This window comes from Mesoplodon densirostris, chromosome 3, assembly GCF_025265405.1.
Source record: "Mesoplodon densirostris isolate mMesDen1 chromosome 3, mMesDen1 primary haplotype, whole genome shotgun sequence".
In the NCBI taxonomy this organism is placed as follows: domain Eukaryota; kingdom Metazoa; phylum Chordata; class Mammalia; order Artiodactyla; family Ziphiidae; genus Mesoplodon; species Mesoplodon densirostris.
The window spans coordinates 121,692,144-121,759,158 of NC_082663.1; the positions used below are offsets into that span (position 1 = coordinate 121,692,144).

At 46.8% G+C, this 67,015-nt stretch overlaps 1 long non-coding RNA gene across 1 annotated transcript; it reads left to right on the forward strand.

Moving 5' to 3' along the window:
• Window positions 1–29,345: 29,345 nt before the first annotated feature.
• On the forward strand, window positions 29,346–42,409 carry LOC132485496 (uncharacterized). Its single transcript, XR_009531414.1, has 3 exons — window positions 29,346–29,512; window positions 38,648–38,770; window positions 42,230–42,409. It is a non-coding gene; the product is annotated as an uncharacterized LOC132485496 (long non-coding RNA).
• Window positions 42,410–67,015: the final 24,606 nt, after the last annotated feature.

Here is a 67,015-nt window from a genome sequence, read left to right on the forward strand (position 1 = left end):
ACGGAATAATGCACATAAAGCCCTTGGAACAGCGTCTAGGTGCTGAATACACGTTTCGATGATTATTCAACATACCCAGCCATTTTGATGAATGGGAATAAGTTAGAATTTTAAGAGAAGCCTATTTATCTGTGTGCGTCAAAACTTCAGAAAGTGAAAACCACTCTCAAATGCAAACAAAGTTTTCTTTATCGGGAAATATTTCGAACAGTCATACTGTGCTGTCATTGATGCTTTAACTAGTACAGTTTTTGCAGGACAAAAGTTATATTTTTAACGGTGTGGCTGGGTATCTTAAATAGTTCACCAAAGAGTTGATTTTAGATGCTTGGATTTCAGTGGTAGCAGATAGTGTGATATAAAGCTGGGAATGATGATTCTCTTGTATCAGTATTGGGAGGGGCAGTTGTTAAACACTTGGTGACATAATTCTTAATCTCTTCAGATCTCTATTGTAAAAAGGGGGATAGTCATAGTATCTGCTTCAGGGGATTATCATGAGCCCTAAAGGGCAAGATATTTTTCAAGTAATCTAACTCAGAGCCAAGTGCACAGCTAGTTTTGAGGTCCCTCTAATTGCTCTGTGTAATAGGGAAATTTTGAAGATTTTAGTTTGGTTACAATAATACAGGTCACTAGCTTCCTCTTCCCCATTCTTTCTCCAAGACGCTTGGTTTTCGCTCTTTGCTGAACAGGGCCGTGGAAGGTTATGCAAAAGAAGCTTTCCTGGGCTTCCCTGGTGGCGCAGTGGTTGAGAGTCCGCCTGCCAATGCAGGGGACACGGGTTCGTGCCCCGGTCCAGGAAGATCCCACATGCCACGGAGCAGCTGGGCCCGTGAGCCATGGCCGCTGAGCCTGCGCGTCCGGAGCCTGTGCTCCGCAACGGGAGAGGGCACAACAGTGAGAGGCCTGCGTACCGCAAAAAAAAAAAAAAAAAAAAAAAAAGACGCTTTCCTGAAGACCTCACATAGTCCAGAGTGGTTTCGTCATGCGTGTGACTATAAAGTCAGATTTGCATTGTTTCAGTTTTGGCTACTGAATCAAGATTTTTATGAATGTCTTTAAATGGCACAGTTCAAATTTGCACTAGTTCACATAAAATGAAGCACACTGCTCCTTTCAGATGTGGGAGCTAAATCCAGAGCAACCACTGAGAGCAGTAGGAAGAGAAGAAGGAGAAAAAAATAAAAGATCAAGAGGAGCTCTTTTGGTCCTTGCTTGCAAATCACAGAAATTCCCTGGTAATCTTGAAAACTCAGCTGATGCAGTGATTGATGAGCTATGACTTTGGGAATGGACATATTTAGACTTTACCCAAAGACTGCCACTTAATTGTTGATGGATCTCAGGTGACTTACTGATCCTTTAGATTCTCGATTTTACATATTTAATGGGCATGATAATTCTACTCCATAGGGTGGTTCAGTAAATACCTCATAAGTGTCTGTGTCCTTCATACAATAGAATGGGGACCCTGAGAGAAGCACAGGGATAAGGAAGGGATATGTGGACTCTGGAGGGGTCAGCAATTTTCCGGAGGCTGAACTTGGCTTTCACGTTCCATGAGAGGGATGGGGGTTGTGTGCTTCTTTCTGACTTGACTTGTGATTTGGGCCACCCTTTCTCCCCTGGCCTCCATTCATGCCATTTCATTTGGTCAGTCAGTCATTGGCTGATCAACCAATATTTAAGCAGCTTCTAGGTACTAGGCACCATCCCAGGCCCTGAGGGTACAACAGTGAACAAGTTATAGGAATCTCCTGCTCTCATATACCTTAGTCCAATGAGGGAAGCAAATAATAAAAAGTAAACACCCAAATAATAACATAAACTCAGATGTTGGTCAAATCCATGAAGGGGATAATAAAGGGAGGTGACAGTGATTGGGGAATGATCTTTAGGGAGGTCAGGAAGAGCCTCTCTAGGAAGTCTGAAGGCTGAGGAACGGGAACCTTGCAAATGTCCATGAAGGAGGCCACAGTGAGTGCAAAGAGCAGGGCAGGTGTGACCTGGTGTGTTCCAGGACCACTGACACCTTGGGCCTGAGGCTGGAGAGGCTCATCTCTGCTCGAGGACATTCAGGCCTCCTCCAGCTGACTTGCACTACACCAGGGCTGGCTGGACTCCGGACTCCGGGGTACACGACCCACGTGCACCAACCTCAGGCCCTGGGGAAGAATTTACAACCATCCTGGGCCTGTTTACCACCTGCCAAAGAGCCCTTGGAAGGCACAGGCTCTTTCTCATAACTAGTTTTTTCAGAGCCACGTATAATACGAAGCAATTCAGCTGGGTAGGATTTATTTTTTCTTAAGTAATACTTTCATTGAAGTATAACATTTTAGTTGGGCCATGTGAAGTTGCTAATATGCAGTGACTTTTCATGGACAGAGTGGCATTTCATATGATTCAACATAAATATATTGTTTTACAACATAAAAGTGTACAAATTAGAAGTGTATAACTGAATGAATTTTCATGAACTGAACACAACTGTAGAACTAGTGTCAAGAAACCAAACATTACCCAATTCGGGAAGCCCCACTCATGCTCTTCCCATCCCAGACCACCACCATGCCCCACCTCCACCCACAAGGGTAGTCACTATTTTGACTTTTAGCAACATAGATTAACATAGTCTATTTTTAAAAATCTTTCTTTAAAGGGAATTATACAGTAGATACTTTTTCTTGGTGAGAGTCAGCCATGTTGTTGCATGTAGTTGTACTTTCTTTTTTGTTGCTGTATAATATTCCATTTTATGACTATACTACAATGTGTTTATTTTTTAATTTTTAAAAATATTTTGGCCGTGCCATCCAGCATGTGGGAATCTTAGTTCCCCAACCAGGGATCAAACCCACGCCCCCTGCATTGGAAGTGTGGAGTCTTAACCACTGGACCACCAGGGAAGTCCCTACAATGTGTTTATTCATTCTGCTAGACGGACATTTAGATTGTTCCAAGCATTTGGTTTTAAGAATGCTGCTTCTGGGCTTCCCTGGTGGCACAGTGGTTGAGAGTCCGCCTGCCAATGCAGGGGACATGGGTTCGTGCCCCGGTCCAGGAGGATCCCACATGCCGCAGAGCGGCTGGGCCCGTGAGCCATGGCCGCTGAGCCTGCGCGTCCGGAGCCTGTGCTCCGCAATGGGAGAGGCTACAGCAGTGAGAGGCCCGCGTACCGCCAAAAAAAAAAAAAAAGAATGCTGCTTCTGTGAACATTTTTGTACATGGCTTTTGGTTGAACACATATTAATATATCTGTGGATATAAACTGAGGACTGGGTCAGTGTTAGTATTTCCAAACAGTTATCCAAAGCGGTTGTACCAGTTCATACTCTCTGTACTGCTTTATTCAATGCCTCCCTGCTGCCTAGCTCTTGGGCCAGGTTCAATGTAAAGAATGAATATGGGGGGCTTCCCTGGTGGCACAGTGGTTAAGAGTCCACCTGCCAATGCAGAGGACACGGGTTCAAGCCCTGGTCCGGGAAGATCCCACATGCCGTGGAGCAACTAGGCCCGTGCGCCGCAACTACTGAGCCTGCACTCTAGAACCCGCAAACCACAACTGCTGAGCCCAGCGTGCCACAACTACTGAAGCCCACGTGCCTAGAGCCCGTGTTCCGCAACAGGAGAGACCACTGCAATGAAAGGCCTGTGCACCGCAACGAAGAGTAGCCCCCGCTCGCCACAACTAGAGAAAGCCCGCACGCAGCATGGAAGGCCCAACACAGCCAAAAATAAATTAATTAAATAAAATTTCTTTTTTAAATTTAACATTTCTTTGAAAAAAAAAAGAATGACTATGGGGGTAGTAGTGGGGAGGATACATGACAGGATTCATGGGATGAGTCTCAGTTTGTGTAGTGATTAAGAGCACAAGTCCTGGAGCAGCTGGGCCTGGTTACGATTGTTACTCTTCTCCTCTATTTACCCTCTGCCTCTGTGACCTTGGGCATGTCACCCAATGTCACTAGACCTCAGGTCCTTCATCTACAAAATGGCATAAGTATAGTAGCTCTTATTGCACAGGGTCTGTCACCCATTTTTTTTACTTGAGAAATGTCTGTGGAAAGCCTGAAGTGTACTGGGCTCTGTTCTGGGCACTGAGAATTCAAGAGTGAACAAGATAGATGGGACTTTCCTCTCATGGAATGTATGTTCTAGTTAGGGGAGACAGATAATAGTGGAGCTAACAAAAAATTAAGATAATTTCAGATAGCGATACATGCTATGGCAGCAGTAAAACAGGGTGCGGTGATGGAGCAATAGGGTGAAGGAGGGTAGGGGACTCAGGGAGGTAGTGACTGAGCGGAGACCCATGTGACCAGCAGGAGGCAGCCAGGCATGGATCTGAGGGATGAGCAGTTCAGGCAGAAGGGCTAGCTGGTACAAAGGCCATGAGGTAGGAACAAGCTTGGTGTCTGTGAGTTGCAGAAAGAAGGTTGATGCTGCTGGAGCTGACTGAGGGGAGAGGCCATTTTAGATAAGACAGCAGAAATCATATTCCTGTAGGGCCTTGACTGCGGAGGTAAGGAGTTTACATTTTATTTAAATATCAAGGGGAGTCATTGGAGAGTTTTAAGCAGGGGACCAATGTGAGCTAATTGACATGAAGATTGAGATACTATATATATGTATGTGTATATGTATACAGAACTTAGCACAGAGTCGGGCATAGAGTGATGTTCAGTAAATGTTAGTTGCTGCTACTGCTATTATTATTTATTGATGCTGTTAAACAACCTAAAAACTTTCATCCTTATTGAGGATGAGGAAGCCAAGGCATAGACCCATTACCATCCACGTGTAAAGTCAATCAAATCAGAGAACAGGATGTAGATTTTAACGATCAAAGGAAATGCTTTTGGTCTCTTTCCCAAATGGGAATTTTGAGGCAGAGGATTTTTCGCTGTGGTTAGCAATTATCTGGAGCCAACCAAATGCAGCTCCTTCAGCTCCACTTTGCCAGAATGGCCAGAGTTCCATCACTTGGGTGCCATTGACTGTGGCCCTGGCCACCATTTAGGGCCCTGGGAAAGGCTCACGGTTGCTTGTTCAATCCATCTGCCTTTGCTCTGGGTCTGATGAGCCAAGAATGGGGAGGCATTCCCTGTTCTCCACCTGGAGTGCCCACCAGGTTTACTGAGATGCCATCCACTGCCCTGGCTTGGAGGCTCTCCCACCACGTTCTTGCCATATGTTCATAAAAGGCTTTTGAAGGAAGCTGCCCTTTGTTATCTCTGACACAGAGAAATGGCAAGTAAATAATCTGTGAATGAATGAATGCAAATTGTGTAACGAAACTGGGCAAAGCTTCATAGGGTATATAATACTTGTTTCTGGGCAAAGTGTCCTTCTCTTAGTAAGGATGTATTCATGCCTTCATTCATCAGTATGTATTGAGCTTTTGCTAGATGCCAGGTGCCAGGCAGTGTACAGTAGTGAGCAAAAAGGGTACCATTCTTGCCCTCATAGAGCTTCCAGTCTAATGGGACACACCTTCATCAAATAATTGTACAAATATGAATAGAGAATGACAATAGTGATAAGCGCTCTGCAGGAGACGTATTAATGTCCTGAAGGTATATAATGAAGGGGGGGCTTTGGGAAAGTTCCTCCAGTAAGTGACACTTGAGCTCAGCCCACAAAGATGAGTGGGGGGGCTTCCCTGGTGGCGCAGTGGTTGAGAGTCCGCCTGCCGATGCAGGGGACACGGGTTCGTGCCCCGATCCCGGAAGATCCCACATGCCGCGGAGCGGCTGGGCCCGCGAGCCATGGCCGCGGAGCCTGTGTGTCCGGAGCCTGTGCTCCGCAACGGGAGAGGCCACAGCAGTGAGAGGCCCGCGTACAGCAAAAAAAAAAAAAAAAAAAAAAAGATGAGTGGGGATAAGAGGGTTTAGAGGGTAGAGTGAGACGTATTCTAGCCAGAGAACAGCATATGCCAAGGTCCTGAGGTGGGAAGGAACATGCATGGTGAATCCAAGAATACAAGAGAAGGCCACAGTGACTAAAAGGCTGAAAATGAGGTGGACTCTGGTCCCAGTAAAAGCTGGTGATATGGCAGAGAAGACAGGTCACAAAAGTCTTTGGAGGCTATGTTAAGGCACTTTTAGCCATCTCAAGGACTATGGGATGCTCTTAAAAGACTTGAAGCTGTAGATGTGTATGAGTGAATGTGTGTGTTAGGGAGTGTGTCATTCTAGCCACAGTGTGGAAAATGGATTGGAAGGAGCCAGAATGGGTTCTCGTAACTGCCCGGCCCTCCTTGGCCTTTCAGTGCTAGAGGTGGTAACAGAGGCCTGTTTTTCCCAGTTCCAGGGTGTTGTGCTTTCCCTGTGGTTTCCTTACACTCTGCCCACATGTTTGCAAATAGTTCCTTTATCAAACTCTTGTCACATGACCAAATTTGTTCTGGTTGACTTTATGGAAGAGTCACATATGGACAAAGCAGGAGAAAACTTTAGCAGCTCCCTAACCTAGCTCTTTTACTTTACTTGTAATAAGCCCCTATTACTGGATTTTGTTTTCTAGCCATTCTGACAAGCTTTTTCTTTTCAATGCAGAGCAAAACATTTCAGTTAGAATGTATTTACATGAGAGCTAGAAATTACTGAATTAGTCAGATTTCTCTTTATCTAATTTGTGCTGTTTGTCCTGAGTGTGTTTTTTTGTTTGTTTGTTTTTAAGACATAATTTTTTTTAGAGCAGTTTTAGATTTATAACAAAATGGAAAGGAAAAAAAAAAAAAAAGGAAAGGAAGGTACAGAGAGTTCCCATGTACCCCCTGCACCTACACATAACTTCCCCTATGTCCTGGTTTATTTTTATTTTTTCCTTCCACTTTATCTTCTTATGGATTGAATTTTTTAATCACCCCATTTTTTCCCCATTGATTGCCTTGGAAGTTACAGTCTCTCTGTCTATTTATTCTTTTAATGGGTCCTCTAGATATTAAAAATTTAATCACAGGGACTTCCCTGGTGGTCCAGTAGCTAAGACTCTGCATTCCCAATGCAGGGGGCCCGGGTTCGATCCCTGATCAGGGAACTAGATCCCACATGTTGCAACTAAAAAAGATTCCGCTTGCCGCAAGGAAGATCCTGTGTGCTGCTACTAAGACCTGGCACAGCCAAATAAATAAATTAATATTTTTTAAAAAATAAGTAAAATTTAATCACAATTTTTACCCTCTTAAACAAAACAATAAGTGACCTTAAACTACTTTAACTTAAACTCCCCCCATCATTTATTTCCTGTTGTAGTCCAGTTTTTTCACTCTTTTTTTTTTTTTCAGGACAGATGAGACATCATTGTTTCTTTACACAATCAAATGTTGTTCATTGGTAGCTTACAGAATTACCAATCTCTTTGTTCACGGTTCCTTTTTATAAGAATATCCATCTGAGATTGGCTTCCCTCTGCCTGAAATTCATCCTGTATTTCCTTCAGCGAGAGTCTGTTGGTAGTAAATTCTCTTGGTTTTTGTGAGTTTAAAAATGACTTTCTTTCACTATCATATTTAAATTCTTGGATGAAATTCTCTATTGCCAGTTATTTTATCTCAGGACATTGAAGATACCGTTCTGACTTCCACTGTGGCTGCTGAGAAGTCTGTGGTCTGTCTAATTGTAGTTTCTTTGTTATTGATTTGTATTTGTCCCAGGCCCTCAGCACTTTCACTTTGATGTAAGTACACATGAATATATTTTTCTTTATTCTTCTTGGGATTTCTGAATCCAGAGTTTGGTGTCTTACAACAATTTGGAAAAATTCTCATCAGGGCCAGCACTAGTGTATAGCCAGTGAGGGCATCAGATTTAAAAAGATGCTCATTCTTGAGTTTGTGCAAATGCAGGATTGGCTCTGAGAGTGATTGTCTAAAATAAATTTTAGGCCCTAGGCCCCTCACTCACCTCACACTAGTCCTGGTGTTGACTCTACAAGTACCTCTTCTTCCTTATTCTTTCTTCTTCTTTTCTTCTGTAAAGACAATTAAATATATATTAGACCATCTTATTCTCTCCTCCAATGTCACATATGTAGTTCTTTTATTCTTTATCTTTTTGTATCCCTGGTCACTTTCTAGATTTCTTCAGGTCCATCTTCCAGTAAATGAATTCTGCTTTTAACAGTATCTAATCTGCTATGTAATCCATTCTAGTTCCTCCCTGCACACCCCCACACCCCCACCCAAATTGGCTTCATTACTTTTTATAGTCTTTTGTTCCTGGCTCATATATTTAAGGCTCACATTTATTGTACTCGATAATTTCTATATCTCAAATTTTAGTGAGTCTAATTAGTTGTTTTTTGTTTCTGCTGGGTTTTTTTATGGTACCTTGTTTCCTTGTATGTTTTGTGAGTTTTAACTTTTGGCACAATTTATTAGAACTTCGTGGGCATTCTTTGAGGCATGAGTTGAAATTGTAGTCCTTCAGAGGGGATTTGTATTTGCTCTTACCTGTTACTAGGATTCAGTTCCCACCTGAAAGCTCCTTAAATTAAATTTTATGCTTGACATTTTTCAGATTATATAGGGCAGCAGTCTTCAACCTTTTTGGCACCAGGGACCGGTTTCATGGAAGACAGTTTTTCCACGGACCTGAAGGTGGGAATGGTTCAGGTGGTAATGCAAGCGATGGGGAGTGGCAGGCTGCATTCCAGGACCTTGGCCTTAAGCTCATTCTTTTTATTTGGCTGGGTCTTGTGGTCAAGCCAGGGAGAATAGGACATCTTTTCTCCTAGGAATAGAGGGAGAGAAAGAAGTGAGAATGGAGTGATGTGAGGTTGGAGAGAACTTGGGAGTCACTTGCAATTTTCTTATCTGCCCATCAGAAATGAAGAGGTTATTCATTCATTGATTGAAAAAAAATGTCTTAATTAATCACCTGCTCTGGACTGGGCACTGTGCTAGGCAAGGGGGACAAGTATCAGTGAAGCAAGTATCAGAGATTGATTGACTGCTTATGTAATGCCAGGCCCTGTGTTAAGTGCTTGGTGCTCTCAAGGGCGGTATAAGACAGGGACTGTTGATGTTGCTTTGACTTTTTTTTTTTTTTTTTAATTTAATTTTATTTATTTATTTTTGGCTGTGTTGGGTCTTTGTTGCTGCGCGCGGGCTTTTCTCTAGTTGCGGCGAGTTGGGGAGCTCCTCTTCGTTGTGGTGCGCGGGCTTCGCACTGCGGTGGCTTCTCTTGTTGCAGAGCACGGGCTCTAGGTGCGCGGGCTTCAGGAGTTGTGGCTCGTGGGCTCTGGAGCGCAGGCTCAGTAGTTGTGGCGCACAGGCTTAGTTGCTCCGCAGCATGTAGGATCTTCCCGGACGAGGGATCGAACCCGTGTCCCCTGCATTGGCAGGCGGATTCTTAACCACTGCACCACCAGGGAAGCCCTGCTTTGGCTTTTTTTACAGGTAGGGGAATGTCCTAACTGAAGCTTAGGATGGTTTGGTAACCCACTGTGGGTCACAGACATATAAGTAAGCAACTTAGACCCAGCCCAGGGGCACCTTTTTCCAGCCCTAACTTCTCCCAGGCCCCTGGGGCTTCTATCAGGGTACAGTAAGTGGCTGGCTTAGGGTCCTGCATGAATCAGGCCAAGCTGGGGATAAGCAGTCCCAGTTCCTGCCGTTCTATCGTGTCCTTGGCCTGAGAAAGGAGGTGGCGGAAAGGGGCGGATGCGGGCTAGGATAATAATGCCGAGTCACTGATGATGGAAGCCCTGTGTATTCCCCTCCTCCCAGCCACCACCTAAAGCCCGGCTCAGCCACTGTCTTTGTCGTCACACTCTCCTCCCTCCCGGCCCCACTGACAACAGCTGGGATTGTGTCTCACGAACCAAAAACATGTTTCCTTCCTTCTCTGGAACTTCCTCAGAGCTACCAGAGGACACAGCCAGATTCTGAAATCCTATTCCCCATTGCCAGGGATTTCCCCTATGGTCCCAGAGAGAGGGAGAAACGGGTTCTGTGACTCGTATTGCGTGAGATCCTGAGGAAACAGTCCAATGACCTCTTTCTTCTATTCTGAGGTGAGGAGGAAGGTGGTCCTGCTGCAGTGAGTCGGTGGGTCTCAGGATTGAATGCTAGGTGTGAGTGGAGAACTCAGGAGGTAGGACTAAAGGTGAAGAATCACCCCCAGTCTGCTCTAATCTGGCAATCAGAGGCCTTAAAGACTTAAGGAGTCCACAGATTTTATATATATATATATATATGTGTGTGTAAAATACATATACATATGTATGTGTATATATATAATTTATATACTTATGTATTTATATATACATACACACACACACACACGTATATATTCATCACAATGTTTTAGTAGTAGCAACCTACCGGCCCATCTGTAGAGGACTCATGAAATCAATGAAGGTTGCTCTCTACAAAATAAATCTAAGTTGCCATAAAATAGTGTGTGCTGTACCTATCAAGTGTGGCTATAGACTGTTAAGTGAGTAAAGCAAGCCACAGAATGGTGTATGTGTGTGTATATGTTTCAGTAGCCATGGATGATTTCTAGAAATACTCGTGAGAAACTGCCAATTGGTTAATTCCGAAGAGTAAGAATGGAGATTTGGATGGGAGGCAAGACATTTGCTCTTCACTTTATACTCTTATATACTTTAAAAAAGATTTTTTTTATAATGAGCATGTATTGCTTTTATAATACAATGAAAATGAGAAAGAAAGAGTAGAATAAAGAAAGGCATAAGAAGGTTCACAGGCCAAAGACACCTAAAAAATTTCAGCGCTGAATCCAGGAGTGCTGAGGGCAGGAAGAAAAACAAAGTGGGGCCTGAGATGACCTTGCATGATGGAACTTGCCCCTAGCCACCGTTTGTAGAGATATGCTTTGACCAGCCAAGGGTGGATACAGAGGTAGGGACTGTCAGGAAATCCCTGTTTGCACGGCTGACTCAGTGATAGAAAGTCTAAAATAAAATCAAGGCCAAAGTTCAACTTCAAGAACAGGGATTGGAGTCTCTTATAACCCTGGCTAACATATATTGAGTATTTACCATGTTTCAAAGCAATGTACAAATTGCTTTACTTAGTGTTATCTAATATATCTTCCTAACAACGCTATGAGTTAGCACTGTTATTATCCCAGTTTTACAGATGAGGATACTGAGGCTCAGAGGGTCCAAATTACTTGCCCAAATACACACGGTCAGTAATTGGTTAGGCTGGGATTAACCCAGGTCTGTCTGTTGCAGAGGGCACCTCTCTTATCACCTCCTGAATACTACTATGTGTTGAACTCTAAGGGGCCCTTGGGTACAAGAACAGGACATCCTTACATCTTTGCCATCAAGGAGCAGCTGGGCTAGGTGGAGAAGGCCGCACTAACCTATGTAGACTGTATAGTGGTTTATTTATTTATTTATATAAATTTATTTATTTATTAATTTTTATTTTTGGCTGCATTGGATCTTCGTTGCTGCATGTGGGCTTCGTCTAGTTGCGGTGAGCAGGGGCTACTCTTCATTGCGGTGTGGGGGCTTCTCATTGCGGTGGGTTCTCTTGTTGCAGAGCACGGGCTCTAGGTGCGCAGGCTTCAGTGGTTGTGGGACGCTGGCTCAGTAGTTGTGGCTCGCAGGCTCTAGAGCGCAGGCTCAGTAGTTGTGGCGCACGGGCTTAGTTGCTCTGCGGCATGTGGAATCTTCCCAGACCAGGGCTCGAACCCATGTCCCCTGCATTGGCAGGCGGATTCTTAACCACTGTTCCACCAGGGAAGCCCTGTGTAGTGATTTATATAAGGCATCCATCCGGATTTAATTGTGCTGCAAAGATAATAAGCACTATTTGGATTTTAAAGTTGGAGAGATTAGCGAGACCTGAAGTTGTCGATGAAGGCATCTTGGAGGAGGAAAGATGTACATCAGGTCTGGAAGGATGGATGGAATTAAGAGAGGGGCAAGGAGAACATTCCAGAGAAGAGAATGTGCAAATTGTGCAGAAGCCTGCTCTGTTGTTTCTGAGACAGTGAAGCACCTTGCCTAATCAGAGTGAAAGTTGTATACGTGTGATAAGCGAGCTGGTGTGTGTAGAGAGGGAAAACAGAGCATTAGAAGTCATTCTGAAGGTTGAAAACTGGGAGAGGAGTCATGACTTAATGTGGAAAGAAATTAAGAGCCTCTGAAGGTGTTTTAGACAGTGAAGAGACACTATGAAAAGTGATGCTTCAGAGAGGTTAATCCCATAGAGATGTCAAAGTGACAGAGTGAAAGAGGGGACCATGTGAAAACCTAGCTGTGGGGTGGTGGGGGCCTTGAGGTGGGTACCAGCAAGAGGAATGAAACAGGAGGGCTGGTGTGAAAGCTGCTTATAAAGGGAGAGGTGGCAACAGGACTTGATGATTGAAAAGAAACAGACTATGAAGGAGCAAGTCTGAGCCTAAGAATTCCAGGGCTTCAAATAAAGATGTCCAAGGAAGGGAACACCTATATCTGGAAAAAGGAATTGGGAGAGGGTTTTGGTTTGCTATTGGAGGTGTGATGGGAGGAGATGATGAATTGTGTTTTCATTCCAAACCTCTTTTTTTTCCCCAAGACTGTAAGACAGCTTAGGGACTTTTTTTCGCTTCATTTTCTTGGTGGTATAATGCATAGGACTTCCTTTGTCTGGACTAGTTCATTCATTCAACAGCTGTTTATTAAGCTGTCTTATGATTTGGTTGTTGGGAACACAGCAGTGAGCAGGGCAGACCTGGTCCCTGTCCTCATGGAAGATAGATATTGAACAAGAAATTATAAGGGTTCTTTCTGTGCTCCTAATACCAAGGTGGCATTTCTTCCCCCAGACCAATTCTGTTCTATACCCACAAAATCTGGAGGATGCATCAACTGGTAAGGGCATTTGTTAAACACTTTATTATAGATTGTATCTCATAATAAAGAAAAAACATTGCAACCATTCGTTTATTCCTTTGCTCTACAAATATTGAGTGGCACTGTGGCTCTGTATTTTTAGCCCTTATGCTCACAAACTAGTGGAGGACATAAACAAGTAAACAGGTAATGATAATATGGTGTAATAAGTGTAGTGAGGGGGTAAACACCAGGTGTTGTGGGAGCACCTAGGAGGGGGATTTATCTGGCCTTGCGGGGGGGCAGCTGGCTGGGCAGGGAATTTTCCCTGACAAGAATAATGAGATGTTAGCTACACAAGGGAATGGGGTGAGGTGAGGGTATGTGTTCTATGCAAAAGTAACGTCTAGTTCAAAGACCTGGACACTGGAGAGGCCTAGACTTGGTGGGGAATGATTTACAACCTAGAATTTTATACCTACCAAAACTACCAATCAAAATGTGAAGAAAAGATGAAAGGAAAGGCATGTTCGGATGTGTAAGGTGTCAAAAAATTTATCTCCCGTGTGTCTTTTCCCAGGAAGCTAGAGGAGGACCTGCACCAACAAAACCAAGGTGTAAATCAAGAGAGTAGACACCATGGAAATAACTGCATGGAGCTCAGGTAGGCAGAGACTGGATAAAAAGGGTTCTATAGGCATAGTGAGGAGTTTGGACTTCATTATAATGACAAAATTACTTAAAGTAAGAATAGAATGAGGGACTTCCCTGGCAGTCCAGTGGTTAAGACTCTGCACTTCCACTGCAGGGGGCGTGGGTTCAATCCCTGGTCAGGGAACTAAGATCCTGTTTGCCACGTAGTCTGGCCAAAAACTAAAAATTAAAAGAAAAAAAAAAAAAGAATGATATTCTAAAATAGTGCTTTTTTCCCCCCAAACTTTGAATTCTAGGGGCCATTTTAAGCAACATTGTGATTGACTTCAACCAGGAACCATAGTTTTAATCTGTTTTTCATATTTTGTGTTCCTTTGAAAAGAATGCTGCTGAGTTTTAAAGAATTTGGACGTTATTGTACTAGGAAAACCTAAACATGTATGTAATTACTTCTTAAGCAGTCTTAGGCAATTTGGCGTGGCCCCCAGAAACTCCCAGGGTTAAGAGGTTGTAGAAATTTTATTTTATTTTATTTATTTATTTTTTATAAATTTATTTATTTTTGGCTGCATTGGGTCTTCATTGCTGCGCATGGGCTTTCTCTAGTTGCAGCGAGCAGGGGCTACTCTTCGTTGTGGTGCGCAGGCTTCTCATTGGGTGGCTTCTCTTGTTGCGGAGTGCGGGCTCATTAGTTGTGGCTTGTGGGCTCTAGAGGGCAGGCTCAGTAGTTGTGGTGCATGGGCTTAGTTGCTCTGCGGCATGTGGGATCTTCCCAGACCAGGGCTCGAACCCGTGTCTCCTGCATTGGCAGGTGGACTCTTAACCGCTGTGCCACCAGGGAAGCCCCAAGAGGTTGTAGAAATTTTAAGGCCTATGTAGGTGGCCATAGGGCTATGAAAGTTCCTGGAGCAGTGCATTGTGGGAGAGGGGAGAGTGGTATAGGGAGGTGATAAGGGCCAGCTTCCAAATTCCAACAGGACTCTTCTCTGGTCAGCCTTCCGCAGCAGAGGAGATCCCTAGAAGAACATTTCTACTAGAACAGATCTGCTTACAAATTCTGTGCTGAAATTGCCTTCCCTAGTGACTTTCAGACTGCCAAGAAATAAAATTTAAAAATGCAAACATGGGGTAGGGGAAACACTGTATGACCAAAGCTCCTTTCCTGCTGAACTTTGCCACAGCTGGACTAAGGCAGGGTATGGTTGAGAGACAGAGAGAGAGAGAGAATGCATGTGTGTCTGCAGGCTCAGAAAAAATTTATGGCTGTGTTATATTTTAGCAAATCATGGTCAAAGCCAGAGCAGGGATCCAGGTGTTCTCTAAATCTGAAGCCAAGGAGAACATTTTATTTATGGATTCAGCAGACAGACATTTGTTTTCTTTCTCATATCCGCATTTCAAGTTTGGATGATAAAAGATTAGTGCAGAAACCAAGCAGCATGCTATGGTGTTTGCTGGTTTTACTGGCCATAACAAAGGGTGTTTCCCAGTTCCCCATCAGCTGGGAGAAATCCTTTCCCACCGTCTCCTGGTCAACCTCTCTCCCTCCCCCTAAGCAAGTGAATTTTAAACACCACTCTAAAGTTGTTGGCTGGTGACCAGGAAAATTCCTTTTGTTTTGTTCTGCTGTTAATGGCCCATCAGTTTAAACCTCCTACCCCCAGAAACTTCTTTCTCATAACTAGACTGAGGAAGGAGGAAGCAGAATTAAGAAGGATGGAAGGAATGAAAGGAGGAAAGGATGAAAGAAGGAAAAGAATCCCTACTTTTAAGGGCTTTGGGAGGATTCAGAGATGGCCTGGCCCGGATGAATGGAAGGAAGGAATTTCATTTGTCTTGACCTATCTGTACAGCAGCCAACACTAGGGCATACGTAAGTAGGGCCTTATTGAATGACTTTGGATGAAGGTGATTATTTTTAAATTCAGCAATAGCTCAGTCATGTGGGATTTTAGTGGACACAGGTCTTCTGGAAGACTTCTAATTCTGGGGGCCAAGATATGGACTTATATTTGAGCCGTGTAAGCTAGTAAATGTGTGAACATCATTGAGCCACTAAGGTCAGTCACCTTCCTTATTCTTATTGTACCATATTTAAAGATACAGTTAATAACTGCCTTGGATCTTGTTACTGTTAGTTATAAAACCAATAATTATCATTGACTGTATGTGCCAGGTATAGGGCTCAGGACACTTCCTGTATTATCTAATTTAATTCTCACTGAATAACACTATGAGGTAAGTACTATTATTATTTCCATTTTAAAGAAGAGGAAACTGAGGCTTAGTGAGGGTGGTAGAGCTGAGACTCCCACCTGGATTCTCTGTCTTTCTAGCTCATGCTCTTAACCTCGACATTTTTCTGTTTATAAAGTACAAAGGTCTAACAAAACATAAATAAGAAGAAGCATCGAGTGGCCATACAGTTCCTCCCTAGAGCATGACAGTTGGTCACCTAGGTCTTGAATTTGCTGAGTTATCACTGGAGGGGACAGTTCTGCATATAATGTTATAAGTGGATCCCTGTCCCTGGCCTTTCAGATTTCTGGAATAAGGTTCTGACCACAAATCTTTCTCAGGTCTTGGTCTGTCAGATTCCATTTCTCAGCTTCCAAAACAACACATAGACACAGAGAAATCAGAGCCTTTGAACACCAGTGCCACTCCCTTCCCCTACCTCCACTGCCAAGTAGCACCTGTGGTAATTTTTCCCTCTCAAATGAGCTTTGTCATCTCTTATATCACTTGGAGCTGGCAGATCTCAAATCCATCTTCTGTAACCCAGAAATGCTGTGGGACCCTCCCTGACTGGAGGGGAGGCAGCTGACCAGGTGAGAGACTGCTACGGACATGACACACTGAGGACAAAGCAACTGTGGAAGAGCAATGGGATCATTAACACCAGCTGGAAAGCTCTGCAAAGATGGCATTGCTGGGGGTGTACCCTGGATGGAATTCCCAAGGCCCAGGGTGGGCTTTTACGCTCCCCCTTTAATATTTGTCTTTATTATATGTAAACAGAAGTATCTTTATCTTTGAAAAATCAATACATGATTGTTGTCAACAATTTAAATAACGTGGAGATTAATACAGAGAAAGTACAAGTATACCATTAACAGGACACACTCGCCCACTGCCCTCCCCTGACCCCGCCCCCTACTCCACCATGCATCTGCCCTGGCATCACTAACGACAGTTTGATGTCTGTTCTTCCAGAAGGTTCTGCTGGTTTCCTGTGTGTGGTGTTTACATAATTATCAGTGAGAAGGTCCTATTCTGTACCTTGTACATCACAGGCGTATTTCTAGTCTATCCATACAGCTCTCTTCTCCTTTTTGACGGCAGCACAGTATTCCACTGTAAGAATGGATCAACTTCCTTTTTTTTCTCATCTCTGCTCTAACAGATCTTTGACTCTCCTGGGAACCTGTCTCAGCTCCCACCTACCATGCCCTCATCTGGCTTCTGCCTCAGGAAACTGCACCGATGGGAAGGTGGTCAAGAGGTGAAAGGGGCAGTGGTGGGCCCCATATGGGAGACTGTAGGATGAGTGTAGTCCATCCTCGCCCTGCTGGGGTACACAGGAAGTTCTTCTCTCTTCCTTGCCCTGCCAAATGGTTGTTCTGTCTGGCTAAGACAAAGCTGCACATTTTATGGGAACCATCTTTGAAACGATCAAGAGGATCATTTCAGAGAAACATAAAAGACTGTCTTCTTAGACTGTCACACTCTATCATTTGGGACCCCCACTCTGGGCATGCACACGTTGGGGCTGTCAAGATGACTAGAGAGCATCCAGGCCAGTCTCCTGCCTCTGTCCAAGATGGATGAGCAGCCCCTTGATTAAAGCTTTCTCTTGGTAGCTACTTTGTGTGATTAACAACTCCATTAGTTAGAAATGCGCTGCTCCTTTTCCCTGTTAAGTCACTCTAGCTTAAACGATTCAGGTGAGACCACTTATTAGCTACGTGCTCTTGCTCAAATTTCATATTTTCCTGTATCTCAGTTTCCTCACCTGTGGAATGGGGATATCTAATTTGGTACAGCTTTTTTTTTTGGTAACTTAAATTAAATATTGATATATACATAGCATATTTGGTGTATTATATAATAGTTGCTAAGCACTCAGTGATGGGAGTGATTATGCCCTGAGTCCGAATAGTTCTCACTGTGCTTTAAACCCAGACTTTAGAGATTATCTAGATCACTGATTCCTAACCCTGGCTGCACACTAAATTTACCTGGGGAGCTTTAAAAAAAAAAGCCAGTGCCCAGGCTGGTCTGAGGTGGGATCAGGGAGAGGGGTCAGTGTTTTTGAAAATCTCCCTGGGGAATTCTAATTTGTACCATGGTTGAGAACTACTGAGTCTAGTCCAGTGATCTCATTTTCCAGATGAGGAAACGGTGAGGCCTAGAGTGGGGAAGGACTTGCCCTGGTTATAGAGCCCCGACCAGAAGGACCCAGGTCTCTCTTATCCTGGATGCCAACCTCCAGGACTTGTCCTTATGCAGGAAACCTGTCCTCTGGGTGTCCTTCAGGTGCTGCGCCATCTTTCAGTCTCTTTCTTGAGAATACTGTATGGATCCCTCAACTAATTCTTCCCAGGAATGGTGCTTTTTCACCCTCTGGTCCCAGTCTGATGGTCACCTGTTCAAAGAGTTCTCTGGATTAAAAGCTGCTGTTCAAGAATATGACCCTTTAATCATAGCACTTAGAGCGTGTTAAATAATCCTGTTCAGTCATTTGTTCGTTCGTTCGTTCATTCATTCATTCAAAAATCTAAGCCCCCTGGGGGCAGGGGCTGATTCTGCCTTGTTCCTGCTGAACAGAGCCTAGAAAGGTGACCAGCGCTTAGTGAAAAATAGTCATTAAATGACTGAACGAAAGAAATCCCAGGAGGGCAGTTGAGTATTTTATTTTTCTAGTCCTAGCCATCTGATTCTCATTACTCCTACAGCTTGGGAAGCCTCTCTGTGCTTTGGCGTTTTATAAACCTCGTGTGTGTACGTCGAAATTTTAACCATAAATCCAGAGTTTAGGGGTGGAAAAATTTGAGACCAGGGGATTGGAGGAGGTGGATAAAAACTACCCGGAGGTCTGAAGCAGGGGCGGCGCTGCCCCAGGGTTGGAGGGGAAGAGGGGAACCGTCGGGCGGGCGCCCCTCCGCCCCCTCGGTGTCGCCTCGGCGGGTGTCCCCGGGCTGCGACATCTTTCAGAGGGGTGCGCAGCTGCAAACTTCTCCTATAGTCCCGGGATGGCGTGGGAGGGGGGAGAACGCCGCCGCCGCGGGGGAGGGTATGTGGCCCGGGGGCTGCTCGGGCAACAGCCCCCGCATTCCGGCCGAGCGCGCGCCCCGGGAGGTGGCGCCTTGGGGAGGCTGTAATTTTTTTTTTTTTGGAGCCGCAGGGGAGCGGTGGGTGGGAGGGAGGGGGGGGGCCAGTGTGTGTCCCTTTAAGAGCCCGAGCGCTGCCCCCGCCTCGCAGGCGCCCGGAGCCTCACAAAAGAACAGGATGTTGTTGATTTGTCACCAAACCACAGAGAGGAAATGATTGTAAATTTCCTTTAAACATCCCCACCGCGCTCCGGCCGCCCCCGCTTCCGCCTCCGCCGCCCCCGCCCGGCCGCGCGCAGCGGGGCCTCGGCGCTCCAGCGGGGCACCCGCGCCCCGGCCTCCCGGCCTCCCAGGCCAGGCCACAGGCCCGGGCCGGCTCCGGGGCGCCTGCGGGAGGAGCCTCCGCCCCCCCGCGCCCCCCGCTCGCGTTCCAGTTGCTTTCTTCTGATTATTTTTTCACCAGCTGCCGCAGAGAAAGGGCCTCAGCTCGTGTGCAGCCGCGCGCGCCGCCCTTCCCTCCTCAGCATTTTCCTTCTTGAACGGAGGAGACCCGCGCTGTCGCCCCGGGCCCTGCCCAGGAAGGGCCTGAGCGCTCCCCCGCCCCGTTGAGCCTCACGACTCCTTGCACAGGCAGTGGTCATTAGCTCCCCAGGATCGGGAGGCGGGGTGGAACTAAGGCCCGGGGAAGTTAAGTGATAGCTGAAAGTCACCAGCTCCTGGAACCCCCTGGGGACTCTTGGGACACCCTACCTAGGTTTGGGACACCCCAAGCTTCTGTTTGTAACCCCGCAGCCACACAGCCACCGGAACATCCCAGAAGTCCCAAGCCATCAAAGGTAGCAGTTTCCAGTGGGAAGTCCAATGTAACAGTTACATCAGACCAGGTTATTTCATGAGGCGCATCCCATCATTTACAGCCGGACACCGGTTGCAGGAGCTGCTTGGGCCTCAGTTACACCCGTGACTTTCTGCACCCTTACCTGTCCCGCTCCCCTCATTGCTTGGTAAGATTTCTAGAAGCCTCTGTTGGAGTTCAAGTTTGCTCCCAACCTGCGGCCCATGGTGGAGTGGTGGCGTCTGGTCTGTGGTCTAGGGAAGGGCTGCCTTTGCTGTGCAGTGTTTTTCGGGAGCAATTAATGCTTGTGACTCCGGCATTGGCTGCACTGGGCTTCTTGGCTTGAATGTTCAAAGCACCAGCTAATGTGTGGTGGTTAGTGCGTTCTCTCATTCCATCCTTACAATAGTCTTATGAGGTTGGTATTGCTATTCTGTTTATACGATGAGGAAATTGAGATTCAGAGAGGTGAGGAACCTGACCAGCTCACACAGTAAGTTGCCAGTGATGGGACTCATTCAGTCACCACTCTCTGGTTACTGGTGGTGTCCCTCTTTGGTACTTTAAATCTGATTATTTGGTTAGGGGGACTGGTAGTAGACTACCAGGGAATTTTCGTTGGGTGTTTTGTCACCCTACCCTCCAGGGAGCTCTGGGCCAGATCCCACTTTCTGGGAAAAAAGAACCTGAGCGGCTGTTACCCTCAGGCTGGAATCTTCCCTTTTGGGGCTGTATGAGGTCTTGAGTGGCTTGGAGGAAGAGGGGCACCTGGTGCAGAGTCTAAGTTCTTTCCACTCTACTTGAATGGGAAAATAGGATCCTTGAGAAAGATTGACCTGGTGCTGTATTCCTAAGGCCAAATAGCCCCCTTCATTTCAAGACCCTGGATTCTAAGCTCAGAGCTGGTGAGGTGGATGGGGGTGGGGAGGGGTTGTGTTTGCCTCTGGCTAGCATCAGCATCCTGTAGAACAGTCAGTGGCATCGCATGCCTGCTGTGTACCCTGCACTGTGTACCCTGCACTGTGCTGGGCTTTCTCATTTGATCCTAAGAAGGATCCTAAGAGATGAAAAGTTGGTTTCCAGGGAGGCTGTGCCCCTAGGAATGGTGGAGTGGGGGTTTCCATCCTTCCCCACAGGGTCCCCGTGTCTGTGTAAGAGGGAGCCATCCAGGCACCCCAGAAACAGCGCTGCAGTGCTTCCCTTCAGTCGGTGCGGAAAGCCAAGAGGGTCCTCGATGCTGGTGAATTTTGAGAGAGGAGTGCAGTGGCCTTTGGCTCCTTTGTGCTGCAGCTGTCTGCAGTTCCTCAGCACTGAGCACATTTGTTGATGGATTTCCAGAGCGGCTGCGGTATCTCCACCTGTCCTTTTTGCTTTTATAGATTGCCAGTCACTGAGGCATCCGGGTCCGGAGCACTTGGGAGGGAAAGCCATCTGCTTAATTGTTTCCAGTCCTCAGATGAGGAGCACTGGGTACCAATACGCTGAGTTGTTGGTCTGAGCCGGCTGCCTTGAGGCAGGGCAAGACACCAGGAGTCAGGGTCCCCAGCCTCCACGGCCATGCAGTTCTAGGCAAGCAGGAACCAGAGGCAGGTCATCTAATGTCTCTCGGCTTCAGTTTCCTAGCCTGTGAAGAACTCTGGCCTCTGTGGTCTCTGATGGCCCTTCTAGTCATCGTCATCAGAAAAATAGCTTCTGTTTATTCATTCAGCTAATATTTATTAAATACCCACTCTATGCCAGGCGCCTCTGTTGTAGGTGCTGGAGATACAGCAGTCAACAAAACAAAAGCTCTGCCTTCTTGGAGTTTATCTTTTAGGTGAAGGAAATAAAAAATACATATGTATTTATTTATATATGTAAATTTAAAAAATATATACGTTTGACCCTTTACCCAGGGGTTAGGATCTCCGATCCCCGTTCAGTTGAAAATCCACGTACCACTATCTCTGCCTCAAAAACAAAGGATTCGATAAATGACTCATCCAAGGGCAGGAAGCTGAAAGAGTTTGGATAGAATCGAGACTCACACGCTCAACATGTTCTTTGAATTCCATATATTGTGACCTCTAATAGAACACAGACTTTTCCCAACAGTTAATTTAAAGATCTGTAAAACGAAAATACAGGTGCTATATTTACTGAAAATATTTGCATATAAATGGATCTGCATAGTTCAAACCTATGTTGTTCAAACTGTATGTGTGTGTGTATGTGTGTTTGTGTAGTATGTCAGGTAGTATTTTGTGCTATGGACTAAATTGAAGGGGGGATGCAGGGTGTGTGTATGAGAGAGGGGAGTAGTTTTTTATTTTATTTAAGGTGGTAAAGGAAGGCTCCCTGATAAGGTGACATTTGAGGTTTGAGATGGAGGGGAAGGACTGAGCCATGCAGCTTTCTGGAAGTTTGCTTTAGCAGTTGGAATGGCAGCACTGAGGGCCATAGATGGGAGCAGTTTGCATAGCACTTAGAGTGTGTTAGGTACTGTGCTAAGTGCTTTATGTCATGCATTTAATCCTGTTATCGATGTATTTTATTTGAAGAAGCCAGAGTTTCAGAGAGGTTGAGTGATTTGCCCAAGGCCACGCAGCTAGTAGGTAGTGGAGGTGAAATTCAAATGCTTATCTTAAACCATCATGTTGCGTCCCACTCAGGGACTCTCCTTATGGAGCTGGTGTTTAATTCATGACGTGTTTTTTGTTTTGTTTTGTTTTTGCCATGCTGCTCGGTTTGTGGAATCTTAATTCCTGGACAAGGGACTGAACCCGGGCCATGGCAGTGAAAGCGCAGAGTCCTAACCCCTGGACCGCCAGGGAACTCCCCATGACCTGGTTCTTATGATTTCTTGGGGAGTAAGTGTCAACAGTGGCCAAGGTGACTCCTGGCCCCTGAGTTGCATGGTTTTGCGGGGGAGAGCTCAGGGCCCGGAGTTCCTTTTTATGAGTGGAAGAAGGTAATCTGTTTGATGCTGGAAAACCCCGTATTGTGTTTATGGCCGAGAGAAAAACACCTTCAGATTAGTGTAAACAAGAGAAATGGGAGAACGGGGTAGCCTGAATCCCTCCGCCCTCCTCTTTGGTTTTATTTTCCCCATGATGGGCCCCACACAGCATGTTGTATGATACAGCGATAATGAAAACACTTGGATTAGTGAACTGAGATTTATAGGGCAAACAGGAGCCAGAGGAGAAGATGGCAGTCATCTCTCTTATTTGCAGGCAGATATCCAAATTGCCACTTGCTTGCTTTTTCTTCCTGACACTATCACCTACTCTGCTTAATTAGATCCTTCTTCCCCGTATCATTTCCAACGCCTGCTCAGCCGGCTGCTCGGCAGAGTTTGTGAAGCTGCACGCAGAACGCTTTCCCAGAGCCCAGGGAAGATGAGTCAGAAACACAGCACATGAAAGCCAGGGACGGGACCTGTGCATCACACTGTGAGCCCGCCTGTCCATTGGCCTCGTGGAGCAGGACGAGGAGGGCTGGACCCAGGGCCACAGAGAGGAAGCTCCACGCGTTTCCCAGCTCTCCTCAGTTTCCCCCTGAGCACCCTCTTTGTTGTGGGCAGCAGAGACAGTGAATTCCCCAGACAGCAAACCACCGCCAGCGCACGTTCCAAAACCACATCGAAAGAGTTCAGTCCTGCCCCAGAATATTTATGGAATATTTTACTGTGTTCAAAATATCGTTCTAGGGCTTCCCTGGTGGCGCAGTGGTTGAGAGTCCGCCTGCCGATGCAGGGGACAGGGGTTCGTACCCCGGTCCGGGAAGATCCCACATGCCGCGGAGCGGCTGGGCCCGTGAGCCATGGCCGCTGAGCCTGCGCGTCCGGAGCCTGTGCTCCAAAGTGGGAGAGGCCACAACAGTGAGAGGCCCGCGTACCGCAAAAATATATATATATATCGTTCTAGACTCCGAGAGGGACGAGAGGTAGCCGGGGACTGAGATGAACAAAACACTGCCAAAACCTACAGTAGAGTAGAAAGGACAGTCAAAAATAGCTCATGAGGATTTTTGGCCAAATTCATTTCTTTAATAAATATTTATTGAGTACCTACTATGTTATCAGGCATTGTTCCAGGCACTGAGGGGACCCAGCAGTGGCAAGACCTGCAAAACAGTCCCTGCCCACATGGATTTACAGTCTACCCGAATGGGGGAGGGGCAGGGCAGTAAGTTCATTACTAAAGAGCCTAAGAACTATGGAGAAAAACCAAGTGGGGCGGGCGGTGAGAGAGCCCTCGGGCTTAGAATTTTAAAAGGAAGTAAGTGAAGGCAGGGTAGTGTGGTGGAGACTGACAGATCTGATCTGGGACCTGGGCTTCGACGTCTACTAGCTGTGTGATCAACTGGTCTGAACCTTATTTCTCATCTGTAAAGTGGGGCTAGTCATAGACACTCCTAAAGGGATTAAGTGAGGAAAAAAATATATAAAATACATACTTAATTAGGGGTCTGTGACTGTTAGTTCTCAGTATTGTGTGTGCTTATAATAGGGTGATGGGGAACTGAAGTAGTGGCTAATTACGTTTGGAAATAAAGGGATTATTATCCGTGTCACCTTTCCTTTCTTCTAGGAATCACTTTGAACTCTGGAAGCTAGAATTCAGATTGGAGGGGATTTAGATAAGGGTTTGGTATGTGGGATGATGTTGGAAGTTGGACGATTGTCGGTATTTTGCATTCTCTTTTTAAATTGATTTTCCGCATGCTTTGTGTTCACCCCAATATTCCAATAACAAGCCTGGCAGGGAGGCGGGGGCTGCCCATTAGACAAATGGGAAAACAGGCACAGGATGTGAGTGCCCGGCCAAGGTCACCTCCAGTCTCCAGAGGAGATCTCCTGCCGGCCTCGAGATGAGTCATCCTGGAGTGTTGCTCCGGGGTGAAATCACAAAGGAAGGAAGGCTTGGATTTATTGCAGGCAGTCCAGGAAGTTTCCTGTTCTTGAGAAATCTCAGAAACAGTGACCCTCCACCCGAGGGGCCTTATTCTTTGGAGGTCTGCCTCCTGCGTAGTCCCAAACCCCCAGAAGCTATGGGATCTGATTTGGGGTGAGGGAGATGGTCTTAGAAGCCTTTGGCATAAACAGAGGAGAAAGAAAGGAGGTGAAAAGAGGGAGAGGGTACAGTGGTTGAGAGCTTGGGACCTGAGTTTGGTGGTTCTGCCACTTACCAGCTTGGACAAGTCCTAGAACCTTCTCCAAGCTTCATTTCCTCATTTGTAAGATGGGATAGTAACGGCCCCTAACTCCCAGGTTGTTGGTAAAGTGACATGCAATGGTGAGTGCCAAGGGTTTAGCACAGCGCCCGGCGGGAGGAGGCCCTTAGTAACGTGAGCTGTTATCACTGGAGAGGAAAATGGGGCCGCGCTGGGTAAAGGAGTGAGGGTGAGAGGGCCCCCAGGTTACTGCATCCCTCCTGATGCTGAGCCATTTAGATGAGGTCTTGAAGCTCTTTCCACCTGGGGCACTTAGAGTCAATCACACAGTTGATGCGATCTTGGCCCTCAAGGACTTTCTGCTGGGACCAGCAGAGCAGGAACAGACAAGCATCCCATGTCCTCTGGTCCTTGCTCACCCTCACTGGCATCGTGATTCAGAGGGCACGGCGGGCCTGCCTGGGAGGGTTCCCCCTCAGTTACCTCTCTCCCCCTCACCTTAACCTTTGCTTCTCCGGCTCAGACCTATTATTCATCCTGTGTCTCTTGGCTCCATAGAATGAAAATAATGAGCCCGTCACTACTGATAACTGTCTACAAACAAATCACGTCCCACCCCAGTCATCTGCCTCTGGTTAAATACCCTCTGCCTGCTGCAAACCATCCTGCTGGAGCCTGGTTCCCAAACCCAGGCAGTGGGACCCCACAGTCTAGATGCCCTTTCGAAGGTGGTGACACCCTACTGGGCAGCCTTGTGGTTTGCTGAGGGTGCCTAAGGGTTCTGCAACCAAAGTGGAGAGCTCGAAGAGTTTTTTTTTATGAATCTGCCTTTCATCCTCCAGCCTTACTTCCTCACCACTCCCTGTCCCCCTTGGATGTAGATTTCCTTAAGAAAGCTGATTCCAGCCCATTCCAGTTGAGCTGAAGTGTTGCATGGGCTTGGGGTGGGAAAGCTCCAGAGGCTCCAGGTTTTTCTATCTTTCATAGAAATTGTCCCAAGAGCAGACCTCTTAGGAATAGTACCCCCTAGCGTGAGTGAGAAGGGCAGGGGTTTTGGTCAGAATAATCTTATTTAATTGTATTATTCTAGTCCAAAAGAGTCTAGTCCTATTGATGTTTGTGTATTTTGTTAAGATATAGCAATCTTAAGTGGGAAAAAGAACCCCAAAGCACCATGTGTCTTCTGCTCTTTAATGGACCCTGCCCTTTTGCCTGGGATCCGTTCCCATCTTTATCCTCCCACATATGCACATAATGTGAAGTCTCTCACCAGGAGCCTGGATTGTGCTAAACCTTTTACATATATTCCACCAAATCTCGCAATAACTCTAGAAGGAAGGAATTATCATCCCTATTCCTTTGATGAAAGGACCGAGGCTCTGAGAGGTCATGTCGTCATGGTTGGCAAAACTGGGATTCAAACCCAGGTCTGATTCCATCCAAAGCCTGCAAACTTAGCAATAGGTATGATTTCTGTGACTGTGTTTTTCATTCAGCATTATGGTATAGACCTTTCCCCCGTGTGCCTCTATAGCCTTCCTAATTACTGTTTAAAATGGGAACGTAAGATTCCCTGAACCATCATTGTGTAACCAGTTTATCCTTTTGGGCGTTTGTGGGCAAAGTCATTGGCTAAGGGCTGCTGAGCAGTGGTGGCAGAAAAGGGACACAGCATGGGAAGGGGGAAAGTTTGGGCTGTTGGAAGCAGGAGCACACTGCAGCTGAGAGGAACACACGGAAGGCACACCCCCTCGCTCGTTTTTACATTAGGAACTTGAGTTGGCAACTCTGCACTACCTGGTCATTATTTCAGCCATGTGAACTGGTGTGGCGCTGGGTCACGATGGCAGCAGTTCTCAGCTCTAGTGAGGGAGGTAGGGAAGGACCCATCCTCGTGAGGTAGACAGGAGAGGAGTTTTTAAGGTCCATTTTACTGATAAGGAATCTGATCTCGGGGATGGCAGGCGACTTGCCAAAGCATAGGTCTGAAGTGGCGAGCTGAAGAATAGAGCATTGGCGTTCGGACTCCTGGTGCCCTTCTCCTCCGTTGACCTAGCGTTTGTTTCTCCTCCTCTGGTCATCTCATCCAGGCCTCTTTTCTTCCTGATACATGGGGATGCTTCCCAGGTAAACCTTAGATGTACAAATGCAAATTAGATACAGATGTTACATGGGAATTCCCTGGCGGTCCAGTGGTTAGGACTCCATGCTCTCACTGCCAAGGGCCGGGGTTCAATCCCTGGCTCGGGAACTAAGATCCCACAAGCCACATGGCGTGGCCAAAAAAAAAAAAAAAAAAAAAAGATACAGATGTTACAGAAGGGCTAGCCCCATGTGGATAAGCTGTTTCTAGAGAAGGGCCCAGTGGTTAGCAGAGAAAATCAGAACTTGTTTCCTATAAACTTCCAGGTGGAGGCGGGTTTTTGTCTTGTTGGCCCAGGGTGGAGATGGTAGCTCAGTTTCCTCCTTTAAATCTTTAAGATTTAAAGAAGCCTCTCAGCCTCTGCCTGGAGCAGTACTATAAACATCTTTTTCGAGTCCAAGCAGTGGTCACTGAACATTTTTCTTTCACAGTAGAAAGACTGGAGTCCTTTATAGGGGCGTTTGCAAACAGCATCAAATTTATAGAATGACAAGCCAGATTTAAATGAAAAAAAAAATGTTGTTTATGTCAGCTCTTCAGCTTATCAATATAAAATGAAGATTAAGATTCATTTATATGAATAGACTATTTTGGGGAGGGGTGTTAAAAATTCATATGCCCGGGCCTCCCTGGTGGCGCAGTGGTTGAGAGTCCGCCTGCCGATGCAGGGGATACGGGTTCGTGCCCCGGTCTGGGAGGATCCCATATGCCGCGGAGCGGCTGGGCCCGTGAGCCATGGCCGCTGGGCCTGCGCATCCGGAGCCTGTGCTCCGCAACGGGAGAGGCCACAACAGTGAGAGGCCCGCGTACGGCAAAAAAAAAAAAAAAAAAAAAATTCATATGCCTTTGCTAATGGAACCATTTCCACATTTACAATGGGGAAAGAAAAAAAGCAAAACAAAAAAAACAAGGTTCATAAAAGCTTCCCTGGAACAACCAGAAAAAGGAGTGAGTTCCTGAAAATATAAATTGGTGGTATTATCTTTGCATATTAGCAAAATTCTTTAACCTTTCAAATAGTGTGTTGTGGACCTAGTCTGCTGTTTCGTGAATTTAGCATCTTCTTTTAATTCAGATTTCTCTAGACTGTGTTTCTCTGCACTCACTCTGAGCCAGCCCGTGCTAGCCCATTTTGTACTCACCATGGCCTTGCATCCTTACAACTCACCTTTCAGACAGTCAGGAATCCTGTGTGCCTCGCTCCATGAACACAGTTTAAGAATAGCTCCCTCTAGAGTTTTACGACCTGGGACCCTGGAGGTGTAGTTATGAGTGATGATCAAATTCTGAAAGGTTTCTAATGGGAAGTGAGTGGCAGAGCGGAATTTGAATCCAGGTCTGAATAGCCCATAACACATACTGTTTGGCATTGCCGAATTCTGCCTTGAAATGGGCAAGTCTGTGCTGAGCCTCTTCTTTGGAGTAAGACACCCTGTCAGGAAGGTACCTCAAAGGAAATGCCAAGGTGAGTTAGACTGTTCCCTCTCTTCAAGGTACCTTCAATCTAGCCTGTGTTGGAGGGTCATCCTTTATTGTAGAGAAACATTTATTACTTTGTAATCTTCCTTTTACGGATAAGGAAACAGTGAATCAAAGAGGGCAAGCGACTTGCTCAAGGTCACATAGCTACGATGAGAGAACTGAGACTTTTATTAGGTAGGTGCCTGTTGCTGTTAAGTGCTCAGCGGTCCGAGACACTTGCGTGGACCACCTCATTCCTAGGTGCAGGGCCCGTGAAGCCCTTACAGGTCACACAGAGGCCGAGGTGCCAAGTGCTTGAGGGGTCCGTGCTCAGCGCTCCTGAATTGAGTGGAGAGTCTAAGACAGATTTATCCCCAAGGACGCCTCTAGGCTCCTGGGTCCATGGCTGTACGTGCAACAGAACTCAGGGCTCACCCACCTCTCTCTCCCTGTGGGGAAGTGTCCCTGCTTTGGCAAGCCGACTCAGGAGACCTCCCGTCCCCAGAGCTTCCCTAGCAGGACAGAGGCCACTGAGGCCTGCTGAGCTGAGCTGTGCAGTGTAGAAATATTTGCTTTGGGTTGTACACGCTGAGGAAAGCCTGGAGGGATGCCCTTTGCTGTCAAGAGAGCTGCGAGCTCCAGGACCTAGGTTTTCCAGGCCCCACCACCTAGGAGCTTCGAGAACTCTCGCAGCCCACCTGCTCCGCTCAGAAGTGGGCATCAGGATAACACGGACTCCCTTGCAGAGTTGAGTGGACAGGTGAGAAATGGCTGACTCTGTCGGACACAGGAGTTGATACTTCACTCATGTTTCTTTCCCTCCTCTTTCCTTCTTGCCTCCCTTCCCTCTTAATCTCTAGCTGGTTAATAAGCCCTGTAGGGCTTTCTTGCTGCCTTCACATCTGCAGTGACAGCACTTTCCTGTTCTATACTCTAGGCCCCCCAGAAGCTGTCCTGCTGTATATGAAGCTTGTTGGAGCGGCACAGAAGAAGAATGAAAAAAATGCTGGGGTCCCCACGTAACATACCAGGAGGGGGTCCAGTGAGTCCATATTTTAGAGGCACCCAGCCTGCGTGTTCATCCTAGCCTCTGCCACGTTGGCTGTGTGACCTGGGGTATGTTATTTAACCTCTCTGTGCCTCTGTTTCCAAATTTGCAAAATGGGAATGAGAACAGTACTTAGAGATGCAGGGAGTATTAAATGCAATAGTGCATTAGAGCCGCTGGCACAGGTGAGTGCTAGGAACTGTTATGTAAAACAGACACCAAATCCAGCTGGGAGGGACTTTAGACAGCAGGGCCTCTCTATTTTAAAAAATTAGTTTATGTATGTAATCAACAATAACAAGAACTAACAGCAAAAGCTAACGTTTACTGAGCACTTACCACGGGCCAGGCACTGTGCCAAGTACTTCTCATTAACTTGTTTAAAAATGTGAAGGTACGAGGCTTCCCTAGTGGCACGGTGGTTAAGAATCCACCTGCCAATGCAGGGGACACAGGTTCGATCCCTGGTCCGGGAAGATCCCATGTGCCGCGGAGCAACTAAGCCCGTGCACCACAACTACTGAGCCTGCGCTCTAGAGCTCGCGAGCCACAACTACTGAGCCTCTGTGCTGCAATTACTGAAGCCCATGTGCCTAGAGCCTGTGCTCCACCACAAGAGAAGCCACCGCAAAGAGAACCCGTGCACCGCAACGAAGAGTAGCCGCCCCCCCGCTCGCCACAAGTAGAGAAAGCCCGCACGCAGAAATGAAGACCCAGCGCAGCCAAAAAAAAAAAAAAAAAAAGTGAAGGTACAAGTGGGGTGTGTCTCCTTCCCACCCCCAGTTGCCCTCCACAGAGGCAGTCACTGTTACCAATACTCTGTGTATCTTTACTGATGTCCTCTGTGGACGTACAAAGATTTAAATCTCTTTTTACCCCTTCAACTTTAAATAGAGGAAACTTGGGCTCAGGGAGGAAACACAGCAATTTGTTGTAATAGTTCCTATTCTGTGTAGGGCCGCTGCTCCCTGTGCTGTGTGATTTTGAATCCTTCCTGCAAACCTGCAGAAAAAGCTGTATTGTGTAGAATAAATGCTCCAAGCCTTAGTTTACCTCAGTGCATTGATCGAGGATTAAATTAGATAATCCGTGTAGAGGGATTTATCAGCGTTCCTGGCACATCAGAACTGCTCAGGAGATGGTGGCTGCAGGGGAGGATCAAGGTTTTATAGGGGCCCGAAGCTTGTACAATTTGAGAGCTGTCTTTAAGAGAAATAATACAAAATTATGAATCCAATATTAAGAATATTTATTTAGAGTGAGAAAAGAGCTCCAACAGTTTATGTATTTTAAAAGCCATCAGATACCTCCAGCACTATAAAATCCATAAGAATAAATAACAGAACATTTTTGTTAACTAACTGCCTGACATGCCTCTATTACACTTTTCATTCCTACATTTTCTGGCTTCATAGTCATTGTGATCACTTCTTCGTTTGATAACTATTTTCTAAAATAATCTTCTGAAGAGAGAATAAAAGATAATTCAGCCTTTTCTCTGGCCTGGTTGATCAAACTTTGCTTTTTGTTATTGACATTTTATTTTTAAAATTTTTATGGAAGTATAGCTGACTTACAATGTTGTATTAGTTTCAGGTGAACAGCAAAGTGATTCAGTTATACATATATCTATATATATCTCTTCTTTTTTAGATTCTTTTCCATTATTGGTTATTATAAGATATTGAGTATAGTTCCCTGTGCTATATAGCAGGTCCTTGTTTATCTATTTTATATATAGTAGAGCGTATGTGTTAATTCCAAACTCCTAATTTATCCCTCCCTCCCCCGCCTTCCCACTTTGGTAACCATAAGTTTGTTTTCTATGTCTGTGAGCTTATTTGTTTTGTAAATAAGTTCATTTGTATAATTTTTTTTAGATTCCACATATGATTGATATCATATGATATTTGTCTTTCTCTGCCTGACTTACTTCACTTATTATAATCTCAAAGGTCCATCCCTGTTGCTGCGAATGGCAATATTTCATTCTTTCTTTGTGGCTGAGTAGCATTCCATTGTATATACGTATCACATCTTCTCTAGCCATTCCTCTGTTGATGGACACTTAGGTTGCTTCCATGTCTTAGCTATTGTGAATAGTGCTGCTGTGAACATAGGTGTTGTTGTTGACAGTTTAGATGTGGAAAATGAGTAAATTCATACAGATACACTCACTGTTTGTAGTATTACTACCCGTTTGTGTCTCATAAACAGAGGAATTTTGGTGAATTCTGTTTTGTACAATTCTTATCAAAAATGAAAAAGAAGCTCTGGTATGTTATAATTGAACGCATGGAGGATGTTTCTGACAGAAGAGAACTTCCCTTAAATGGGGGAACCGAATCCTCTACTTAGGATTTTACAGGTCTAGGAATTGTTAGCATTTCTCATAGGCTGGCGTCTGATGCTATACACTTTAAATCTTCCTCCTTCTTCCCTACTACACACGTCCATGTTGGGCTCTGTTGAACACATTCATGTGGCGATTCCACCACTGATGTGGCATCAGGAAGTGGCTGGTAGGCCCTGGGTGCAGAGGCAGACTCCTGGGAGCTGGGCCTCCACTGGACGTTAGCAGTAATTCAGCACATGTGGAGGTGATGGCGCACCACATAAACATAGCCCACTAAACTCAAACTCAGTGTCCGCCCGCCCGCCCCGCCCCCCGGCTTTGACTCCTGCGTTGGGAGTCCCTGAACGCCCAAGGCCGCTGGAACATTACACAGCACGAGGGCAGGAGTGACAGAGGGAAACTGGAGTGAGGAGAGACAGTGCTCTTTCCCGTCATGGTTAAGACTTGACTTTGGCAAAGCTTAGAGAAACCCAAGATCACGTGAACATGTTTCTTTCCAGGCCCCCTCCCAGGACCTTGGAAGGGGCTGTTACAAGCAAGGGCTCTGAAGCTTCAGGTCTTTGAGCTCCGCCAAGCACCTGGTTAGTTGTTATCGTGTTCTGGTTAAGAGCAGTGTCGTCTGAGAGAGAGCGGTGCAGCCCGCTTGGGAGCTGTGTGATCTTGGCTTACTGATTCCCTCCATGAACCTGCTTCCTCAGGAGTAAGCCTGACACTCTTCCTAGTATTTACCTCTCCGGGAATGTGAACTCCATGAGGGCAGGCACTGGTCTGTTTGTTGCCGTGTCCACAGTGTCCAGGACACATAGTCCACACCCAAACATCTGTTTTGTGGAGTTAATGAAGTGCAGGATGTTTGGGTGTTGAGCCCCAGGCTCTCAGAGAAAAGGAATCCAAGGCACAGTGAGCTTAATTCCCTTTCCTGTACTACACGCTGCCCTCTAGTCAGACCTAAGACAGACCCTGGGTCTCTGGGCCTCCTTTCCTTCCCGCTCACCCTCCCACATGAGCTGAATAGGAAGGGGAAGCTTAACTCACTTCCGAGAGCCTGAGATAATCATCTGAGTTATTCCCTCTGTTATGGACATGAGCCAGGGTCCCTGGGTCACATCTCTGGAATTTGCTCTGATCCATGGAATCCGCTGTTCCAGAGACTTGCCTGCCTTCTCCCCTTCCCTGACCTGCCCTGCCCTGAGTCCTGGGGGATGGTGGGAAGCAAGGGAGAGTTGGGAGAACCAAGGTGAATGGTTTTGAGCCATGAAATAGCCTGAAAATCAAGTCTGGAAGATGAATGGCTCTGGGACTTGCAGGGCTTAGCAGGGGCAACACCGGCAATTATTGACATTCCTGCCTGAGGACTCCGGGAGGCCCCTACTTCACAGCTCCCCTGGATTCTGAGAGGTCCTTGAGCGCAGCTGGAAGTCACTCTGTGTGCCAGAACCTTGGAGATGAGGCCGCAAGGGCCACCTCAGTGAGTAGTCACCCTGTCACTGACAGGAGCTATGATCTAAAGAGCCAGGTGGCTGCAGGTGGGCACTCGGCCAGCCGTGCAGAGCAGGCAACAAAACTCCAGTCTGGGCCCTGCAGATGGAGCTCACCTGTTCGCCCTACTTCCCCTCTGCCTGGCATAGATTTCCAGCCAAGCCCTGCACCAGCTTCCACCTCTGTTTTAGGATAAGCTGTTCTGATGGGGAGGGCCTGTGCTAGGATGCTTCCCTTTTGACGTGGAGCTCAGGGAAAGGATGGGGGTACTCACCAAACCCTGCCCAAACCCTGCCCCATGAGTAAGACAACTGGGATGTTGCAGCCTCTGCTTCCAGCCTGATTTGATTCTCCAGCCCTTGGATAATATTTATATACAAATGCTGGCTCTGATCTCCACCCAGGAAAACACCAGCTGCTATGGAACTCTTATTACATGTTATAGAGAGCAGAGCCTCACGTGGGCCCCCGTGAGCTTCTCTGGAGAATGTTCTATTTGTGTTTTACAAACTTATCCCAGGGCTGTGTCCAGACAACTGAAGTTCTGTCAGAGCCGAGAAAACATCTGATTCCTTTTAGAAAAGACAAAGGGATTAGGTGTCCCTGGGACTTTGACAAATACATTGCTAGTGGTTTTGATTGAGCTTTCGTTTAGGGCAGGTTGAGTGCAGAAGTGAGAACGCCAAAGACCCAGACTGTCAGTGCTGAGAAGATGCCTGGAGATGGGCACAGATACACCATTCGTTGGTAGGGATGTAAAGTAAAGCAGCCTTTTGGAGGGATATTTGGCACCATCTTTCAAATAAAATGAGAATGACCTTTGATGCAGTCATTCCATGCCTTGGAACCTACCCTAGAGTGTGCTTGCCCATGTACACAAAGACCTATGTTCACAAATGCTCACTGCAGCAAAAGTAGGAAATCACCTGTGTTTCTCAGCGGGGAGCTGGCTCAATGAATTGCGGTTCATCCTAATAATGGAATACAGTTGTCCATTAAAGAAGAAGAACAGGGTAAATCACAACAATGGCCAACGCATAGAGGACTTACTCTATCCACTATTCTAAGTGCTTTATGTATTTTACAGTATTTACAATGTTAACTCATTTAATCTTCACAGCAATCCTTTGATTACTATTGTTAGAATATTTTTATAGATGAGAATAGAGGTGTTAATTAACTTGTCCAGGGTCACACAGCTAGTAAGTTGGGGAGCTGGGCTTCAAGCCTGCTGGCCCCAGGGTCTGTAACTACCTCACAAACCCCTGCATGTCCAAATATGGAAAGATGCCTCTGACTTATTAGTAAGTGAAAAATTCAAGTAGCAGAGATATAGAGTGTGATTTTATTTATGTAAAAAATGTGTGTGTGTGTATGTGCACATGTGAACACATCACATATATTTTTAAAGGTAAAGGAAAAGTAAAAGTTCTGGAAGAATACATATCCAATCATCGGTTCCCTTCAGGGAGGGATATAATAAGTAAAAAGAATTTTTTTTTAAACTTTTAACTGAATATAGTTTAAAAAAGTTTTTTTAAATTGAGGTATAGTTGATGTACAATATTATATAAGTTTCAGGTGTACTGCATAGTGATTCACAATTTTCAAAGGTTATACTCCATTTATAGTTATTATAAAATATTGACTGTATTCCCTGTGCTGTACGATATGTCCTTGTAGCTTATTTATTTTATACATAGTTAACTAGATATAGTTTTATATTTTGTTGAACAAGTGCCTTTGGAATTTTAGAAAAAGTAAGCTTGAGCCCACCGTCAAGGTAATCATAATAAAATAATAATCATTTGGTTTCTACTTCTCAATAGCCCCTTAGAAAGGAGAGGCTTCCTATAAACATGGGCTCAGAGTAACCCTTAATGATTAACTCCAAAGTATAAGACGTAGAAGGAAGCCTAATAGACCTTGCCATAAATTAGATGAAGGTAGTCCAAGGAATTGTTCTTCTGATTGGTTGAAAGGCATTTGAGATAATTACCCTTTTTTTAATTACCCTCAGAAATCTCACCTCCTCCTGGAAGCCTTGGGCCAGACAGTGGAAGAATAATGGTGATTTTCTTGGCATACAACCCCTCCCCACTCCATCTTCACTCCCCCGCCCCCTGCATTTAATGAGTTCACTTAGTGCATTATTGCATCTCAGGTAAACACTCCAAGTACTTCGGCTTTGTTTAATCACTGTCCCTTCAGGGTCATCCTGTAAAAATGGACTCATGATGCATTATTACATTTTTAGGTGCTTTACAGTTTGTAAATCTTGTCTTCATTCATGATGTCAGTGAACTGGGGCTGGTGCCTTGTCACTGTAAAGCCCTATGTACAATATCTCTTTCAGAGTTAAACCAAGCAGGGGCCTAGGAGAGGGGCTGATGAGGAAAATGCGGGCTATCAAAAATTTAATCCCCATTTTACACCAAGGGGGAAAGGGGTGGGGTGGGAGGAATTGGGAGACTGGGGTTGACACATATACATTATTGATACTATGTATAAAATAGACAACTGATGGGAACATACTGTATAGCACAAGGAACTCTACCTAATTAATGCACTGTGGTGACCTAAATGGGAGGGAAGTCTAAAAGGGAGGGGATATCTGTATGTGTATGGCTGATTCATTTTGTTGTGCAGTGGAGGCTAACACAACATTGTAAAGCAACCATACTCCAATAAAAATTAATTAAAAAAAATTTAATCCCCATTTTAAAGTCCCCAGTATTTAAATATTGATTTGTGAAATGTGACCTAACAGAAAGAATATAGAAAAATAGCTCTACTTACTGTGTCAGGGCATAAAGTACCCCATGTTTCCATGTGCTTTCTTATTTTAATTCTCAAAGCAAGTTTAAGTGATAATTATTTCCATAAGGAAGCTGAGGCCCAGGGAGTTTACATAAAGTCCTCAGAGTTATACATGTGGACAGTGAGAGATGGATTTCTCACCCAGGCCTGTCTGTCTGCAAAATCCGAGTTGCTGATCCTCTCAACAGAGGAAATAATAGAGAAAAAAGTATCACTCAAATACCACCTCCCTAAGATACTGTTAGCAATTTAGGTTTATTTCCTTTGTTTATCTATCTAAACAAAACTAAATTAAAAAAGCACCACCTTGGTAATCAGAAGTAGTCATATCAACTGTTTATATCCTGTTTTCTTTTTTTCACTATCTTTCTTATTGCTTCGTGACGTCATTTTAAAATGATTGCATACTTCCTCCAACTCAATAGTTAAAAAAAACTAATAACCTGGGACTTCCCTGGCGGTCCAGTGGTTAAGACTCTGTACTTCCACTGCAGGCGGCACAGGTTCCATCACTGGTCAGGGAACTAAGATCCCACATGCTGCAGGGAGCAGCCAAAAAACCCCCAAAAAACAAAAACTAATAACCTGATTAAGAGATGGTTTAAGAACTTGAACAGACATTTCTCCAAAGAGGGCATAGAAACGGCCAACTGGTATGTGAAAAAAAGGATCAACATTACCAATCATCAGGGAAATGCAAATCAAACCACAATGAGATATAACCTTACATCTGTCAGGATGTCTATTATCAAAAAACAAAACACCATTGAGCGCCTCAAAAAGTTGAGTGAAAATTATATTGGAAAACATTAAAGCCCTGTTTTTTTTTTTTTTTTGCGGTATGCGGGCCTCTCACTGTTGTGGCCTCCCCCGTTGCGGAGCACAGGCTCCGGACGCGCAGGCTCCGGATGCACAGGCTCAGCGGCCATGGCTCACGGGCCCAGCCGCTCCGCGGCATATGGGATCCTCCCAGACCGGGGCACGAACCCGTATCCCCTGCATCGGCAGGCGGACTCTCAACCACTTGCGCCACCAGGGAGGCCCAAAGCCCTGTTTTGTGAGTGCTGTGAGTCTATGCTACTCTAGTCGTTGACACCTGAGTCCTAAGGACAGTTGAAGTGAATCTTCTTTCCTTGCGGCCAATTTCTTCTGTCAACTCTGGAGAATTTATTCTACTCGATAGAGGAAAGCCATGTACCAATTTGTGCTGTTTGTCAATCGCTTGCTTTTTCGTAAATGTAATTGCTACTCTGATGAAATGTTCAGATTTCCTTGGAAAAGAATAAATAGCTGTAAACACTTTAAGACAAAACAAACAAAAGAAAAGCATTGGCAAGGATGTGGAGAAATTGGAACCCTTGGACACTGTTGGTGGGAAAGCAAAATGGTGGAGCTGCTATGGAAAACAGTATGGTGGTTCCTTAAAAAATTCAAAATAGAATTACCATATGATCCAGCAATCTCACTTGTGGGAATTACCCAAAATAATTGAAATCAGAGTCTTGGAGCCATATTAGTACTCCTATGTTCATAGCAGCATTATTCACAATAGCCAAGATGTGGAACCATCCTAAATATACATCGACAGATGACTGGATAAAGAAACTGTGGTGTATGCACAAAATGGAATACTATTCACAAAATGAAATACTATTTCAGTCCTTAAAAGGAATGAAATTCTGCAATATGTGACAACATGGATGAACCTTGAGGAGATAATACTAAATGAAATAAGCCAACCACAGAAAGACAGATACTACATGATTCCACTTGACATGAGGTTTCTAAAGTAGTCAAATTCATGGAATCAAAGAGTGGGACAGTGGTTGACAGGGGCTGTGGGGAGGAGGAAGAGGGGAGTTACTAATCAGTGGGCATAAAATTTCAGTCAAACATGATGAACAAGCTCTAGAGACCTTCTGTACAACACTGTCTAGAGTCAGCTATGAAGTACTACTATATGTTTAAAAATTTGTTAACAGGGTAAATCTCATTTTGTGTTCTTACCACAATTTAAAAAAAAAAAAAAGATTGCATACTATTCCAGAAGAGTGATGTTCTTTGGAGAGGTTCCTAGACATGGAATTGGTAGGTCCAAGAGTATGAATGTTTTTATGGGTTTTTAAAAATTTTTTAATGAAAAAAAATGGAGATATAATTGACATATAACATTGTATAAGCTTAAGGTATACAAAATATTTTTATGGTTTTGGATACACGTTGCTAAATTGCTTTTCAAGAGGGCTGTATTAATTTGCACTTCAACTAACAACTTTGAGTGACATTTTCATCACATTCTTGTAGGCATTAGTTATTGTTAAAAAATGAAAACACACAAAAGTCTGACGTGTTTGCTTAATATATACCAAACTGTTCGCAGTGGCTAGTTTGGAGAGTGGGTTGGGGCTGGTGGTGGTGGTGGGAGCGGTGAAGGGGGTGTCCCTTTTCCACTTTATGTCATGTGGTGCTATTACAGACATTTTACTATAGGCATATATTACTTGTGTAATAAATATATTTTAAACTTTTGAAATAATTTTTCTTACAGACAAGTTGCAAAAAGAATACAATGAATTCCCTGTATTCCCCTTGTAATATGTTTTTAAAAGATGAAATTATTAAGAAATGTGCCCTGAATATCAGATGTCAGACCTTCTACCACCAAGACTCTGTAAGTCAGTTTCTTTTATTTATTTATTTATGGTTGCGTTGGGTCTTGGTTGCTGCACGCAGGCTTTCTCTAGTTGTGGTGAGCGGGGCTACTCTTGGTTGCAGTGCGCGGGCTTCTCGTTGCGGTGGCTTCTCTTGTTGCAGAGCACGGGTTCTAGGCATGCGGGCTTCAGTAGTTGTGGCTCGTGGGCTCAGTAGTTGCGGCTCGCAGGCTCTAGAGCGCAGGCTCAGTAGTTGTGGCACACGAGCTTAGTTGCTCTGTGGCATGTGGGATATTACCGGACCAGAGCTCGAACTCATGTCCCCTGCACTGGCAGGCGGATTCTCAACCACTATGCCATCAGGGAAGTCCCCAGAGTTTCTTATTAGGTAGAGTAGAGCCTAACAGCAACTTGGGGAAATGCTCATTAAAATGCAGACTCCTAGGCTTTAGCAGGATGTATGAAATCAGAATGTTTGGGGGCAAGCCTGAAAATCTGCATTTTAAACAGGCCCCCCTCATCCATACTCCTCTGTGCTTCTGAGGCCCCTCAAGGATTGAGAACTACTGTTAAAAAGGTTCCTCCTTTTGATTTTATTTCCTCTAGTAATATTGTGGCTTCCTTACTTGGAAAGCCCTCCAACGAGCAGGGCTGAAGAGAAAAGTGAGTGAAATCTGAGCATCTTTTTTGCAACTTTTCACACTTTGTGCTGCTACTGCTTAGCTGTAGCCAAGCTGTCTGTAATCTGTTTCCTCAAAAGCCTGCTGTCTCCCTCAAACTAGAAAAGACCGTTCCAGGGGAGGCCCGGTCCAAAAAGCCACGTGTTGTGGATGGTAGTGATCCTTCTCCCCATCAGCCCTCTCATCCTGGATGTTCCAGGGAGTGGCATCCGGAGGCTTCTGGTCTCCTGCCTTGCAAGTGCAGCCAGGAGGCCCTGAAATGGGGAGGGTGCCCAGATTACAGCCCCAGGTCATTCTGCTCTTTCGTTTGTCTGATGCTGATGCTTTTCCGTGCACAGTTTGTCTCCCTTGGCCACCCTGCACATGGCCTTTCCCCATGTGTGTTACCTGTGTGTTACATGTGTGTTACATTGCCAGGTCAGCTTCACGGGGTCAACTGCCTGCTCAGTTCCTCACCTGCCCCCACCTTCTGCACCCCCTGCCTCTACCATCCCACCTTCGTCTCCACCCCCAGAGCTGTTCTTTCTAGCTCATGGATCTGACCATGTCACCTAATAACTTATCTTCGGGACTGAACGACTAGTGACCAGAAGGATAGCAGAAAGCCAAACCGTGGAGAATTGAATTCAAGATGAAAGAGAATTGTTGTCGTTTTAAACGTTGTTTGGTCATAAGTTTATTGTTTTCTACATTAAAAAAGTAATACGACCCACCAGGTGTTACATGCCTGTATGACCTTCGAAGTGGAAGGAAAAAGTTAAGAAAAAAATGTACTAATGGTTAATATAGACAATTTGGAAAATAAAAAAGTAGAAAGTAGAGGGGCAACAAGTTGCCAGCCGTTCCACTAGCCAAATCCACTAGCCAAATCAAGCTACTGTCTGCTTTTGGGTGTGGTATAGCTTGGAGGATAAGGGCACAGGCTCTGAATCGGGCAAATCTTGAGTTCAGATCCCTTCTCTCCCTCGTCAGCTGTGGGCAACCATTGGGCAGCTTCATTATCCTCTTGTAGCTTCCGTTTTCTCCTTGGTTAAGTGAGGATAAAAATAGTTCCTATCTTGCCGTGAAGATTGAATGAGATAAGAAGGTAAAGCAGTTAGCAGGATGCTTGGTGTTAGTTCCTTTTCATCTTGTTCACTTCCTTTCAGTCCTTTCACTGTAAGTAGTGTTTTTGTTTTCACATAGTTGTGATCACATATAATTAATATAATTTTATTTCCTGCAGGTATTTCTTAACATGACAGCCCAAGCGTTTTCCATGCTGTTTTCAACTCCTCATAAACATACATTTTAGTGGTTGTGTAATATCCAATTGAACGGATATATCAGATACATCATAGTTTCATTAACCATTTCTTTATTGTTAGTCATGGGCATTATTCCAGGTTCGTTGTTCGACATAACCTTATGTATGAACACCTTTACGTGTAAAATGTCACCCTCCTTCTTCCAATCACTACCAGTTACACCCATTTCCTTGAGGAAAATTCTTAGAAGGGAGATTATAAGGTCAAGCGGCATGAACACTTAAGTTTTTTGACCTATCCTGCCAAATTGGTTCCTGTAAAGTTGGCCTCCACTTATATTTTCAAGGCAATGGATGAAACTCAGGCTGAGGGTCCTAGATTTTGTTATGCAGGGCAGCTGTTGGGGGTGTCAGGGTTGGACACAATCAGTTGGAGTTTTTTTTTTTTTTTTTTTTGCTGTACGCGGGCCTCTCACTGCTGTGGCCTCTCCCGTTGCGGAGCACAGGCTCCGGACACACAGGCTCCGCGGCCATGGCCCGCGGGCCCAGCCGCTCCGCGGCATGTGGGATCTTCCGGGATCGGGGCACGAACCCATGTCCCCTGCATCGGCAGGCGGACTCTCAACCACTGCGCCACCAGGGAAGCCCCCGTCAGTTGGAGTTTTAATGGATGCATCTAGCAGCCATTGGGAGGGTGGATGGCGGTAGGGCCAACATTAGGGGTTACCTGGTGAGACTCTGCACCAGGGCAGTGGTGCCTTAACTGTCTGTGAACCTGGCCCTCTTCTCATGGCAACTGTTGGTCCCATGTATATGAGAACCTGTGGTCACAGTCTCATAATCCTGCTTTCTTTCTTTTTTGTAGGTTCCATACAATTTGTTATTTATTTTTTCCCTTTAAAAAAATTGAAGTATAGTTGATGTACAATATTATATAAGTTACAGGTGTATAATAAAGTGATTCACAATTTTTAAAGGTTGAAATCCATTTATAGTTATTATAAAATATTGGCTATATTTCCCATGTTGTACAATATATCCTTATAGCTTATTTTATACATAATAGTTGGTATCTCCTAGTCCCCTACCCCTGTATTGGCCCTCCCCCTCCCCTCTCCCCACTGGCAACCACGAGTTTATTCTCTATATCTATGAGTCTGCTTCTTTTCTATTATATTCACTAGTTTGTTGTATATTTTAGATTCCACGTATAAGTGATAGCATATAATTTTTGTCCTTCTCTGTCTGACTTATTTTACTTAGGGTGATACCCTCCAAGTCCAACCATGTTGCCGCAAATGGCAAAATGTCATTCCTTTTTATGGCTGAGTAATATTCCACTGTGAGTAATATATATATGTGTGTGTGTGTATATATATATATACACACATACACTATGTACATATAGTGTGTGACATATATATCACATCTTTTTTATCCATTCATCTGTTGATGAACACAGGTTGTCTCCATATCTTGGCAATTGTAAATAATGCTGCTATGAACATTGGGGTGCATGTATCTTTTCTAATTTGTATTTTTGTTTTTTTCAGATACATATCCAGAATGGAATTGCTGGGTCATATGGTAGTTCTATTCTTAGTTTTTTGAGAAACCTCCATACTGTTTTCCACGGTGGCTGCACCAGTTTACATTCCCACCAACAGTGTATGAAGGTTCCCTTTTCTCTCACAATCCTGTTTTCTTCGTGTGTTGCTCCACATATGTGAATTTATGCCCTTTCAGTCTCGCATAAATAGCTTCACGTTGTTTTCATCCTCTGTGATCAAAATGACAAGGATTCTTCATCTTTAGGGATCACAGATTAATATAGTGAATTAGTCTGTGAGCCCTGGTGTCACTGCCTGCATTGGCATGTCAATCCTACCACTTATTATCTGTGATCCTGAGCCTCAGTTTCCCAGTCTGGGAAATGGTACCAACCTCATAGGATTAATTGAACAAGGTATTGTGTGTTCAGCAAAGTGCTGTGTGTCTGGTATTATTCTTATCTATTTTCCTTTTTCTAAGTTAAAAGACTCTGGTAGAAGGAAACTAATTCAACCTCTAGATTTACCACTTTCCTTTCCTCTAAACCCAGCAAGGGCATCAGGATTAGGGAGCAATACCAGGAAGCCCACCTTGCCAAAATATGTGCCCTTGTGAAACTGTGGGGATGGGAGGGGAGAAGGTTGGGGAGGCCACAGTGATAGGTGACCAACCATCCTGGGATGCAGTACTATCAGTGCTAAAACCCGGACAGTCCCTGGCAACCTGGGTTGTTGGTCACCCTAGCATGATGGTAGTAGGTGACAGCATCTGGTAAAGTTGTCCAAGGGAGAGAGAACCAGATTCTGGAGTATTTGAGAAGGGTTTGCCATTCCTTTAATTGCTGTTGGGCAAACCCATTTGGAAACTCATTTCACCTGGGAGTGAACTGGCTGCCAGAAATGAGGCCCACCTGGGGTATGGGGTGGGGGAGGGGAGATAAGTGCCCTGCCCCCAGGAAGCCGGGCCAGGGCAATTCAATATCGTCTAGATTTGAAGGGTGTGCGTGGAGTGAGCGTGCCTTGGCGTGAAGGCTGCGTGCAGTCCTTGCTTTCCAATCCCGGCCGGTTTTCTGCTCTCATGAAGCCTTCTTTCTTGGCAGAAAGAGGGGTCAGTAGCCCTTAGTGGACGACTGAGTGGACGAGGGTTCGCTCCCGCTTCTGCCCAGGTACCTTCCGATTCTCTGGGTCTCTGTATGAACAGTACCCCCAAGACAGAGGCCGAGGGTGGGGAAAGTGGCCACGCTTAGGCTGCAGGCCAGTGCAGGGGGTGGTCAGTAGTTGGTATTTCCTCTTCCAGCCCTTTCAAAGCATTTTAAAATCGGATTAGCTTTTTGACAAACACTTGAAGGTTTGCTCTCCTCTGAGAGGCTCAAAGGCCTGAGGAAGAGCCTTCATCTGTTTACTTTTCCTTTATGTGGAAACTTACTTGGGCTGTTTCTATAACCAGCTTCCCCTCCCCCTAGACTCCCTCCCCGAAGCTTTGGAGCTGGTGGGAACTCACCAGCCACTAGGGCCCTGGCCCTCCCTCCGTGGTTTTCGGGCCTAATGAACTCTCATGCCTTCCAGGATTGCAGCTTTGAACAGTAGGACTCGGGCAGCTCACTCTGCCCGGCATTGGCCTTGTAAGTTTGCTGGGAGTGGAGAAGTGAGCTGAGAAGGGCTGGCCTGTGCACTCTATTGCCCTCCTGCAGGGCAGCCAACAGAAGTGGCATCTTTCCTCCCGGGGGTGGAGAAAGCCAGGAAGATGGGGGTGGGTAGCGGGGTGGGGGGGATGGCGGGAGCAAAGCTGGGCCTGGTTTTAGAGAGCAGAGAGCTGGCTGCATCAGGGCTCCTCTTCCTCTCCCTTTTGTTTTTTGCGGTTCGCGGGCCTCTCACTGTTGTGGCCTCTCCCATTGCGGAGCACAGGCTCCGGACGCGCAGGCTCAGCGGCCATGGCTCACGGGCCCAGCCGCTCGGCGGCATGTGAGGTCTTCCTGGACTGGGGCACGAACCCGTGTCCCCTGCATCGGTAGGCGGACTCTCAACCACTGCGCCACCAGGGAAGCCCTCTCCCTTTTTAATTAGCCCCCTGCTAGGGGGTCAGGCAATGTGTGTGTTGGGAAGAGCAGGGAGAGGAGGCAGGTGATCGGGTGTGTGCATGGATGTACATAACAGAGAATTCAGGCTGGAGGTGGGTGCTGGAGCTGTGGAAGGGAAGGAGGGCAGGTGGTCAAGATAGACTTCTGTGTTTCATTTTGTTAGTATGTTATATAACAAGTTAAAAGTGCATATTAAGCCAGAGAAGGATCCCCTGTGACCAGTCTGATCACGGCTAGACGAAGTACAGGGTCAGGAAGATTCAGGAATGGTTTCCCAGAGGAGGTGGCAGGTAAACTGAGACCAAGAGACAAGTGGGGGTCGCTAGATTTGTACATTCAGTGAAGATTTGGGGAGTGCCTGCTGCGTGTCACATATTGCTCTAGAAGCTAGAGAGCTGGAGGTGAGCAAAACACATAGAGACCCTGCCCTCATGGAACTTATAGTTTATAGCCCAGTGGAGGGAGACAGATGAACAGAAAGACCCTATGATGTTGAGTGGTGTTAAAGAAACAGTCCTCTGACACCTGTTGAAGTGGTAGGGAAGCCTTGATTGAAGGCGAGTGCAATAGGGAAAAGATTGAGTTCAACTCTGAGCATGGCAAAGACAGCTGGGGTTTAGAACCAATCAACAGACTGAGGGGGTCAGTGGATGAGGTAGACATCAAGGGGAGGCGATTCTCGCTAAACCAACTTAACAGGATTCTTGCAGAAGGCAGGCCAAGGACTTAGACATCAAAGATGGGTGATGAGGAACTTGATCGGATCTCAAGGGTAGGGGAAGACTTAGCAGGATTCTTTGCTGAAGGCAGGCCAAGGGCAGGACCTCATTGAGAAGAGGGCTCAGAGGAGCCTGATAAAGTGGTCAAGGGGAGAGCCTTTGTGGGGAAAGGTGCTGTGAATGAAAATAAAGCAGGTGTGGGGTACAGTGAGGAGAGAGTGATGGGGGTGCTTTTTAGGAGCAAGGCCCCTCTAGGGAGGTAATTTTCAGGCAGAAATTTGTATCTCTTGAGGGAGCCAGAATTTCAAACACCCCAGGAGAAGGTGCTCTGGGTAGAGGAAACAGCAAGTGCAAAGGCCCTGAGGTATGTCTGAGGAATAGCAAGGAGGAGGTAGTTTGTAAGGTCAGAAGAGGGGGTGGGTGAGAGTAGAGAACAAGGGCCTTGGAGGCTGTGATGAGAAGGGGTGAGAGGGCAGGAAGGAAGGAGAATTTGGAGCCAGAGTAAGAGGAAGCCTGCAAGGGGCTCTGGGTTGCACCAGCATAAAAGAGGAGTATGTGCCAAGGAGCACGCTTGGGGGTGGGGGAGGGAAGGCAGCAAGGAGCGTTTCTGAAATCCTAGGTGTACAATGTGGGAAAAACAAAGGAGGTGGCGGGGTGTGGGGTCGGGGCGGGCCTGGTGCAGAGGAGAGGAAGGTGAGGCGCCAAACGGGGAGGGGCAGATCAGGGGGGTCATTTGCCATCTTCTCAGTCAGGGTCTCTCAGTCATTTAAATGAGAGCCTCTGTCCTTGCGTAAAAACCGGGCAATTCAGGGAGGAAGGCCTCTTTAATTTCAAGGAGAACTATAGAAGCCGGAAAGAAGGGTCGGTTGAACTAAAGTTGGAACTCGTCTAGTCCCTCCGGCTGCGCTTCTTGTAAATAGCGCCCTCCCGGTGTTGGAAAGGCATCAGTAGGGACGTTGCAGCTGCTGGGTAACGTCCTTCCTGTTGAGATGCGCAGGACTTGGCTGCGCGTATGCATACGTGTGCCGTGCCTGGAAGCAGGGCGTGAGAGCGCAGGTCAAGGAGTTCAGGCCCCCGAGCCCACTCATTTTACCCTCGGGGGCGGCCCCACTTCCTCTGGGGGCCCTGGCTTCCCTCTGGCGGGTCTTCAGCTAAGAAGTCTGCAGAAGTCATTGGCCAGGCTTAGAACAGATCCTTTGTGCCAAAGGGGTTGGTGGTGTGGTGTGGAGGGGTGGGAGCTCCTTGGCTGAACCAGGATGCCCTTCACGAGCGGTGAGCCCTGCTGAGCACCGGGATTTTGGGGGGAGAGGGAGAAATGGGATTGGGCGGCCAGGGTAGTTTGGCCACATGTGAGTTAAAAAGCAGATGAAAACCCACAGAGTAACCAGACATTCTTCTCTTTGCATGCAAGATCCTGCCGAATGCTGGAAGAGGAAGGAGTATTTTCTTGCTTTTTAGACATTACATCCTGTGAGGGGAAGATTTGGAACAGATGGGGGCCAGGGGGCCCCATTGTATTTGCTTATTTCCCCCTCCCCTCCTCCCACAACCAGAACTGTGTGTGTCTGTGTGTGTGTGTGTGTTTAAACCTTGAGAAGTTAACTCGGAAAAAAAAAGTCCTGTAGAGTGGGAAAGTAAGATTATCAGGGGTCAGGGAGAAAAATTCACAAGGTTCCAGGAAGAATTTACTTTACCTTGCAAAGCCTTCTTCTAAGTCCAAAGACAGATAATTAACTCAAAATTTCCTTTTAGGTTTAATGGCTCTTCCAGCGACATCTGCATTTATGAGGGGGGAAAGAAAAAGGATCCCTAACAGATGGAGAAAGAGGCCCTCTGGGTAGAGAAAGGTAAGGAGTGTTTCTGAAATCTTAGGCGCACAATGTGGGAAAAACAAAGTGGGTAATGTCTTGTGAGAGCTGCTCAAGTGTTGGCGTGAGTTCCACCCCCACTTGTGTTCTGCTGGATGGGCTGCCTTAGAGAAGACCGTAGGAGAGGTGATGTAAAGTGGTCTGTGATGTATTTGATTGGCTGCGTGGGGTCCCTGGTAGAGTGATGTCCCTGGCATGGCTGTGGGCAGCTGGGTGGCTGGTAGGATGTTTTTCCCCAAACCACAGGTGGTCCTTTATGCTGATGAATGTCCAGAGCAGGATTCTCCTTGGGAAGCCGGAAGGGGGCTCTGCCCGTGGGGTCAGATGGCAGTAACTAGTCCGGGTGGACCAGCTGAACTGCCCACTGCTGTTTTATCTGACACCCCCCCCGCCCCCCCCTGCCCCCCCCCCCCCCCCCCCCCCCCGCTGCAGGGAATGTGGGCTGACTGCATGTGAAAAGGAGAGGGCAGGACCCAGAGAGCAGCCTTTGTGTTTTCCTTCTAACTGTCCTTCCTTTCTGGCTCATTGGAGCCTGTGTTGGGCTGGTTTCTTCCTTCTAGGGAGGGGATTGTGTGCTCCAGGGTCTGGTCGAAGAGACAGATTACCAGCTCAGGTTCCCAGTTGCTATGGAGAGCCATGTCTGGGGTGGAAGGGGCTAGGAAGTTGGGTTCCTCCTCATCCGGTGAGATACATGCAAGTTTCTGCAAGAAAGACACAGCCTAAAAATCACGTGACAAGAGAGAAATAAGGCCTAGTGCCTAGGTAGGATGGGATCTCCTGTCTTGATTCTCAGTCTTAACTTCTAGCAGTAGACATTATAACTAGATACAGTGCAGCGGGAGCGCTAGGCTCTCCCTCTCTCTGTTGTTAAAATCCCCATAGGCGTTACCTGGTTCTTGGAAAAGATGCTAGAAGCACAGCAGACATTACTTGAGTACTGTTACCTACTGGGCACTGCATTTTGGACTTCAGGGGACATGTCAGTGAATGCAATAAAGGTCCCACTCCCACAGAGCCCAAATGCAAATGTAAGAGCATTTCACTCTGTAGTGACATCACCAGGGTCAGACAAGCATACACACGAGAGACCAAATGAGTTCATTTAGCTGCAGGAATTGAGCACCTGCTCTTTGGGAGACCCTGTGGATGCCCGCAGTGGAGGACAGGACACATCCAGACCCCACTTCCTTGGAGCTGCGGTCTGGTTGGGTATATGGACTTGTAAGAGGTTCTTGAGCTACAGGCTGTGAGCAGTGCTGCAGCAGAGAACCTAAAGGGTGCTGTGGGCCCTTCATGCAGATTTGGGGAATTGAGAACACCTTCCCGGAGAAGTGAATTTCAAGTTAATGCACGAGTAAGAAGAGGTAACTATAGTGTTGACTCTTAGTTGGCCCGGAAGGTCTTCTGGTTCTGACATCATTTGGTTTTTTTAAAAAATAAATTTATTTTATTTTTATTTATTTTTGGCTGTGTTGGTTCTCTGTGGGCTGTGCGTGGGCTTTCTCTAGCTGCGGAGAGCGGGGGCTACTCTTGGTTGCAGTACGCGGGCTTCTCATTGCAGTGGCTTCTCTCACTGCGGAGCACCGGCTCTAGAGCGCAGGCCCAGTGGTTGTAGCCCATGGGCTTAGTTGCTCCGCGGCATGTGGGATCTTCCCAGACCTGGGCTCGCACCCATGTCCCCTGCATTGGCAGGTGGATTCTTAACCACTGCGCCACCAGGGAAGCCCCTGACATCATTTTTTATGTACTCTCTTTTTTTTAAAATTAATTTTATTTATTTATTTTAGCTGCGTTGGGTCTCCGTTGCTGCACGCAGGCTTTCTCTAGTTGTGGTGAGTGGGGGCTCCTCTTCATTGTGGTGTGCAGGCTTCTCATCACGGTCCCTTCTCTTGTTGTGAAGCATGGGCTCTAGGTGCACAGGCTTCAGTAGTTGTGGCACGTGGGCTCAGTAGTTGTGGCTCGCGGGCTCTAGAGCGCAGGCTCAGTAGGTGTGGCTCACGGGCTTAGTTGCTCCGCAGCATGTGGGATCTTCCCGGACCAGGGATCGAACCCGTGTCCCCTGCATTGGCAGGTAGATTCTTAACCACTGCGCCATCAGGGAAGTCCTAATGTACCCTCTTTTACTCTGAAAAGTGCTTAATTAAGGTGGTGAATTGCATGGCACCCTACTGTGTGCCGAGCAGTGCTGCAAGAGCTCCATGATTAGAATCGTGCTGGCTCATAGTTAAGTACTCAAAACTGAGCTTTTTGCTGGTCACTTACCTCAAGTTAAAGACTAACAGTGGCGAGGTGGTGGGTGTGGAGACTGAGTTTGCCGTGGCTCTAACTTGGGAGATAGTCTCCAGCAGGACCCAGCCCCCTGAATGTCAGTGTGGAGAAGGCAGATAGTGTGGGAGGTCTGGATTAGGCTGTTTGCCATCTCACTTGGGTGAAACCCAAAGGCATCATAACCTTGGTCTGTTTGAGGCCCTGCCCTTCTCCCACCTCATCCCCAGCATCTCCCACCCTTGCTGTGCTCCCTGCATCCTTGGGGCAGCTTGCTGTTCCTCAGACACTCCAAGCTTATTTAGATTTCCGGCCTCTGCTCCGGTAGTTCCTTCTGCCCGGAATGCTCCTCCTCAAGGTAATTGCAAGGTGTATGGCCCTTGCTTGCGGTGAGTCCCTCAGAGGCTTGCCCGGATCCCTTTTTCACAATGGCACCACCCCCTCTGCCTGCCAGGCTGCTCTGTTTTGATTCACGTCATTTCTCACCACCTGATGTATTATGTATATTTATCCAATTTTTGTTTCTTCCCATTAAAATGAAAGCACCACCAGAATAAAGATATCTTGCTCTTGGACGTAACCCCTGTTCCTAGGTATGTAGAGGAAACTTAAGTATTCGGTGAACTGTTAAATAAAATAATGAGAAATATAGGATACCTTATGAATATCTTAGATCTTACTTTTATAGGTGAATTTTAAAAATCCCTTTGTAAAAAAAAAAATTCTGTGTGTGTGTATGTATCAATGATCAGCAATAAAATGAGTGAACTACTTGGTACATGTACCAACATAGATGAATCTCGAGTGCATTCTAAGTGAAAGAAGCCAGACTCAAAAGGCTACGCACTGAAGAACTTCATGATATTCTGGAAATATAACTTCATGATACTCAGTTATAAGGCCATAAAGCAAATCAGTGGTTGCCAGGGGCTGGGAATGGGGGGTGGGGTTGGTACAGAGGAATTTTGAGGGGTATGGAAATGTTCTGTATCTTGATTATGGTGGTGGTCGCACAGCTGCGTGCACTCACTAACATTGGTAGAACTCTACTAAAAAGGGTGAATCTTACTGTAGGTAAGTCATACCTCAGTAAATGTGAGTAAAAAAACCACTTTCTCACCTAGATTTTGATTGTAGTATTTGGGTATTTCTTGTGACTGTTGGCTAAAATTCATTTTGACTGGGTGGCAAAGTAACCCCAGCTCGATGGTGTCATCCATGCTTACCGCTGCCAGTGAATACCTGTGCCAAGAAACTAACTTGTTCTTTTTTTTTTTTTTTTTTTTTTTTTGCTGTATGCGGGCCTCTCACTGCTGTGGCCTCTCCCGTTGCGGAGCACAGGCTCCGGACACACAGGCTCCGCGGCCATGGCTCGCGGGCCCAGCCGCTCCGCGGCATGTGGGATCCTCCGGGACCGGGGCACGAACCCGTGTCCCCTGCATCGGCAGGCGGACCCTCAACCACTGCGCCACCAGGGAAGCCCAACTTGTTCTTAAAGTAGAAGAGATTTGTTAAGGTGGAACTCTGTTGGTTTCCTTTCCAGCATCTCCCACTTCCTTCTAGGAAGAGAACACCTTTTCCTGTGTGGCTAGAAGGGACTGACCTTTGCCCTGTGTCCCTAGGACTGGGCTATTGAATGTAGCCAGTTGAGTCCTTCCTGGCACTTCTCTGCCAGAGCTCTTGAGGAAGATGATGTACTTTTGCTGGAATTGGTAGGATGTAAATGTGAGCCTGTTGGTGAATCTTCTTTTTTTTTTTTTTAAAGATTTCTTCCACTGAAGGCAATTTATTGATTCTGTTGGTGAATATCTTGCTTGCTGAATGGAGAAAGAAAGACAAATAGAGCCCTGATGTTTGAGCACCTAGATCCGGCCGTGCCTGAAGCCGGAGGTGCACTCCGGACAACCCAGTCACATGACCTTCCACTCTTCTCCACTTAAGCCATGTCGACTTTGGTGGCTTCTATCAATCATAGCTGAGTTCTGACTCATACGTTGAAAATGAGAAGTTCTTGATCTATGAGGTGAGAGGATAGTAAAAGATTAGACAGTTAACTAAATTAATGAGTTGTGAGAGGAGGTTCTTCTAATTTCTCCGAGCCTTTTTGTTATGGAAGCAGGAGCAGGGACAGAGGCTTGAGATGGGGATGAATGAGGGAGATTGAAGGGTCAGCAGACAGGTATACCCCTGGCCAAATGGGGCTGGGGATGCCAGGGCCCCATGCCCTACCAGCTGGGGGTCCCTGGCTGGCTGAAGAGGGTCTGGAGTCAGTGGGATTGGAGAGAGCTGGACTTTAAGCCAGCTCTGGGCTCCTGCCCTCAATTCCTTGCTTTCCTTCTCATAAACCCGGAGCGCTGCCTGCCTGCCTGCCTGCCTGCCTGCCTGCTTGCCTTCCTCAGGGTTTGTGAGAGAGGCTCCAAGGAGTTGACAGTCTCTGAAACAATCATGAAAACCATTGACACTCTGTGGCTTCATTTGGTTAAAGGTAGGAGGCTGGACGAGACAAGGACTAGACAGACCCTTGGTGTCTGAGGGACTTGGGCTGTGATCTACCTTCTTTGCGTGAATTGTGGATGACAGATCTTTGGTGAAAGGAGGGCGAGAGGAAGCATGAAAGTAGGGCCCAGGGACTGAGAGTTCCTTAGGGGTCAGCGATGTGCTTGAGGAAGGAGTTTTCTGAAGGGTATGCTGGGCAAGGGGCCTGTGGCAGTTTTCTGGCTGGAGTTGTTTAATGCCTTTTACATATTAGAAAGAAGGAAAGACGTCTTTTATCCTTTCTGTCTTTTAAAAAACGATGTAGAGTTTTTCCAAATACAAAAGAATCGCTTATTTGTTTAAGGATTTTGAAAATATAGAAAAGTAAACATGAGGAAATAATACCTCCTATGATCATGCTACTTCCAGAGATAACACTGGTAATACTTTCTAAAAAAAAATAAATTTATTTATTTATTTTTGGCTGCATTGGGTCTTGCTGCCCACGGGCTTTTCTCTAGTTGCGGCAAGTGGGGGGCTACTCTTCATTGGGGAGCCGTGGCTTCTCTTTGTTGCGGAGCACGGGCTCTAGGTGTATGGGCTTCAGTAGTTGTGGCATGTGGGCTTAGTAGTTGTGGCTCGTGGGCTCTAGAGCGCAGGCTCAGTAGTTGTGGCGCATGGGCTTCAGTTGGTCTGTGGCTTGTGGTATCTTCCCGGACCAGGGCTTGAACCTGTATCCCCTGCATTGGCAGGTAGATTCTTATCCACTGCGCCACCAGGGAAGTCCCCAACCCTGGTAATACTTTTGTATTTCCTTCCAGTATTTATTTGTGTGCCTACGTGTATTAGCGATGGCTTATATGTAAATTTTGATTCTCCTGTCTATATAGCTTTAGAATTTGTTTTTCACTTAATAGGTAACATAAACATTTTCCTACATCTTTGTGTTTTTGTGGCCTGATTTTTTAGTTTAGTTGTATTTCACCATATAGATGTATCTCTTTTATTGGACAGAAGGTCATTTCCCATTTTTTAGGATGATAAAATATTGTGGTTAAATCTTTAGATGTATTTTTTGGTACACATCCTTGAATAATTTTGTAAGACAGAGCTTTAGAAGTGGAATTATTAGGTCACATGGGCTGTCCACTTAAGAATTTTTGTCCCCGTCTGGCCAGGTTTCCCCTGGTTAAGTCAGGCCACCTTGCCGTCTACTGATGCACCAGGTTTCAGATTTCTCTGATCCCTGGCCCTTGCTGGGTATTACTGGGTTTTTAGGAACTTGCTAATTGATATGTGGGAAAAGCTTTCTTGTTTTTATTTTAATTATGCCCTTTTCTGGTTACCAGTAAGGCTGCCCATTTTTTTTCCCCATAGAATTAAGTTATTTGTATGTTTTTGTGAATTGCTCTTCACGCCCTTCATTCATTTTCCAGTTGCGGTGCTTGTATTTTTCTTACTGATTTATAATGACTCTGCTTACAGTGAGAATGTTAGCCCTTTGTGGGGATTGATACATTTTTTTTTTTTTTTTTTTTTTTTTTTTGCTGTACGCGGGCCTCTCACTGCTGTGGCCTCTCCCGTTGCGGAGCACAGGCTCCGGACACACAGGCTCCGCGGCCATGGCTCGCGGGCCCAGCCGCTCCGCGGCATGTGGGATCTTCCGTGATCGGGGCACGAACCCGTGCCCCTGCATCGGCAGGCGGACTCTCAACCACTGCGCCACCAGGGAAGCCCGATTGATACATTTTTTTTTTTTTTTTTTCGGTATGCGGGCCTCTCACTGTTGTGGCCTCCCCCGTTGCGGAGCACAGGCTCCGGACGCGCAGGCTCCGGACGCGCAGGCTCAGCGGCCATGGCTCACGGGCCCAGCCGCTCCGCGGCATATGGGATCCTCCCAGACCGGGGCACGAACCCGTATCCCCTGCATCGGCAGGCGGACTCTCAACCACTTGCGCCACCAGGGAGGCCCTCGATTGATACATTTTTAAGAGTGCAACGAAGTATCTTAATAATGGATCTTTTATCAAGGTCAAGGCAGAAGTCTTGATCCTGGCGGTGGTGATGGTGGAATCTGATGATGTCCACCCGCTTCCCTGCACACAAATCCAGAAACAGAGTATCTTATAATGTCTTAGAGTGCAGCCGGGCTGTTACCTTTATTTCACAGACTGTTAACCTTAGCCTGGAAAGGGGTAACTGACCCAACCCCACAGAGCCGGCTACAGGCAGAGCTGGGGCTCTGCCCTTGTGCTCAGATGACCGCTTTGCATCGCCTGGGAGGTCTCCATCTCTTCTCCCAGGCTTCCAGACCCTCCTCCTTGGAGGCTTTGGGGCCTAGATGATGCGTATTTTTATACTAGCCACTCTACTAGAAAACAAAATCTGTTCAAAGCCGTGTTACAGGTTTTTCCAGAACTTCTAGCTTTTCAGAATCCACCTGCTTCCCTTGCCCCCAGCACTTACCATTTGAATTTCCCAATCTGCAGCTTCCTTTGTAACCATGCGTTCACTGGGTCCAAAGGGACCTTTCCCCCCAGGGATTTGGTTTCCTGGGTCGGGGCTGGGCAGGTGGAGCCCTTCCGCTGACTTGGGGCAGCCCCCCCAAGAGGGCTCCCCCTCCTCAGGCATTTCTGCAGGTCTGAGATGGATGTGGACTCTCTTTCCTTCTCTCTCAAAGGTTCTTTCATTTAAATATGTGCATACATTTTTCTCCTGCCGCTCCCCCCTCCAAAGAATGAAGTTAGAGGCTTCGTTTGCTAAATTTAGCTCCTGCTGACGCACCATCCCTCACGCTAGCAGTCTCCTCCTGTCTCAGTGTTTCTCTCAGCCTCGCTTGGGGTAGATGAACACCATCACATCCTACATAATGTTTAGCTCTGAGGCATTTCCAGATGGGAAATAACGTTTCTGTATTTTCGTGTTCTCTGCGTGAATAGATGGTTGGGAAATGGGGGGCTGGCAGCCAGCCTGTTAGAGGCAAAGATCCACAGGGCGGTGGCAGGAGAACCAGTGCAGTGGTTGTTAGAGGTTTGCTCATGCTGGGCAGGGGAGAGAGGTGGCTCTCAGGAGATCTGGGATGGGATTTGACTGGGATGTGACTGGAGAATTTTCAGGGAGGGGAGGCCCTCCTACTTGAAGCAAGCCTTAGGGTGGTTAAAGAAAAAATTATTCTGACACTCGTTAAAATGATAAAGAAGATTCTATTCAGGGCTATTGCAATAGGAGTACTGCAGTAGTGGGGAGAGATGGGGTCAACTCTGAATACAAAGACAGGTGGGGATTTACCCCCAAGGAACAGGGTGAGGGCCTCAGTGGATGGAAAATTACTAAGAGGTGACATCAAGGGTAGGGGATTCTTGCTAAACTGATCTAACAGGATTCTTGCTAAAGGCAGGCCAAGGACTTGAGACATCAAAGGTAGGGGATTCTCTCTAAACTGACTTAGCAGGATTCTTGCTAGGACTGGGCTATGCAGGCCTGGCAAGGAAGGCCAAGGTCAAGGCCTCATTGAGAAGAGGGCTTGGGGCTCAGAGAAGCCTAAGGACAGTTTGGTCAAGGAGAGAGTCTTTGTCAGTCTGTCCTCTTGTTCAAGGACAGAGGAGACATTCTCCTTTTGAACAATGTAAGTTCATTTCACATTCAGTCACCTTTTGTTCAATAAGGACCAGCTGAACCATCTGTTGGGCTTGGCAGTGGAGGATGTTTGCTGGATGGTGTGAACTATCAGGCATTTAAATGAGGGTGTTCATGATCTGTTGTGGTGATGAGTGTTTTGAAGTTTTTATCACATTGCAGTCTGGCGTCAGCTTGCAAGGCTTCTTTAGATCTTGGCCGGAAAGGTCAGTCACGACCAGCCTGTACTTCCAATAAGGAACTGGGCAGTCAGGTTGTAGTGCTCAGTGAATCCATGGCAGGAGGGTGGGAGAAAATGGGAAACTAGAAGAATGGAGAATTTGGTAAGGACAGAAAATGTGCAAGATGGCAGGATCCAATACAATTTACAGGGAGGTAACAAAGTAAAAGGTAAAATGTAATTTACCAAGAGGTGAAAAACAGCTCAAAGACAATGAACAGGTCCAGAATTGGATACCCATAAGGGCGTGCTCTAGTTTTTTACTGAAACATAACATTTCTCTCTCCAGTGTCCAATGTTGGTCACTGAGTGGGTGTGTTAATGTCCACATGGAAGTGGCCTGGGGTCAGGCAGGCTGGGGTCAAATCCCTGAACCAGCTGTGAGATGTCGAGCAAATTGGTTGCCTTCCTAGTGTCTGTTTCCTGGGTTAGGAGATAGGATGCAATCATGAGCTAACATTTATTGAGTGTTTCTCATGGGTCAGGTGCTGCTATAAGCATTTGACATTCTTCACCTCTTTGAATAATTATTGGGTGCAGGTGAATGATCATCTCTTCTACAGAAAAGTAAACCAAGGCTTTAGTAAATCACGTTAACTTGTTCACAGATGATGCTGACGTGCAAGGAGAGATTGGTGCTCGTGTATGTAAAGTGAATTGGGCACTTAACTAGGTGCTGGCAGAGCCCCTGTCTTCTGCCTTCTGGGGGCGGCTCTCCTGTGAAGGACAGAGAGGCTCCGACCCAGCCCTTGGTGGCCATCGGGCAGGACCCAGCTGGGGGAAGTGGCAGGGCAGCTGCAGCCACTAGAGGCTTGCCCGGAGCCACTTCTCGCCGGCTGTGCGGGCCTGGCTGTGTACCTGCGGGCCTGTATCTCCATTGCTCTTCGTACCTCTGAGGTGGGCGTCTCTCACCCTACCGTGCAGATGAAATCAAGATTCTCAGAGGGTGACTACCTGCCCAAACACACAAGAAGTGGCAAGGCAGGGATTTGAGCCCAGGTCCATCTGGCCCAGAGCCCTTGCTCTCTGCTCTGCTGTGCACTGTCAGTGACCAAGGAGGCTGACCCAGGCTAGGGGAGAACCCGTATGGGCAGTGTGGAGGCACTGGGGAAATAGTGGGTAATGGCATGGCCTTTGAAATCAGACAGACTGGGGTTCAGAGTCCTAGCTCTGCAACTTCTTAGCCGTGTGAGCATGAAAAGTGAGTTAAGCTCTCTGACACTTGGTTCCCCTTCTAAAATGAGGGGGTCATAACTACGCAGGAGAGTGTGGGGAGGACATGAGTGAAAGTCTGTACATAAGCATCCAATAAATGGTGGCTGCTGTGTTATGTGGGGCTTGCTGAGCCCTTTTTGATCCTTAGGGAGGGCAGACTCTGGAAGGCAAGCCTCTCAGATGTAGGAGAGGCCTTGGGCTTTACTTACTTGTCTTGGGATGTGTCCCTGGGAGCCATTTATTAGAAATATAGCCACTAAAGTTTGGAACGATAATGGGGGAGACTGGGCCTGGGTATGGTACTGCCAGATCTGTCCAACTCCACTCTTCCTGGCGATGGTCCAATAGGAGAGGCCTGTAGGATATGGTGAGGATTAAATGCTCACGTACATGACACTCTGAGCCTCGTGCTTCACATGTGGGGAGTCCCCCAACTTCTAAATGTGGCTCATTAATTTGTTGATTCCAGCAGTGTTTTAGATTCAGAGGTCACAGTGATGAACAAAACAAAGTCCCCACCCTCACGGAGGTCACATTCTAGCGGAGAAGATGGATAATAAACACGTAGGCAAATAGATTTGAATGCAGTATTGGGGAGTGCAGAACAATACAGCAGTGTAAGGGGACAGAAGTCTTTTGAGGTGACCAGGAAGGTGACATGTGAGCGGAGACCCTAATGAAGCGAGGGCACCAATCATGAGAATGCTGGGGGGCTCATCCCAGGCAGAGGCCCCGAGGTGGGGCTGAACCTGTTACAGAGCGAAGGCCCATAGGAGTGTGGGTGGGGGAGGGGTAGGTGGGAAATGAGGCCAGGGTGGAAGCTACCAGATGTCATCAGGCCTTAAATGATTTTAATATGTTTTAAACAATCATTATTTCCAGATTTCCCCAGGCAGGTTTAGTTCTTCTTCCCCGTCTGCATTGTGTGTGCACAGCCATTGCAGCAGTGGTCACACGGGGTTGGCTGTTTGACCCCCACCCTATGAGCCCTTTAGACCAGGGACCATTGTCTGTTTTGCTTATACCTAGCACGAAGTACGTGCTTCACACATTTAAAAATGAATTTGAGTGATAATGGGTCCTGTCTTTCAGGGGGTTTCTGTGTGCCAGTCATGATGGTAAGAACTTACATATTTCATCATCCCATTAAGTCTTTCCAGTAGCCTCTCCCCAGGGTGTTGTCCCCATTTTATTTTATTTTTTTAAATTTATTTTTTTTAATTGCCTTCTTTTTAAAAATTAATTCATTTATTTTTGGCTGCGCTGGGTCTTCGTTGCTGTGCGCCTGCTTTCTCTAGTTGCGGCGAGCAGGAGCCACTCTTCATTGCGGTGCGCGGGCTTCTTATTGCGGTGGCTTCTCTTGTTGCAGAGCACGAGCTCTAGGTGCGTGGGCTCAGTAATTGTGGCCTGCAGGTCCTAGAGCACACAGGCGTCAGTAGTTGTGGCTCACGGGCTCAGTAGCTGTGGCTTGTGGGCTCAGTAGTTGTGGTGAACGGGCTTAGTTGCTCTGTGGCATGTGGGATCATCCTGGACTGGGGATCGAACCTGTGTCCCCTGCATTGGCAGGCGGATTCTTAACCCCTGGACCACCAGGGAAGTCCCATGTCCCCATTTTATAGGTAAGGAAATAAGCTCCAAGGCTGGCCTGTGTCCCAAGGAAACACACCTAGTAATCTGCGGAGCTGGGATTTGAAGCCAGGACTGTGTTGAAGCAGCCATGCTTTCAGCTATGACAAAGCCAGGAGCAGTTGTGGTTTCTGCCCTTACCAGGGTTGTGGTGTGCACTGCCGTGGGTCCTGGCATCCCTCAGTGTTCTCGGTCCCTAAGGGGTGACTTTGCATCCCTGTGTGCCTGTGGCATCCTGTGGGGCCGTCCCTCAGCCCTTCTTGCTGCTTCATAATCCACAAATGGAAAAGTGGCACTTAGAGCAAATTTATTCAGGTGGGAGCTGTGTAAGACGTGAAAATAAGGCTTTTGAGCTGCTGCATGTAAACTGGAGTGTAAGTGAAAAGCTTTTTATTTGGTTTCGGAGCCAGACTTCGAGCAGCCAGTGGGGCCGTGCGGTCTGGAAGCGTGCATTACAGGCAGTGGGTCGGAACGAGGGCACTTTGATGGCGAGTAGGGCGAATGGCTCTGGTGCAGCTGGACCAGCCAAGAGGCCAGGATGTCAATAAACGGGACAGAGAAAGTCTTTTCCGAAAAGATGGAAGGCGGGGAGGAGAGGAAAGACCGTGCCTCGCTCCTGGCGTATTTGAGAAGGAACATGCTTGAGGTAACACATGTTGGCAGCTTTTATAGCTTCCTCCCACTAATGTGCTGGGCAGGCCCAGAACAGGCCAGTGTTTTATTTTCATGTAACGAAACCCGGTGGATCAGAGGCAGCTCTCCAGCAGCGGCTCGCCTGGGGCCCTGCCCGTAGAGGGAGGCGGGGCGCCTGGGTCCAGGGCAGTGAGACCACCCCCCCCCCCCACGCCCCACCACTGCCTGCTGCCCGTGTGGGCCTCAGGGAGGTGGGGGCGGGATGCCCGGCCGCCTCTGGATGCTGGCTTGGCTTGTCGTGGTCCTTCAGTGTGGTCCCCTATGGCCAGTACTGGTGAGGGAGGTGGTGGCGTTGTGAGAAGGTAGCCGTTCTGGAAGGCAGGCAAGCGCTGGTCGACGCTGAGTGTTGAGGGTTAGGACCTGCGTAGGAACCGAAGCGCCGGGAACCTACAGAATGTTCTTTGTGCCTCTGGTTGCTGCTTGCCAAGGCGATTTCCATGACTAGATGTAACTTGCATTTATAATCTCCTCTCTTTGGTAATATGTACATATGTGTGTGAGGTATATTTGGACATGGGATAACATGTGTGGGTAAAAATACATCTCCATTATGTTTTTGATCCACATGGGTGTGTTCTGTAACATTTTTGAGAGCCATGGGCTCGGGGGACACTCCCGACTAGCTACTTTGAGACACTAACAAAACTCAGACTTCCCTTGGATGAGGGTAGGATCTGCTGTTTTGTTTTTGTTACAGATTCTTTCTCCCAGTTTTTTGTAAAGCATTTTTTATCCTAAGAACTTTAGATTGATTGATTGATTGATTTTTTTTGCGGTACGCGGGCCTCTCACTGTTGTGGCCTCTCCCGTTGCGGAGCACAGGCTCTGGACGCGCAGGCTCAGCAGCCATGGCTCACGGGCCCAGCCGCTCCGTGGCATGTGGGATCTTCCCGGACCGGGGCATGAACCCGCGTCCCCTGCATCGGCAGGCGGACTCTCAACCACTGCACCACCAGGGAAGCCCTAGATTTATTTTTAACCTGTATTAATTGTGGGAAAATGAGAATATCAGCAAAAATAAGCTAAAAGTCTTATCATTCAGTGTTATATATAAAATAACTAAAGAACAAGGACCTACTGGATAGCACAGGGAAATATCAATATATTAAATATCTTGTAATAACCTATAATGGAAACGAATCTGAGAAAGAATAGATAGATATATGTATAACTGAATCACTTGGCTGTATACCTGAAACACTGTAAATCAACTATACTTCCATTTAAAAAAAAATCCTATTATTCAGGATGATGGCTGCTGCCACTTTTGGTGTTTGTATGTGCTTCCAGATGCTTTCCTAATGACTATAAATTAATGTGAAATAAAATCTAATTGATGATGGTTAACACTTGAACGTTATTATTTGCCAGCACTTTACATGTGTGCACTGATTTAATCACTCAACTATCCAATGGTTGGTTTTATGATTAAACCTATTGTACAGATGAAAAAGCTGAGGCCCAGAATGGTTAAATACCTTGCTTAAGATACTAAGCTGAGATTTGAACCCAGGCAACCTGGTTCCACAGCCTATGCTTTTAGCTACTCACTACACTATCTTTAAAAAGAACAGGGTAAAACTATCCATACTGACCTGTAACCTGCTTTTTTTCACTTAACATATTATGAACCCATTTTTGTGTCAGTAGTCTTACATCTAGAGCATTATTCAAAATGGCTGTGGTGTGATCTATACATGCTGCAAATGAAATTCTGATTTCCTCTCTGGCCATCTTGGGTAATAATTATTACTGCATTAAAAAATAGCAAACATTGAGGCTCTGAGCCTGGCGCTATGCTAAGAGCTGTATACATATTATCTAATTTAATCTTCATAGTAACTAGGGCTTCTGGCAGAAGAACAAGTTAGGGAGGATCGGGGTAGACTTTCCAGGGTATCTTATTTACATAAAACCTCAAATTTAGATTTTTGACTTTATTTTCAAATAACATTATAGATGCAGTAATATTTTTGTGTTTGTTAATTTTTAAAACAACTTGTTATTTTGAAATAGTTGGACTCAGAGGAGGTTGCAGAATAGTACAGAGAATTGCTGTGTACCCTTCTCCTTGCTTCCCCCAATAATACCTTCTGTAACCATAGTAGACTGTCAAAACCAGAAAATTGACTTTCCTATTAGGTCAGGTTCTCTATTTGTTACTAATGTTAAATTTTTTTTTAAAAAATAAATACTTAAAATGCATCATACCTGATAACCTAGTTCAGTACTTTTTGTTAAATATAGAATCTCCAAGTGGAGAGGCTTGAGCTTCTCTCCTGCCTCAGAAAGGTGAACACTGTTACTAGCTCGACTCAACAGGTAAGGGGTGGAAGTCGAGAGGTTCAGCCAACTTGTATGAGGTCACACAGCTATAGTGAGCTTCAGAGCTGGGACTTAAGCCCTCCGATTCTAAGATCTACACTGAGCCCCCATACTCCCCAGCATCTCTCCTGGTTTGTTGCTGTCCAGGGCGAGGCTCTGACTATAAGTAGGTGTGTGTTTATATGCATCCATGCGCGTGCGTGCACACACACGGGTACACACCACGGACGTTGCCCCACACTCCAGAGCTGGAGCTGGAGAGGACCTGGAGTGGGGCGTTTAGCCTCACTCCTCACTTAACAGAGCAGTAAGGCTGGCATAGGGGCGCATCTGCTGTGTCCTGTGTTGGCCCATCCCCTAGGGTTACAGGCCGAATTCTCCCATAAACCCTCTCATTTTCTAGGTTACCTTTTGCAGCTCTCCTCGGTTTGCTGGTTTCCGCGTTTGCTGGCTTCCAGCCACCTGGCTCTCCGAGGGCTCCACTCCCTTCTGGAGGTGCCAGGGGAGCCTGGGCGGTCAGGGGCTGAGCCTCCTGGGTTTCTCCACCCTGCCGTTGCTTCTCCCATCCGCCCACCCCGTGCCTCTCAGCCAGCGGCTGGGACTGCAGTAAAGAGAAAAAGCTGTTTGTAGGGAAGATCTGGGAAATCACATTTTGCTAAAGTCCTGTCAGTAGGAAGAGATGGTCACCCACACCCTTGTCAGGCCCTCTCTTTTACCGCCTTCTCTTCCACCTGCATTCAGAGCTTTAGCTGCCTTTTAGGTGACTTTTGTCATACCCAGAACAGACAAAATCCACCCCCTTCCCCTGGCTTCCCAGCCACAGTCATGGCCTGTCAGCAAAAGCAAGGCTGACGTGTGGGATTGAACACCTGTGTTTCTTGGAGAAATCAGGGTGCCCTCTAGTTGACCTCTGAAACAGCTCTGCCCAGACTGTTGGATTTTGCGCGTGGAGCCGTGGGAGTGCAGAGCAGGGTTGTTCCAGACTCTCCCCCCCTCCAACTTCAGGAATCCCAGATGTGCCTGCCACTCTCAGTTGGCCTGTCCATTGTGTGTGCGTGTAGGTGTGGAAGAGCGTCTGGTTGCCTGCGTGGACCTCCTGAGCGGCTGGGACCAAACCCTTGCTTGCCGAAGCTTCTGGCCACTCTTGGTGGAAGAGGGATCCCAGTCCAGGGGCTGCATCTGGCAGGGCCAGGGCGGAGGGTGGTAACTTAGAGGAGCGCCGTCTGAGACAGCGGTGAGAGCTGGTCTGCCAGTTAAGCGAGGGTTGCTAAAAGGCATCGCCACCCTAACCGCATTCTGTGCTGAGTCCCGTCCCTTGCCATCCTCTGAGGCACGCAGAGAGGTGGGATTTCCTCACCCGAAGCCTCTTCAGGCTGAGAGGACGGAAGGGAGAGGGGATTAACTTGCTCTCCCCTTGGACCTGCATTTCCTTAGCTCCACAAAGCCCAGTTTGAGGTTGAGACCTCTGGTATGCAGGGGTGAACAGCTACCTTCCCTAAACCTAAGGGCGAGCTAACGGGAGAACATTCCAGGCCAACAGGTGACAGGTGCCTGTCAAAGAGGTTTCTTTCTGAAGAGCAGCTAAATGAGGGAAATAGCAGGAGTTCAGCTGCCCTAGTTTTTAAAGTAGTTTGCAGCATTTTAGTATTCACTCATTCTTCCAACCTTGGACCATTGCAATATATAATACAAACATGAATAACGCTCGGTCTCTTCCCTCAGGGATGGTCCATGGTCCAGTAGCATCAGCAGCCCCAGAGAACCTGATAGAAACAGGTTCATCCCAAGTCTCATCCCGACTTGACTGTATTAGTTTGCTTTATCACAAGCTTATATTGTCCCAGGAGCCCCCTGTGTGTCACATGGCCATTCGAGCCCACATGTTCTGGTCCTGCCTTATTCCTTCACCTGTGACAGACAGCACTCGTCTGTCGAAGGATTTTTTTCACTACTTACATACTTGAGTTGGCACAGGCGGTAAAGTCTCTGTCATCCCTGTTGAAAAAGGAGAGAATTCACTAAAAAATAATTAGAATGCAGTGTGATAATTGCACTAAGTGAGGTACAGGCTGCGGGCAGCTAGAGGAAGGTCCAGCCCTTTCTGTGGGGAGTTAGGTATTACATTATGCCCCCCCAAAAGATCAGGGAGTCTTAACCCCCAGTACCTCAGAATGTGACCTCACTTGGAAATAGAGTCATTGCAAATGTAACTGGTTAAGGTGGGGTCATTCTATCAAGTAAATAGCTAATAAGGACCTACTGTAGAGCACAGGGATCTCCACTCCATACTCTGTAGTGGCCTATATGGGAAAAGAGTCTAAAAAAGAGTGGATACATGTATATGTATAACTGATTCACCTTGCTGTACACCTGAAACTAACACAACATTGTAGATAACTATACCCCCCAAAAAAATTAAAAAAGAGAAAAAAAAGATGAGGTCATATTGGAGTAGGGTGGGCCCCTAATCCCCTGTGACTAGTGTCCTTAGAAGAAGAGGAAATGGAGAGGCAGTAAGGAGGCCACGTGAAGATGGGGGCAGAGATAGCAGTTATCTAGCTGCAAGCTAAGACATGTCAAGGGTTGTTGGCAGACACCAGAAGCAGGGAGAAAGACATGGGACAGTTTCTTCCCTAGATCCTTCAGGGAGATCATATGGCTCTGTTGACGCCTTGACTTGGACTTCGAGCCTCCAGAACTGTGGGAATATATTTGTTGTTTTAAGCCCCCCTGTTGGCAGTACTTGGTTATGGCAGCCCTAGGAAACTAACACAGGGGGCATGGAAGGCTCGACAAAGAAGGGCAGTTGAGTGGTTTAGCTGGGCACACCCAAGGGAAAGTCGTCTCTGTAGAAACAAGGGAGGCCGAGACAGGGAGGGGAGAGGGAGCAGGGGCTTGTACACCTAGGGGGTGGGTGCTTGGATTTTAAATAGGGAAGGGACAGATTTTGCTGTTTGGAGAGAGGAGCTGGGGCTGAGACCAGCCTTGCTGCTAGTAGCAAAGCAGTGAGGTTGTGTAGAGCTGTTTCAGTATAAACATACAAATACCTTAAATCCTAAAGTCGAAAAAAAATGAAAGGGCAGGAATCTTCATCTGTAGGACAGATAGGTAGTAGCACTTCCACAAAGCTTTTTCATTCTCTGGATGAACATTGGTTGCGCATTGTGCCTGGTGCTGTGATAGCAGAGGGGTGTAGTCAGACAGGGTTCCTGCCTGGAGGAGCTTAAATTGCACGTGGAGGGCAGATGATAAGCAGGAAAGAAACATGCAAACAAGATAACTATGGATGGTGATAAAATTCTTTGAAGGGAATAACCAGGGTGATAGGAGAGAGTGATCTCACATAGGGCAGTCAGGGAGTTGAGGATTAAATGAGGTAACTCCCTACAGCACGTGATAGGCACTGGTTAAGGTTATTATCCTTGCTTCAAGGGTGAACATTTACTCTTTTCAGGTGTTTTTTTTTTTTTTTAATGAAGGATATTAATTTATTTATTTTTGCCGTGTTGGGTCTTCGTTTCTGTGCAAGGGCTTTCTCTAGTTGTGGCAAGTGGGGGCCACTCTTCATCGCGGTGCGTGGGCCTCTCATTGCAGTGGCTTCTCTTGTTGCAGAGCACAGGCTCCAGACGCGCAGGCTCAGTAGTTGGGGCTCACGGGCCTAGTTGCTCCGCAGCATGTGGGATCCTCCCAGACCAGGGCTCGAACCTGTGTCCCCTGCATTAGTAGGCAGATTCTCAACCACTGTGCCACCAGGGAAGCCCCTTTTCAGGGTTTTTTAATTTGCAGCAGTAGATGATGAATTTCCACCCCCAAACAAAACCTCTCTTTCCTTGATATGTTTGGGACAGCCTAACATTTGTCTTACTGCCATGATGGCCAAATGGGCTTCCCAACCTCTGATCGCAGAATTCACCTATGCTGTCTTCTCTGTCAAAATCAAGAGTCTAAACTGTGTAGAGAGGATTTCAGAGCCTTCTGCTGTTTCCTCCAGTCATGGTAGTCAGCTCTCTTAGAGTGGTCTCTGATGCGTGACCCAGTCCAGCTCTGCATTTTGGAGGAAGGCTTTTTCTATCCTTACACTGCCTTCTCCTGTCTTCCCTTGGAAGCCAGATCCCATTCCCCCTCCTGAGTTGGATGCACGTCTCACCTCACCGCTTTTACGGCTCTGCCTGATCACACTAGTGCCTGTTAAGTCTCCCCTTCCCTGGTCTCCTACTTGTTTGTTGAGTGCTTGTTCTGTGCCAGGCCCTGCGTGAGGTGTAGTCTGTTGAGTGAAGGGGCACGGTCCCTATCCCTGGAGTGCAGGCGTGTAGACTAAGACACTTCTCACACTGTCAAACACACCAAAGGAAAATCCCCCGGGACCCATGCTGGCAATTAGATGGGTGCCTGCTACCATGAGAGTCTACAGTGGGGCATCTAGCCTGGTTGGGAGAGCTTCCCTGGGGAACTGAGATCAAGGGCACAGCATGTGCAGAGACGAGGTGGTGAGAGAGAAGCCGGGGAGGGAAGGGTGGAAGCTTCCTGGGGGCAGCGAGAGAGCTCTGCCTACCTTGTCTGTGCCATACAGCTCCCCAAATAGCCTGGCTGCCCACCCTTCTAGCATCTGTTGTCCAATCCAACAGTCACTTCTCCAACATTGTCATTAGACCTGTGAGGCTTTCCTTGGTGGCGCAGTGGTTAAGAATCCGCCTGCCAATGCGGGGGACACGGGTTCGAGCCCTGGTCTGGGAAGATCCCACATGCCGCGGAGCAACTAAGCCTGTACACCACAACTCCTTAGCCTGAGCTCTAGAGCCTGTGAGCCACAACTACTGAGCCCGTGTGCCTAGAGCCTGCGCGCCTAGAGCCCGTGCTCTGCAACAAGAGAAGCCACTGCAATGAGAAGCCCGTGCACCGCAACGAAGAGTAGCCCCCGCTCGCTGCAACTAGAGAAAGCCTGCGTGCAGCAACGAAGACTCAACACAGCCAAAAATAAATGAATTAATATTTGACCTGTGAGCAGTGTTGGGCATGATTGATCATTTCCTTCTCTTTGAAACAGTTTTTCCACGTGGCTCCCAGGACACCACACTCTGCCGGTGTTCTCTTGCCACCGAGCAACTCCTTCTCAGACTGCCTCCTTGATCCTCTTCTTCCTTCAGGCCTCACCTGTTGAGCTGTCCCAGGGTTTTGTCTTGGACCTCTTCTACCTACCCTCACTCTCTTGGTGACCTTCAACGCTGCCTTTAAATACCCTCTCTCAGTGGACCCTCTCCAGCTGTGACCTGACTCCTCAGTGTCAGACTCATATTATCCAACTACCCACTTAGCATCCTCACTCAGATACCAATAGGCATCTTAAAGTTAACAAGAAGCAGTTTTGTCTGCTCCTCCCTACAATTTTGTTCTTCCTACAGTCTTCCCCGGCCCTGGGAAGTAATTATTCCACAGTGTACTCAAGCCACAACCCTTAGAGTCGACCTTGACCCCTCTCCCCGCCTCCACTGACACTGAGTGCTTCAGCAGACCCTGTCCACTCTGCCTTCAGTTTATCTGGAGGCATTTCAGTGCTTTGCACCTCCATCACCACGCTGGCTCTAAGCCACCGCTGCCTCTTGCCTAGAATACTGTGATCAGCTCTTAACTGTGCTTCTGTACCCGACCCTACCATTCTCAACATGCAGCCA